This window comes from Zootoca vivipara, chromosome 10 (genome assembly GCF_965207765.1).
Source record: "Zootoca vivipara chromosome 10, rZooViv2.hap1.1, whole genome shotgun sequence".
NCBI classification, from domain to species: Eukaryota; Metazoa; Chordata; class Lepidosauria; order Squamata; family Lacertidae; genus Zootoca; species Zootoca vivipara.
Window position 1 is genome coordinate 18,566,420 of NC_142593.1, and position 72,089 is coordinate 18,638,508.

The window sequence follows — 72,089 nt, forward strand, 5'->3', positions numbered from 1 at the left end:
TTACACTGAAGGAATGCTTGACAGCATGTTATTGACCATAGTTTCCTTTCAATGTAGTTCTAAAACACATCCAAAGTGCCATGTTTTTGTTTTGCATCTTTTTTAAAATAACCACTCATTACTTCTACTTTCCAAGTAACAATTCACAGAAAATGGTGTCATAGAGCTAGACGTTACCAACAGACCTAACCCAAGGCAGAATTAGTCACCCCACAACATCTCTTTCCAACCAACGATGCTTATGGGACAAATACCTTGAGATTACGGTATTAGTGCAAATGGATCAAACTTCAGAGGAAGGCAACAGCCCTACCATGACAATCTGCCTGAGTGAGACTTCCACCCTGACCACAAATGTGAGCAAAACACATCCACCAAGGCAAGGATGTGGGAACGGCTGTTGCCCTCCAGATATCGGACTGCAGCTTCCATCAATCCCAGCAAGCAGGGCCAGTGGTCAGGGATGATGGGAATTGGAGTAGAGCAATGTCTAGAGCAGGGGTAGGCAACCTAAGGCCCGTGGGCCGGATGCAGCCCAATTGCCTTCTCAATCCGGCCCATGGACAGCGTGTTTTTACATGAGCAGAATGTGTGGTTTTATTTAAAATGCATCTCTGGGTTATTTGTGGGGCATAGGAATTTGTTCATCCCCCCCCCCAAAAAAATATAGTCTGGCCCACCATATGGTCTGAGGGATGGTGGACCGGCCCATGACTGAAAAAGGTTGCTGATCCCTGGTCTAGAGGGTCACAGGTTATTCATTCCAGCATTTAAGGACCACTTCAGATGTGATGCCAACAATATGGCTGCCACCCAAAGCAGCCCCCAGGTGTGAAGGTTTCACATTTGGTCTTGGGATTTGTAAGCAGTTCGATATGGAGAAATTCACTATCATGTGGAAACTTTCCATGTGTCACAGGCTGTTTTGGGAGCTGATGGCACCACCATGCAATTGGAGCTGTCCAACAGGCATTCTCAATTGTTACTACTACAAATCTTGCTGGAGCCTACACCACATCTGACCAAAATTATTGGGAGGGGGTGCTACTATTATTTAATTGCTGTCACAAACCACTTTCTTCTTTCTCTATGCTTTTGATAATTTCCTTAGAATTCTATTTTTTAAAAAAAAATCAATGGGACAAGTTAATTGCAACGAACCTGAGTTACATTGATTTCAATAGGATTAAACCAGGACTAACTTAAACTTGACCCAACCCATGTATTGGTAATTGTTTTGGAAGATTGTGCAGGGCAGGGAGTATATCAGTACACCGTAACTATTGATCAGGAATGATAGCTTACGCAAGTGATAGATTTCCCTACTTTCTTAAGTCTGTATATTTTTTAATTTCTACCGGATAACATCCACTTACTCTTCCACCATCACCAGCCCACAATCAATTAACTACTAATAAAAATACAGCACTAAACTGGTATCTTGAAATCTGTTCCTTTCAGTGGATGCCTGCAAACACCAGGCATATCTTAAGTGAAAATCAGCCGACTATTGCTCTAATTGCCACAGCTGAATATAACCCTAATTTGAAAACTAATCTCAAACTTATCAAGAGTACAAGCACAGAGCTTCTTTGTGCCGTATTGAGTTAGGCAATCATATGATGTATTGTAAACAGGTTTTAATGAGGAGCAGCCCACATATGCCAGTTGCACTGACTCCTAAAAACTATGCAGCAGCTAAAGCAAATAAATAAAAGCCTCTTTAGCCACTGTGGAATCCTACGCTAAGACTTTAATCCTAAACACACGTACTAGGTAAACCCCACTGAACACGGAGGGGTTTACTTCCAAGTGAATATGCATAGGATTGCACCAGAACAGATTTATAAAGGAATTTAAAATGTAAAATGTAACTATTCTGCTATGAGAAACTAATGCAAAAGGGTAGAAAACACAGAGACACAAATCTCTGAGCTTTGGTCCTAGTGATTTCCACTAAAATAAGGGCGTTTCATTTCAATGTATCTGAAGAAGTGTGCATGCACACGAAAGCTCACACTAAGAACAAACTTAGTTGGTCTCTAAGGTGCTACATATATATATATATATATATATATATATATATATATATATATATATATCAACAATAATCATATTTTTTATTTTAAAAAATTCCCAATGTTATTCATATTGTTCCATAGCAGCAGGGCAGCCACTACAGTCAGCTGGCTTGGGGTGTCGTGATATGCACCCCAACAGTATTTTTACGTGCACCCCAATCTCTGAGCAAACTGCTAGTATTTTTACTTGCACCCCAGCCTCTGAACGACGAGGCTCCAAGTTCAGTTTCCTTGGAATGTATTTCACTGGAGACTGCAGCAGCAATGACTTTGTAGTGATGTAGAAAAATAGCTGAAGAAGCCGAAAACCAAGACCAAATAAACCCAATGAAGATGACCTAAGAGATTTACTGTATGAACCTTTTTCTTAATTTTGCCTTTTAGTCTGCTCTCCCTTTAAATAATTTCTCTCATTATTCCCCTCCTTCTTTCCTCTTCTTTCCTTTCTGTCAAATAAAGCATTTTTCTTTCTTCCCTGAACTTCTTATTACCCTATTTCCTGAATTTAACCTATTTTTATAATTGTATCCAAGTATTTTCTTGTAATTGTATCCAGGTATTTTAAAATTGTATCTAGGTATTTGTTGTAATTGTGTATTTACTACTTGTAAATGTGTATCCCTAAGGTGGCCCTTATGCAATTGTTACATTTGGCGTCTTTGCAAAGGAATCGACCCCTTTGTATCCTTGTGCCTTATCAGTGTTTGTTCAACTTCTCAATAATTGCAAAGGAAAACAAGATTTGGAAACCATGTATTCAAATGCATCACTTTTTTGTAACCATGAAAGTATAAATTTTATTTTTAGCCTCAACCAACTTCCACTCTGCTCCCCTTCCTTCTTCCGTAAAGTGCCAGACGACCATTTCCTTTGACCCTGTAGGGAGAGGAATTCGGCTGTTAAATAAAAACTCTCATCCCTATTGTTATTCTAGAAAACCGGATTACCATATCATTTGCCATTTCCCCCCAGATTTCTAGGTATTACCTTACTTATATAAAGATAGGGTTTGAACTCCACCTTGTATCTTGCACCCAAACCTCCCTTTTGTACCCTGCACCCATGTACCTCCCTGTTAACATGTAAGTTGACAAACCTGTGATGAATAAGACCACCCACAATTGTGACTGTATAAATTTCTGGATTTAACTTTGGGCAGGGTTCCTCATATATTTTGCCACCTTTGAACCCAGTTGCTACCAAATAAAGGATCTTTGCTTTTTTTAAAAAAAAGCCACTTGCGTCTTTCTCTTTGGATGGACATCACCCGTCTTCTCCGACCGTAGCAGACCCTTTGGGGGCCCCAACCCAAATTATCTCTGTTTTACATCAGTGGTATACCGTATGATTTATTTATTTTATTTTTTGGCAATGCTGAACAAAGATGAAGGGGCTCCAACAGATCTTACTCCGCTGTTAGGTTTCTAGGTAAAGGTAAAGTGACCCCTGACAATTAAGTCCGGTCGTTTATATTAAACCTTTCTCCATCCTAAAATGCTTCTTTTTGGGAGGTTCAAAAGTCTAGCATGAATAGGGTTGTCATATTTTTAAAAGTTGTCCAGCTTTTTTTTATATAGAAAACCTCCCAAATTGTTGAGCACTTTTTTTTTACCACAAACAAAATGTGATTTGTCAATTGTTTGACTAAGATCTAGGACAAAGCCCCGCCTTCCAGAAATTCCCCCCATACATTAAAATCCTTCTTTAAAATCCCGATAATGTCCGGGAAACTGCAGGCGTATGGCAGCCCTAAGCATGAAGCACCATCAAAAGCATGTCTACATGGTCACACTTGTGAAGGCACAATGAAAAAGTACATTATGAGTCTGCTACACTTTTAAAGTGAACTCGAGGTGACATTGCAACTGTTCGGCAAGACATATTGTTTTTATCTGTGCTATTGTGGGCTCTTAAGTTATAAACTGGTAATGTCTCCATGTTGGGATTTACTGGTTACATGACAGATTTATAGCTAGAAGCAGATGTTCTTCCTCCATAATAGCTATGCAAGAGTTATGGTTACCGTAGCACTGCGAAATTATCTCGCAGAGTGGAAATAGGATACCTTATTATTAGAAATAGACACAAACCAAGTTATCCGCTTTGTTTTGTTTCACAAAGCATGTGCTGATGAAAGTCACTTTCAATTTTGGAAACTTTTGCTTGAAATAGAACATCACTTTGGCAAGGCAATCGCTCAAGTTTTTCCTCCTCAACTTGTCCATCCCACCCTCCATTTTTACGAGCTCGTCTTTTAACAACCATCCACAGACAAGAAATAATTTAAGCCCCAGAACTGGAGTTATTTCACTCCCCGATCCATTGTGAAAATGCAGCGGCAGGTAAAATGATGGAACTCTCATTTTATTTTGCCAGGGGGAACCATGCTCCATGTGATAAAACTATTTCACCAAGTTGACAGAAAGGAGAGTATTTGTTTTGCGGACTCGGGCAGAATTCTGAAACACTGACCTATTGCATTAGTAAAAAGATGATGGTGGTCATGATAAAATGGGCATTAGATTTTGGGCATAATATTGAGTTTGATTCATGGATAATTTTGTGGAATGAAAATTTGATGTAATGTAATGAAGATGATGCATAGATTGTATTTGACACCAGTAAAGTTAGCTAAAATGTATAGAACGAGAGATAAAACATGCTGGAAATGTAAAGAATCAGACGGTGACTTTTACCATATGTGGTGGACCTGTGATGAAGTAAAAAACATTGTGGGAATTGATCCGCCAAAAACCGGAAGCATTTTTGCTAGGTTTGATGGGAAGGGAAATTGTGAAGATAGATCAAAGATTGTTTATGTACCTCACAGTTGCAGCGAGAACTTTATTGGCCCAAAAGTGGAAGTTACAAGAAATACCTAACATTGCAGAGTGGCAGACGAAGATGATGGACTTCGCGGAATTGGCCAGACTGACTTGCAGGATTCGAGACCAGGATGATCAGAAATTCCAAAGGGACTGGACTAAATTTATTGTATATTTGAATGATAATTGCAAAAATTTGAAGACACTAGCAGGGTTGAAATAAATCCTACAATGTGGACAATAGGTTGAAGATTTAAATTGTGCGATTGGATTTGAAATGGAATACCTGCTGGAGGGAAGGAGGGAAGTTATATGCTCGGCAGAGCAGAGAGTTTTACTGTTTGGTATTGTAATGTTGAAATGTTGTTTAAGGGGGGAAATAATAAACATTTATTTAAAAAAGAAGAAGTAAAAAGATGGTGATGATAATCAACATGATCAGCATAATCAGATTGATTACCTACCATCTCAGGGTAGAGAGAGGCCCACCTCTATAGAATCTGATGTACAGTGGTACCTCTGGTTACGAACTTAATTCATTCCAGAGGTCCGTTCTTAACCTGAAACCATTATTAATTTGAGGTACAGTGGTACCTTGGTTTAAGTACACAATTGGTTCCAGAGGTCTGTACTTAACCTGAAGCGTACTTAACCTGAAGCAAACTTTCCCATTGAAAGTAATGGAAAGTGGATCAATCCGTTCCAGACGGGTCCGCGGAATACTCAACCTGAAGCGTACTTAACCCGAAATATGAGTGTAATTGGTCCTGGAAGTCCGTACTTAACCTGAAGCGTACTTAACCTGAAGCGAACTTTCCCATTGAAAGTAATGGAAAGTGGATTAATCCATTCCAGATGAGTCCGCGGAGTACTTAAACTGAAAATACTCAAACCGAAGTGTACTTAAACCGAGGTATGACTGTACTACTTTAGCTAATGGGGCCTCCCACCTCCAGCGCGCGATTTCTGTTCTCATCCTGCGGTAAAGTTCTTAACCCGAGGTACTACTTCTAGGTTAGCGGAGTCTGTAACCCGAAGCGTTTGTAACCCGAGGTACCACTCTACTTGGACATTGCAGACAACCTGATCACATTAATTGGCTTGATCTTGGACTCCTAGTCTAGATGACCTAAGGTTCCAAAACTTACAAATTTCCATAGAGGCTAAAAAAAGTAAAGAGCTCACAGTTTCTACTTTATAAAATGCACAGCAATTAATGAATTGATACTATAAAGCGCATCTCAATTTATGGAGGCTAAAAATTACACATTTCATGGGAGCATGATCAAAACATCACCTCTTCATCAACCCTTGATGGGAGCCACCCTTCTGTAAATAACAGATAGTTTCATTTTTTCCTTCACTGTGGCCTCCTACCCCAGTTTCACATTAAAGCCATCAGATAACCTAACCCCCCCCCCAAAAAAACCTTGCAACAATATTCAATATGCCACAAATCCATGAGATACCAGCACACCACAGAACAAGGGATTAGATTAAAATGGGCTATGTGTTGTGCTACACACAAACACAAATACTGTTCATGTGTTAACCAACAACTGACAACAAATAAGAGGGAGTTAACAATATTTCTAAATGACCAATCATTCAAAAATGAACAAGGGCAGGTTGAGTAGGTCTTCCTCAATCTTAAGGACACACAACTATTTCCTCATTTTTTTAAAAAAATCACGTCACAGTACTATTTATTTATTTATTTATTTATTTATTTGCTATTCCATCAATTAATTAATTAATTAATTAATTAATTTTTTAATATGATAGAAGCCGCACCGAGTGGCTGGAACAACCCAGTCAGATGGGGGCGGTTATAAGTAATAAAATTATTATTATTATTATTATTATTATTATTATTATTATTATTATGGAATAGGACATCCCTATTTTCATTGGAGAAGTGTTAAAAGGTATGTTTGTAGGTCTTTTAAACATCTGTTGACATCCTGAGATTGGTAGGCAGTGAAATGAGATGGTAAAACTGATTCTTTCCAACTACATATTGAGGATTTCATTTATGAAGGCTTTAATCAGAATACAAAACATCCTGCAGTAATGATAATAATAATAATAATAATAATAATAATAATAATAATAATAATAATAATAATAATAATTTATACCCCGCCCATCTGGCCGGGTCCCCCCAGCCACTTTGGGCGGCTTCCAACAAAATATTAAAATACAAAAATTCATCAAACATTAAAAGCTTCCCTAAACAGGGCTGCCTTGAGATGCCTTCTAAAGGTCCGGTAATTGTTGTTCTCTTTGATCTCTGGTGGGAGGGCATTCCACAGGGTGGGTGCCACTACCGAGAAGGCCCTCTTCCTGGTTCCCTGTAACTTGGCTTCTCGTAGCGAGGGAACCGCCAGAAGGCCCTCAGTGGCAGAACGATGGGGGTGGAGACGCTCCTTCAGGTATACTGGGCCGAGGCCGTTTAGGGCTTTAAAGGTCAACACCAACACTTTGAATTGTGCTCGGAAACGTACTAAGTAGTAGATAGTGGAAGAATGGCTCCTGCTCAGCTTCTATTGAGGTCCTTCCAAGAAATTTACAAAGGAGAAAATTCAAAAAATGATACCTGAAGATGCAGAGTCCATTCTGCTAACTTAACACTCTGGTATTTCCATTCATCCTACCCAATTTCCCAAAGCTGTCCAGTGTAAAACCAGTTCTGTGGGCTTATTCCATGATGCACCATGACATAGCAGAGGCAATAAAACAAAGCAAAGCACAACACTCTGGACTCAGCGACATTAATAAAAAAATGACGTTTTGAATTTGTTATAAACATGCAGCACCAGATGGCGCTAAGGAGCAAAAAAAAAGTTCTAAGCGATTTTTACATAGCATTCCCCCCCCTTTTGTTATAACAATTCGATTTCTGACTTATTTATAGCATTTTTTCCCCCTGTGTGTAGATCCACACTCCATTGCTCCTTTCTTGGTACAGCTTCCTGGCCCTGAACAGAGATTATGTAGCAAGGTCCAACACAGACATGCTCCTAAGTTTTTAAGCATGGTTCCTTTGAAATGAATGGGATAGACTGGAAAAGCAAACTGGTGTTCACAATTTCTGTAAATAACATGAATTAAAGCTCAAATGATTAATTAGCAAGTCCAAATACTATCAAATCATTATCCTTAGGACAGGGCGGGAATATAAAAAATACTCTGAAGAGCATTTTTGACAGCACAAAGTCTAGCACAGAAATGTATTTAGACTAGCAGGCCATGAATAATATATTGATGAATAGCATCCTTGAGGATACATGGATAAACAATGCAAAAACAGTCATAAGGCACCTACTTAACTTGCCAATTCAGGAGGAATGTGTTGTCCGTATGCAGTTTAATGAAGGAATGCTCTATAAATGATACATGAGAAAGGGGATCTGACAAAGAGCAAGAAAAAGGGGTCCTTTTGAAATTGCTGAACTGCCATTTACATAACTGGAGGGCAGAATGCCTGTGTGGGTGGGGGAGGGCATTTTGACTGCCAATAGCCCATTCCAGAAATACTCAGTCCAGGACACAATTTGAACAATTCCTACACGACACAAATAGCTGCCTGTTTGTCAATCTGATAGGCAAATGGCTTTGCTGTTTTAGGTCTAAGAAAACCACCCCGGAGAAGTACAACTTGACTCCGCTTCCTTTGCTGCTAAAAGTTAGGTGAACATACCCTCCTCATTTCTCCGATGAAAATAGGGATTCTTTATTCAACAACACCCCTTCATGGATCACTGCCTTGTCGTGGCGAAGGGGCTTGAATAACTCCAAGAAGCTATGAGCTATGCTGTACAGGGCCACCCAAGATGGAGAGGTCATAGCCGAGAGTTTAGACTAAATGTGATCCACCTGGAGAAGGAACTGGCAAACCACTCCAGTATTTTGCCAAGAAAACTCCACGGACATAAAAAAGGAGAAGCTTTGAGACGGAAGTGAGAGTTTCCAAGGCATGCTCTGGTTCATGGGGTCACGGAGAGTCAAACACAACTAAGACGACTAAACAACAGAACAACAATTTAACAACAGCAACAACATTTTTTTATTTATACCCCGCCCATCTGACTGGCTTGCCCCAGCCACTCTGGGAAGCTTCCAACATGTATAAAAACAAAATAATGCATTGAACATTTTAAAACTTCCCTTCAGATGTCTTCTAAAGGTTGTATAGTCACTTATCTCCATATCCTCACATAACTTCATATCCTCCAACATTTTTCTGATGAAAATAGGGACGGCCTAAGGAAAAAACAGGACATTCCAGGATCAAATCAGAAACCAGGACAGTGTGTGTAAATCCAGGACTGTCCCTGGAAAATATAGGGGCATTTGGAGGGTCTTCACAAAGGTATGTCCCATAGCTAACACATCACAACAAGAGGAGCAAGGCTACCCAAGTTGGTTCTAATAAAACCTGGGTTAATAAAAAAAAATGACCACAGATAAAAACAGAAACAAGGGGACTGGAAAGCAAACCACACCGTTTAGAAGCAGCATATGTCTTCTACATTTGATTAATTTAGCAACATCTGTCCATTGAAAAGCAGGTGAAGTACAGCTACCATTTTTATGCAAGTGAATTAAAAAATATATATGAGTCAGCTGTCCCATGTCAATCAGGAGCAAGCTTTTATCAGGGAAAGCAATGGTTTTGCCATTAGCTTTCAACTCTTCACCACAATCTGATACTGATATACACCCTCTCAACTATTAAAATTGTCTATAAGCTTCATCGAATTTAGCTGCAAGGCCCCTAATGTTACCTCGCTGGCTAACTCCCCAGCTGTCCGTGCCATCTGTCTGAAATTCAACCCAATGGAAGAAGAAGATTGCGAAAAGAGGCATCCACTTTTTGTATTTTAAGTTGTTTGTCGTATTATTAGCTAACAGGTCCATAAACGGAATACCAAGAGGGCCTGAGCAACAGAAAACGACAGTGCTTGGAAAGCAGCTAGAGGGAGGCTGCAGTAAATTCCTGAGGTGCCTAGATATCTGTTTTAAAAATGTGATCTGACCATTTCAAATTTAAAAAAGCTATTGGGTTTGCTCTTCAGAGACTTACAGGGCTAACATTTGTGCTTAGCAATACTCCAAGTGATATTTTGTATGTCTGTATTGCAGCCATATTCAGGCAACTGCTAAAGACTTTCATATTTGGACCCTGAGGTAAATATTTTGGGGGTGAAATCCTACAGATTAATACTTTTTCCTGCCCAGGTGCTTAATATCCTGTGGAGGAGGGGGGTTAAATTTTCTCAAACTGAGTTTCATCTACAGGTTTATATTTCCCATCTTTATAGCATTGCATGGCTGGGTTTTTCCTGTTTATTTGTCTGGTATTGCTCAGCCTCCTTATGACCAGATCTTTGGAAGATGCTGTGACAGTCACAACTTAAATCACTTCATCTGTAGCCGCTTAACTAAATCATTGGCAAAAATAGCGGTTTGAGCTTTATGCACACTTTTTCCAATCCATTGCTATCTGCCTACAGCCAGAGGAGAATACGATTTGTGGGCTTGAAATTATTGATTATGTATATTGTGACAGGAAATAATTTTTAAAAAATATTAGAAAATTCTGTAAGTTTTGCAAGTTTAGCAGTAATAAATATACCTTCAGAAAGTCATACCCCAATGTGATTCCTTATTTATTATTCCCTTGTTAGAAAAATTTATCCTCCAGTCAAGGAGGAGAGGAAAACATTATGTGGCTTAGGTGACCAAGCGCTCATCATAAATAGCAAATGCAATGGGAAGAATTTGCAAACATCTTGTAATGTGAAAATTATTCACCTCAAATTCTGAAGAATAACTCAAAAAAGAAAAAAATGCACAGAAGACCTACTCAGTATACATTTCCTAAGCAAAATGAGAACATAAATATATCTAGCAGTTTGCTCATTTTCCCACTGAATAGTTTTTCTTTCAGAAGCAAATCATGTAAAATATAACCATCGCTTTCCTCTCCAGACTACATTTCTACCACCTGTTAAAAAAATGTGAGTGAAAATACAAAAGTGTACATGAAAGAATAAGTTGTGTTTCTAAAACTTTACACATTAGGGTGCAATGTGAACTACATTTCAGAACAGTTTCAGAAACTACACCATTTCCAGCCAATGAGTGATGCTTACTATAGCTTTTCATGTTTTGACCTTTCAATCTTAGCATCCAACATTTTTTATTTTTACTTTTTAGAATTGCATATTTAGGATTTACAAAAATGAATTCCAAATATCTTTAAATTTGTCCACGGCAAGTCTACATTTGTACACAACTTGATCATGTGTACCGAGTTTGCACATATCTTCAAGCCAATCCTTTAAAGGAGATGCATTTTTTTATTTTTCCAGTTCATCAGTATCAGTCTTTTTGCCATAGGAAGGGCACGGAAGGTCCATTCATATTGTCCCTTTCTTAGATTCCATGTTTTGGGTATACAGTTCAAAATTATGTTTTCCTCCGCAAATTTAAAATTGTTCCAAATTGTTTCTGCCAGAAATTTTTCAGTGTAGGACATTGTATGGACATAATGTTTTAGGGAAGCATTATTCATGTCACATCTCCAGCAGCTAGATGTCTTAGATAGCCCTTTCATAAACAAGCGTACTGGAGTCCAGTATGTTCTAAATATTATTTTTTGATGTACTGTATGATTCTTAATTTGAGATCCAGAGACACTCTTATCTTAGCAACCAACATGTTTATCCTGAGCACTAACATATTACACCGATATTACTGCTCCTATGGTCAAAACGTAAGGCTTTTAAGCAGAGATTGGATGGCCATCTGTCATGGATGCTTTCGTTGAGAGTCCTGCATTGTAGACTAGATGACCCTTCCAACTCTATGGTTGTCTTCTTCTTTAGTGATCACTCATAGCCGAGTAAGATTGTCTTCCATAACAAGACTGTATTCTGCTCTGGTCAGACCTCACCTGGAGTACTGTGTCCAGTTCTAGGCACCACAGTTCAAGAAGGATACTGACAAGCTGGAACGTGTCCAGAAGAGGGCAACCAAAATGGTCAAAGGCCTGGAAACGATGCCTTATGAGGAACAGCGTAGGGAGCTGGGTATGTTTAGCCTGGAGAAGAGAAGGTTAAGGGGTGATATGATAGCCATGTTCAAATATATAAAAGGATGTCATATAGAGGAGGGAGAAAGGTTGTTTTCTGCTGCTCCAGAGAAGCGGACACGGAGCAATGGATTCAAACTACAAGAAAGAAGATTCCACCTAAACATTAGGAAGAACTTCCTGACAGTAAGAGCTGTTCGGCAGTGGAATTTGCTACCAAGGAGTGTGGTGGAGTCTCCTTCTTTGGAGGTCTTTAAGCAGAGGCTTGACAGGCATGTGTCAAGAATGCTTTGATGGTGTTTCCTGGTTGGCAGGGGGTTGGACTGGATGGCCCTTGTGGTCTCTTCCAACTCTATGATTCTATGATTCTATTATTAGATTATTGCTCCCATCAAACCTGACCATCAGCCATGTTGACTGGAGGCTGATGGGAGCCGGACTCTAGCACCATACAGAGGGCCACATATTTCCCATCAGTGTGTGTGTGTGTGTGTGTGTGTGTGTGTGTGTGTGTGTAACAGAATAAGCAGGAATAACCAGTGATATAAGTAGGGTTCCTTCTCCCCTTCACTCTGCTCACATGACATCCCCATCATATTTTCAAAAGCAGAAGCCACCCCATACTTTTCATAATGCAGAGTTTACCCCAAGCTGCAGAAGGAGAGATAAATCAATAGCTGAATAACTACATAGTTACAAATAAATCTCAAAGCCCAGCCTACACAGTTAAATAATTTTATACTAGTTTGACAAGAATGACCTTTCACTGTGACACTTTCTCAACAAGCAGGCATTTGGAATTAGGCTCGTCGCCTTGGGTGTGAATGAAATCAATGTGCTCATTTTGATGAATGTCTTATTGATTTTGGTTGTTAAATAGGTACATTTCCCTCCACTTTCATTAAGTAAGATGATCACATTTGGAGTTAGATGAGATTGTGGATAATGCTTTCAGGGCCCATCAGCCCCAGTGGCAGGTGCATCGGAGGGAGGCAATGACAAAAGACACAACGAAAAGGGTAAGAAAGAGAGAGCGCTGGGAGGGAAGAAAAAAAAGGTGAATCATAGTCTCATCAAAGGCACCACAAAGGTCATCGAGCCCAACTTCCAGTCAAGTCAGGAAATCCACTGCATTCCTGATAGGTGACCACCGGGCCTCTGGATTAAAGTGATTGAAAGGCTACTTCCCTTCTAGGGTTCCTTAAACTAGGAATTCCTTTGCAGGGTTTGGTTGCACCAGAAAAGAACTGTTTTCTCACAATTGCCAAACATACTTGGAAAGTAGCCATACTGTTTCACCTCTCTGTTCATGAAGGATGAATTATTATTTTTTTCAGTCTGAGGGTTTCATTCCCTCATGGACAACCTTGCAGGAAGCACATGCTAGAAATGGGCAGAGCCAGAGGAAAAAGTGAGTCTTCTGTAAGTAAATAATAATCATTTATTTATTTATGCCCCGCCCATCTGGCTGGGTTTCCACAGCCACTCTGGGCGGTTTCCAACAGGATATTAAAACACAACAAAACATTAAAAGTCAGATAGTTGTTCATTTCCTTGACATCTGATGGGAGGGAGGGCATTCCACAGGGCGGGTGCCACCACCAAGAAGGCCCTCTGCCTGGTTCCCTGTAACCTCACTTCTTGCAGTGAGGGAACTGCCAGAAGTCCCTCAGAGCTGGACCTCAGTGTCTGGGCTGAACGATGGGGGTGATACGGTCCTTCAGGTATGCAGCTCAAAGCACTCACGAAGGGTATGGAGCAGCACTAGGAAGTGGACAGGGAGAGAGAGAGAGAGAGAGAGAGAGAGAGAGAGAGAGAGAGAGAGAGAGAGAGAGAGAGAGAGAGAGACTTGGATTCAACCCCTGGGCACATGGTTCCCCAGCCCTGCTTTACAAAGTTTCATTTAAATAAAAGAATGGTCTAATTGAACTGAGTTTATTTAAGCTGCTTGTTGCAACTAGGCAAGATTCCAATGCCAAAATAACTCCTGGTATTTCTTCCACCAGTGATTTCGTATCTCAGGCATGTCAACCTCCCCCCCCCCCATGTTTCACCATCTCATAGCTACGATAGCTGCTTAGCAATGGAGGAGCGTGGAGTGACTGCCTTTTCTCTAGAATTGCCACTTAAAGGGACCCCTGACCATTTGGTCCAGTCGTGACCGACTCTGGGGTTGCGCGCTCATCTCGCATTATTGGCCGAGGGAGCCGGCTTATAGCTTCCAGGTCATGTGGCCAGCATGACAAAGCCGCTTCTGGCAAACCAGAGCAGCACATGGAAATGCCGTTTACCTTCCCGCTGTAGCGGTTCCTATTTATCTACTTGCACTTTGATGTGCTTTCGAACTTTGAGTGCACACATTTTTTTTATTTTGCATGGTAACTTAGGAGTGAGGAAAAGGCAATTGGCGCAATTTATGAAAATCAAAAAGCTAATTTGTTAATAAATGGGAAATTTACAGATAATATAAACATTACAAGAGGCACCAGGCAGGGGTGCCCTCTTTCGCCACTGCTTTTCATAATTACATTGGAATCGCTATTGAAAACAATAAGGGAAGATGAAAAAATAAAAGGCATAATAATTGGCAATAGAAATTATAAAGTCAGGGCTTTCGCTGATGATTTAGTGATAACAACAGAAGACCCCCCAGGTAGCGTCCCCCAAGCGCTATTAAGAATTACAGAATATGGCAAATTAGCAGGATTAAAACTAAACTACGATAAAACGAATATGTTAACGAGAAATTTGGAAAATGATGAAAAAGGCAACTTGCAGGAAATAACTGGATTAAAAATAAATAAAAAAATGAAATACTTAGGAATAAGGATGACCAATAAAAATATTGATTTAATACAGGAGAATTATATAGCCACATGGAAGGAAATAAAAAAGAAAATGGAAGCCTGGGAAAAATTAAAGATATCTTTTATGGGCAGAATATCTTTAATCAAGATGTGTGTCATCCCAAAAATGAATTATCTATTCCAGAATTTGCCGATTCTAGGCAAAGAAAAACACTTTAAGGATTGGAGAAAGGATATATCAAATTTCATCTGGAATGGGAGAAAACCAAGAATAAGGTATAAAATCATGATAGATCATAGGAAGAGAGGGGGGGTCGGATTACCAGATATTGAGCTATACCATGACGCGGCAGCCCTGACCTGGCTTAAAGATTGGATGGATCTAGAAAACAATGATTTGTTGGACTTGGAAGGAGAAGGAATACGCTCCGGGTGGCATTGGTACCTTTTGAGAGACAATGTAAGTAAAAAAAACATCTTTATGTTCAATATCATAAGAAAATCTCTATACAAAGTGTGGCAAAAATACAGAAGACACTTCGAACCCAGAACTCCCTGGTGGGTATCCCCACTAGAAATCGTGGCTGTTAAAAGACGCAACACGGAAGGTAGGTGGCCAACCTATAGAACCCTCCTAGAGGAAAAAGGAGGAGTATTAAAATTAAAGGAATATGCAGAAGTCAAAAGTTATTTTAGCAGTTGGTTACAATATTTTCAAGTAAATCAAAGGTTTCAACAAGATAAAAAAATTGGATTCGAGAAAGAAAAATCAAAATTGGAGGAAATATTATTGGGGTCGAAAGAGAATCATATAAAAAATCTATACCAAATTTTATTGACATGGGAAACGGAAGAAGAATTGACAAAAAATTCAATGATTAGATGGGGCCAAGATTTGGGGAAGACAATAATGATGAACAAATGGGAAAACTTATGGGACAGAGACTCTAAATTTACCCCCAACTATGATATAAAAGAAAATTTGCTAAAAATGCAGAATAGATGGCACCTAACGCCGGAGAAGCTGGCAAAGATGTATCCGGACGTTAGCAACCAATGCTGGAGATGCCAAAATGAGATAGGCACCTATATCCATATGTGGTGGGGATGTAAACACATCAGGGTGTTCTGGGAGGAAGTGTACAGGGAACTGAAAAAAATGGTGAAATATTCATTTAAGAAAAAACCAGAGATCTTCCTACTAGGAATGTTAGGGGAAGATATAAAGCCACAGGACAGATGTCTGATAAGCTACGCCACAGCAGCAGCAAGATTACTGATCGCAAAAGAATGGAAGTCCCAAAAGGTACCAACTAAGGAGGAATGGCAAATTAAGGTGTTGAACTATTGCAATCTGGCTAAGAAATATGAGGAAGTAAAGGGAATAAAGAAAGAGGATAGTGTGAAAAATTGGAAATTATTTATGGATTATATTAAGTGCCAAGCGGAAAAACCAAACCTATTACAGGATATTTAAACGCTCAAATGGAAACATAGTAAGAGAAAGAGGAAAAAGAGAAGTGTAAGAAACAGGATACAAAAGGAAAAGAAATAGGAAAACAGGAAAGAAAAAACGTATAAGAAATTGTTAAAAGCACAATAAAATAAATGGTATATTGTTAGAAAAGGTGCAGTCGTAGCTAAGAAGAAAAATTGACAAGACAGTTTAGTGAAGGTTGAGAAGAGGGGAAACGGGTTGGGGGGAGGGGGGGAGAGCAAATCGATGTATGTATATTTGTTTGTTTGTTTGTTTGTTTGTTTGTTCGTCTTTCTTTTGTTTTGTGTTTTCTCCGTTTTTAGATCTGTGTGATGAATTGTAAATAACCAATAAAGAATTTTTATATATATAAAAAAAAAAGGAGTGAGGAATTAGATCCTGCCATTTGGCCAGATCCTTATTTCCCGCCCACCCCGTAGGGCCAAGTGTCACAAGTGAGATGGGTCGCCCACCTGTCTATCACCTGATGTTACAAGAAACCACTTTTGCCCATGTACCTTGAAATCAAACTGCAGGACAGGCAGAAGCACAAGCTCCAAGGAATAAATGATAATTAGGGCTTCAGCTGATCATTGCACTTCCGAAAAAAACAACAACCTTGTACTGTGCTTTACAAGTCACACCTTTGCCTGCGCCACAGCTGACATCGTGTATGGCAACAGCTGTATGGGTGTGTCTTCCTTGGTTCAGAATATAAGGAAAGGGCTCTACTCTAAGTGCAACTTTACTTTCTCATTTCTCTATAGCAAAATCAACCCATTTGCCAAGAAAATGGACGCAAATGCATTTCAACATCTATCTAGAGAAACAAATCATGGAAAGGCAAGCAATGGTGTCCATAAGAGCGAGAATGACCATTTGGATTAACAAGGATCACAATAATAGCAATAAAACTAAAAATGTCAGAGCTTGAACACTGACTTGTCATGTAACAACATTAAACTTTACCACAGTACATCCGTTTGTTACGTAATCTTGCAGAAATGCCATTCCAGTGTCACATTTTGACACAATGCATTGTACATCTGCTCTAAGCAGTCATGTAGTAATCTGCAATTTGATAGGTTAGCTATTAGTGAGCTATCCATTCTGTAATTTTGTAAGCTTGATTTTTTGGGGGGAGGGGGACCTGTATTACATCGCGACCTATTTGCAGTAATGAGACTGACCGGTTTGTATTGATGGTTAAGTATAAATAGTCAGAAGGGGTTAAATGGTCTCTCTCTCTCTCTCTGTCTCTCTCACACACACACTCTCTCTCTCTGTGTGTGTGTGTGTGTGTGTGTGTGTGTGTTGCATTTGCAAATCAACCTGCTATATTAATGAACTCTTCAGCTTATTAATATAGCATTAGTTAAGTCAAATGTAGATATCTGCACCCACATCTTTCCATATCTATATGTTAATGCAGGCTCACTATCACTAAAAATAGCCTAATCTGAAATGCAATGCAATTTGCTTCCAGCCGAAAATTAGTTGGAAGACATGGATGAGGAGCCTGATTTATCTCTGCTGAAATGCTATTGATGCATCCAATAGATTTTTTTTTTGGCTGTACCTTAGTTCTATCCATTCTGGAGTTATTCCAAAAATTACTAACATTTCTTGAAATTAAAATTTCTTTTAAAGCTAGGAACTTTGCCATATATAATCACTTTACTTTTTTGTTGTTTCAACATTTAGTATGTACTCTATTAATGGAATGCCAGTCTGGCTCTTTTCATACATTTTATCATTTGGCAGGCAACGTTCCCGTAAAAAGGATAAGCAGTTCATTTTATCCATCCTGAATTTGGAAGAGAAAGCTCAGAACCCCGTCCACAAAAAGAGTTAAGCAAGCACTATGAACTATATTAAACCATAGCACTATTCATGAGACAATATTGCACATATGGAACACTCTTCTAGCTGAGATGTAGACCACGTACTTGTCGTGCAAAAAAATCCCAGGTTCAATCCGTGACTTCCCAAGGGAAGGGCTGGGCTGGGTAAGACCCCACCTGAAACTCTGAAAAGTATATAGACACTAATGAGCAAGACACACCAAAGCTCTGACATTGAACTAAAGCAGTTTTTATGTAAGCCCTATCCACTGACGTACATGTTTTCCCTAGTTCAGGACTGGGGGACCTGTTGCCTTCCAGATTTTGTTGAACTACAAATCCCATCAGCAGTGGCGGAGGAAGGAGGTGGGGGTGGGGCAGTTCGCCTTGGGTGCCATCTCTGAGAGGGGGGAGAAAAAGGCACCCCCATGGGGGGCTCGCCATGCCGCCCCTGGGCACAGTGGCGAAAGCCGCCCCATTTGTGCCGCCGCAGCTGTGTGCAGAGGATTCTGCCGCCATCCGTATGGTGCCCGAGCAGCGCCATCGGCAAACCGCCCGGTGGCGCATGCGTGGCACTGCTACGTACAGCACATGCACGTGCGTCGTACATAGCGGCGCTGCACATGTGCCGCTGGGTGCTTTACCCCAGTGTTTCTCAACCTTTTTTGGGCCACGGCACACTTGTTCCGTGAAAAAAATCACGAGGCACACCACCATTAAAAAAGTTTAAAAAATTAACTCTGTGCCGCCCTATATTATAATTATGACTGTAAGAAACACTTGCCAAATATTGCTTTCCGGTGGGTCAGCGCTGCCGAGTTCTTAAAAGATCCGGGTTTCTGATCCACCCCACCCGACCCCGCCGTCCCGTATCTTACCCTGTGCGTGTTCTCGGACTTGTGAGAGGACGATTCGGTCTTCATGCCTCCGTGAATTAGCAACAAACTACCTTTTGAATGATGGAGATTGAATATTTTAAAAGTAGCTACTTGAAGTCCGCTCGATTTTCCAAAAAAGAGACACACGTGTGGCACTATTAGCTGCTGGGGGCTGCTATCTTGGCTAAAGGATTCTGGGACGATCCTGTCACGTGAGGCATGGGGAAAATGGAAATAATGAAAGCTGATTGGTCTGTGGAAACTAGAAGGGGCGAAGAAATAGGACGCCCAGGGAGGTGGAGTTTGCAGCTGCAAAATCGCCCTTCTCGTCACCGCATGTCGCGGCACACCAGCCAGCGTCTCGCGGCACACTAGTGTGCCGCGGAACAGCGGTTGAGAAACGCTGCTTTACCCCACCCCTCAGCACCCCACACCAGGTGCCAGTTAGTCTTCCTTCGCCCCTGCCCATTACCGTGTTTCTCCGAAAATAAGACACAGTATTATATTTATTTTTCCTGAAAAAAAACACACTATGGCTTGTATTTTCAGGGGATGTCTTATTTTTTTCCCCTCCTGCTGCTGCAGCAGGCATTGCTGCTGCGCCTATCACTATGTCTTATTTTCAGGGTATGGCTTATATTCCTTGAATGCTTAGAAATCCTGCTACGGCATATTTCATGGCTACGTCTTATTTTTGGAGAAGCAGGGTAGGCCCAGTCTGCATGGCCAGGAATGTTTCTGCCTCCTGCACATGTGTATGTTTAACATGGCATGGATAACTGCAAAATTGATGCATGCCAGAGACTATGTCTTTTCTTCCGCACCACTTCAATTATGAAACTACCTCCATCTTTGTACTTTTAAGGGCCCTTTGGAAATTTGGGGGACAGCAATCTGATTCTTCTAGAGCAGGCATCCCTAACCTTCAGCCCTCCAGATGTTTTGGACTACAATTCCCATCATCCCTGACCACTGGTCCTGTTTGCTAGGGATCATGGGAGTTGTAGGCCAAAACATCTGGAGGGCTGCAGGTTGGGGATGCCTGTTCTAGAGCATCCTCAAACACTTCAACAGGACTACTCTGGTGCATAGCTGTCAATTTCTCCCTTTTTTAAAGGGAGAAATTCCCTTATGCTGAATAGGCTTCCTCGCGAGAAAAGGGAAAACGTGACAGCTATGCTCTGGTGTTGTGTCACCTCTGTAATTTCTCACCCCCGTACTAAGAATGCTGAAATGAACAATTAGTCTTCTTTCTATGCATTGTCAAGGTTCTGAAGCCTATTCAAGGTCCTGCCAATTCAAGATCATAGTACTAATGCTCAAATTAAACAAACAAGGTAATTGACAGTGTAACCAAGGTCAAATGAAATTTCAAAAAAGTGGAGAACTGCAGCGTTAATTGTGTGCTCAATATTTCCACCCTTGTACATCAAGCTTCCAATTAGAAATGATGTAATGTTTTTTTTTCTTCCAGTCAGGAACCAGCAGTATTGCTGTCTGAAACAAGGTTTTAAAACTAGAGGATTTGATCATTGTCCCCACTTGCAAATGCCCCTGGAAATGCTATTTTCAAGTCTACTGGGAAGATTTGAAGCTAATAAGGATTGTTTGCTTACAATATGTATAATCAAAATATAATAGGAGCTGTGCATTTTTGTAGTGTGATGAGACTCCATGAGAAAACGGTCTCTGCACGAAGGACACTAACTAAACACCATCGGTTACCACCAAAGAAAATGACACCAGGATATGAGATTAATAAATTGTCGGATACATTATGGGGGAATAGAGAAACACGGGAGAGAGAACTCAACAAAGGATTGCCATTTTGGGCAGTCATTCTGTGTGTTTATTTAGGGTAGTTCTGCCCTTGATCATAAATGGGGTTCTTTCTAATTATCGCTTTTTCTTGCAAATTAGAATATCAGAATATTCACACGGGAATTGAAGCGGGACATTCATAGAATAGAAGCTATGAAATAACTGTGTGCCACCCAATATGATAGGTGATGAGACAGACACAGAAGAACCACTGACAAAGTAAATAATAATCATAAATACTGTAATAATCAGCTAGATGGTCTGATACGGTATAAGTCAGCTTTCTTTGAAAGCATAATGCAGAAATAAAACATTTTTGTATTTCTGCATTATGTTTTATTCAGGGCCGGCACTAGCTATAGTCCCAGTGGTGCAGGGTGCCAGGGCGCTGCGTGGCAAAGCCACGCGGAAGCCATGCTGCAAGGGCGGGGCCGCCGGAGAGATCTCCGTGCCTCAGCACCAGGGCGGCCGACCTGCTTGAGACTGCCCTGGTTTTATTTCTGCATTATGTTTTGGGGACCAGAATGTACTGTGCTTTAGACTCTCTTCTGGCACTCAAAGGAAGCAATGAGACTGTTTAAATGTAGCATTATCCACTACATTCCAGGCTGCATTGCATCTTAATCTACGCTGCTGGTGCATACATTGTCTTCTGCATGAACCCTTTGGTTTTTCTCCATTTCCTTGCATTCCTCACAATAATACCATCACAAATTGCCTTCTATATGGCTTTGTTGTCTTTAGTCATGTGGCACTAGGATATATTCTATAGTTATGATGCTTACCGCCATGAGAGATGCCCATGAGTTGTACCAGTATGTAGTTTTCTGCACACCGTGCATAATTTTCTATACTTCTGTCACTAAAAAATCTTAAATGCTACAGCCTTTCTTTATAAGGGCGTTGCTCTATCCCTTTGATCATTTGAGTTGCCCTTTTCTGACCCATTCGTGGAAGACTCTGCTGGAACAAAAAGCCTTCTAAGAATGAACAGACCCAACTGGCTACAATCTCTACACACCACTTCATGTCTAACAGTTCAGGACCAATCTTGGCATTTTATCAGTAATCATACACACTCATTTCGTTAAAGTATTTTTAAAAGTGGAGAAGAAAGCCGGCTCTGAAGTTTCATGGAGGTACTTCCAACAAGGCCCTGACACACACTTTTCTTGTGTGATGTCTGAATGCCATCAAGTAATTTATTGGATGAATACATTTCACAATATCCATTCAGTTACAAAACTAACTGAGCTATGTCAACTGAAAATTTAATATTCATTAAATATATTTTCCAGAGAATGACTTATCCACTCTCTGCTCAGCACTTTGAAAGTATATAAATAACATACAGTGATAAACTCAAGGACAAAAATGTGAGTTTATAGGAATTGTGCAAGTCATTTTATATAAAATATTAGCATTAAAGTGTATATTTTACATGTACCCTAAGTTTAGAATTTTCTGAACTATTATTGTTGTTTATAAAAGCAAATTTACTGTCATATGAAAGTAATAACAGAATAAGCTCCATAAAAATAGACACAAAAGTAATTCAAAATTCCTCATTTACGTTTCTATAAACTTGTCAGCAAACTCCACTAAAGGGGCAATCCGCTTCAAAGTTTGCAGTTCTGACTTCCTTCAAATATTCTCCAACCTGTTTATGTGCCAAAGCCAACTGACAAGATTAAAAAACCAATTAAGACAAGAGTAATACAACATGCAAAAAAAAAAGACAACCAACTAAGCACATCAACTAATAAACCAGGAAGATGAAAATTAGTAGCTTAGCAACTCCAGTTTCCTGTGAAAGCTCTCTTCCTGAGTAGAAGCCTCTGAGTGCCAGTAGTAGTATATATAACACTTCACTTCCAGGATTGCATCCTATAAAGAGCCATTTACAGACATTCAAGGGATGCAAAGGGGGACTGATTTAGATGAGACTGCTCCATTCATCATTGAATATTGTTTTGAATATCAGTCATGTCCCTGGCAGATGTCTTCCCTTCTAAGGATAACCTGGAGCCTCTATAAACTCGGGAGCATCCCAGAGCAACAGCCAAGGAGCAGCCAGGAACCCCAGGGAAGAATAGCTATATGAGGAGGTTCAGACACACACTCTCCATGCATTGAAAAAATGGATGAAAAGTTCAAAGCTCCTCGGTGGGAAGAAGGTCCCTATACAAATGGCAGGGACGTGGCCATTGCATACACTGGTGTGTAGGGGAATAAGGATAGCCTGAAGGCCCCCTTTATGCACCACGAAAAGCTCCATAGCTAGACCTCTCCACTCCCACGTGCACCGTAAACTTATCTAGTCCACGTATAAAGCCATCTATGCATTTTTTGGCATTTTGTGTTGATATTGCCACTGTAATTAAGCTGTCTAGGGTGTGGCCTTCATATCCAGATTCACTGCTGCAGAGAAACTGAAGGAAGGAAACTTGTAGAAGGAGGACATTCAGCAATCAGGTCCTAAAATTAGTCTATGGCCCCAAAATTACACATGCAGACAAGGTAGCAAGTATCATTTGTTCCAGTCAATTACAGAGGAAGAGACAGCTTGATTTCCATATGGGTAGAGATGACCCCAGCTTCAGATTTCAATGTCCAATTCTTTTGATATCATTACATGGATAACTGATCAGATGACGACACAGTCCGTGCACTGAATGCACCTCAAATTAATGATAAAATCATGATATTATAATTTATCTTATTTCACTCATACCTCCTGTTTGACATAGTGCTATTGAATACATCAGCCTGTTTTCCAGACTTCCTATGCATGCAAAACAAAAAGCTTTCTATTGATGTATTGGAAAAATAATATTACATTGTTATAGGATAGAGCCATACCATATTCAAGTATATTTCTGATAGCAGTCTGGAGTCTTCATTTTGTCTTCGAATTACTAAGGGTTTCTTTAACAGCTATGCCTTCATGCTAGAACTTAATGTTTCAAACAAGTTTCAAAATGCCTAGTTTCAACCCAATCCCAAATTCCCACCACTCCTTGACAACCACCATAGATGTTTTGTTTTGTAGGATATTTTAACCACACTACTGCCTGAAAGATAATAACAGCCAAAAGCAGAAGGCAATCCTATTTATTCAAAAGAGTGGACCTTTTAGTCTGATCCATCAGGATTCTACTTCTGTTACCTAAAATATCTAAATAAACTCTTTTTTCCCTTTGATGTCCTCTGTTCTGGGTCTTTATTTAGGTTCAGGGGTTGTATTTTCTTCTTCTTCGTCTTCTTCTTCTTCTTCTTCTTCTTCTTCTTCTTCTTCTTCTTCTTCTTCTTCTTCGGTGATCACTCATAGTTGAGTAAGATAATCTTCCAAAACAGGGTTTTAGCAGTGAGTCCAAAAGTGACTGTGGAGGCCAATTTTGGATCCACACATCCTTCCACAGTGGGGACAAAGGTTTCCAGGTGGGAGTTGATCATGGTGAGGGTTTGCCAAGCGTGCCATCCTCTTAGCACGTTTCTCCCTTTTGTCCTGAGTTTGAGCGTCTTCCAAACCCATGACACCTTTGGTAAAGGCTGTTCTCCATTTGGAGCACTCGCAGGCCACACCCTAGGCCAGTGTTTCCCAGTTGTCAGTGTTTATACTACATTTTTAAAGATTTGCCTTGAGATTTGCCCCTTTTGTTGACCAGCAACATTACGCTTTCCATTTTTAAGTTCGCAATACAGTAGTTCCTTTGGAAGACGATAATCAGGCATCCGCACAACATGACCAGTTCAACGAAGTTGATGTTGAAGAATCATTGCTTCAACACTGGTGATCTTTGCTTCTTCCAGTACACTGGCATTAGTTCACCTGTCTTCCCAAGTGATGTGTAAAAAATTTCGGAGACACCGTTGATGGAATATTTCGAGGATTTGGTGATGGTGTTCATAATTGGTCCATGTTTCACAAGCATACAGTAAGGTATTATGATTATTTATTTATTTATTTATACAACCCCGCCTATCTGGCTGGGTTTCCCCAGCCACTCTGGATGGCTCCTAATAGAATATTAAAAATACAATAAAACATCAGACATTAAAAACTTCCCTAAACAGGGCTGCCTTCAGATGTCTTCTAAAAGTTCGATGGTTGTTAATTTCCTTGACACCTGATGGGAGAGCGTTCCACAGGGCGGGCGCCACTACCAAGAACGCCCTCTGCCTGGTTCCCTGTAACCTCACTTCTCACAGTGAGGGAACCGTCAGAAGGCCCTCGGCACTAGACCTCAGTGTCCAGGCTGAATGATGGGGTGGAGATGCTCCTTCAGGTATACTGGACCGAGGTTGTTTAGGGCTTTAAAGGTCAGCTCCAGCACTCTGAATTGTGCTTGGAAACATACTGGGAGCCAATGTAGGTCTTTAAGGACCTACAATAGCTTTGTAAACAAGCATTTTGGTTTCCCTGCGAACGTCCCGGTTCTCAAACACTCAGCACTTCAATCGGGGGAAAGCTGCACATTCATGTGGTGGTAGATGGTTGATCGTGGATCCTGGGTGTGGTGCGGAGAAATGTTGGTCGCCAAGGTGAGAGGTTGGGAGGTGAAAGAAAAGGTCCCAGGTGAGAGCTGGGAGGGGCTACTACCTTCTGTGGGTTGTAAGGGTCAAGAACTGCCTTTAAAAGAGGACTCTATATTCTACTTATTTTACTTGTATTTTTGTAGATGTTTTTGTTTTTATTTAGCTTAGTCTTCTATATTTTATTACATTATGGAAAAACTGCAATAAAAATCTTATATCCGTAAAATACCCGAATAAAGCAGACATTCCAATGGGTAGAATTATATATAAAAGTCTATGTGGTCCCAGTATCTTCGCAGGGTTTCAGTGTCCCACAGATATCTGTATCCGTGTGGGCTGATGTGTCCTCTTTTTAAAAGCATATTGGCCAATTTCAAGTCCTATTTTGTTTTCGAGATCTTCTTTAAAAACATATTATCGTGGATCTTTTTAATACCAGCATTGGGTCATGTAAAGTACAAAGCTTTTCTTAAAAGAAAAGGAAAAGGGAAATAAGAACATTGTTGCAGAAACGATATCCAATTTAAATTTCAAATGTATGGGTCATATAAACATTTAGAGTGCTGAACAGATGTTCATATCAGCTTTGCTTAGTTGTTGTGAGGACATGATAAAAGCCTGTATGAGAGGCATGTTAAAATTGAAAACTACCGAAGAAGAGCAGAGGGATTTGATCAATATCTCAATGTATGACCCCAATGCAAATGTGTTATTTGACTTCCACCATCTCACACTATATCCCCTTTCTTGCCCCGTTCCCTTTCAACATACAGTTTTGAATGTAGAAGCAGTGATGAAGATGCCCTTTTCTAAAGTAATTTACAATAGATATATAAAGCAGGAATATGTATAATACTGCACAGACATGATGCGGGAATCCTTTGTGGAATGCATGTAATGTTGTCCTTCAGACATTGTCCTCCCTTCAGCCATGCTAAAATATGACACATCAATATTCTATTCAACCCAGTGCATACCTGTTTATGCTGGTCAATGAGAGTTTATGTAAGAACAGGAGATGTTTTTATTCCCCAACATTAAATAGAAGATTTGTATTTGATGTTGCTAGAAAGAGGGATGAGACATTCTAAGCACATGATTCACAAGCCGCTGATAGCAAGAGGACATCTGCACTGACTTACAGAGAAATCTTAGACCTGGAAGAATTCACATTGATTTTCATCAGGATTTTCCCATTCAATGACTATTTGCTGAAGCAAGCCCTAAATCCTCTCCCGAGTACTAATCCCTCTTATACTAAAAATGTCTTTATTACTATTAAGGTCATGGGATTTCATGATAAATTTATTTAATGTTCATGCTTCATTTACTTTCCAAGGAAAGCCCAACAAATAAAAACTGCTATAGTTGATAAACTATATTTATAACAGTCAAGAAAATAAGCAGGCTTCACCCGGATGCTCGGGCAAGACATTTGCCATAGAAAACACAGCCATAGGATTGTATAAAACAAGTGCCACCACACCACCGCTGTGTGTGAAAATGGATGGCGAATTGTCCTCAGAAGAATCCATGAAATCATCTCCAGACATTTTGTTCTGGTACTGAAAGTCAAAATGGCACTGCTTTTATGAAGGTTCATCTCCAGCCCTATTCAGGCACTATTTCCTGGAACCTTCTAGGAAAGAAGATGGCTGCCCATGCTAGTTCCACCCTCAGCATCACCTTGCATGCTGGATTCACCCCCAGGCTTTCTACTCTGAGCAGGAAGATCTGAAGGCAGATTTGGGCAAAAATGCACGAAAAGGGTCAAATCAGCCTCACCCAATGCTTGAAGTGGAAATCAAAGGCCATTGCACAGCCCAGGAAACCCTAGAGCAAGGGGTTCCAAACTAAGGCCCGGGGGCCGGATGCGGCCCAATCGCCTTCTAAATCTGGCCCGCGGATGGCCCGGGAATCAGCATGTTTTTACATGAGTAGAATGTGTTCTTTTATTTAAAATGCATCTCTGGGTTATTTGTGGGGCATAAGAATGCGTTCATATTTTTTTCCAAAATATAGTCCGGCCCCCCACAAGGTCCTGAGGGGCAGTGGACCGGCCCCCTGCTGGAAAAGTTTGCTGGCCCCTGCCCTAGAGGGAAGCCCCCACCATTTCTTCCCTAGGGGTGGAAGGAGGCCAGCAGTGACTCCTACTTGCCAAAGAGGCCGCCGTAGAGGCGGCACGTTGGGTGTTGCTGAGGAGACACCATATCCAGCCTCAAGGATCATGCTGCAGCCATCCCTGTTATTGTAGTAGCGGCAGCAGCAGCAGCATTCTTTGGAGGCTGAATCTATTGCCTCTGTGGATCCTGTCACCCGTGTTGGTCGCCTCTCCTTGCCTCATGGGTGGGCCAGGCCTGATTGCACTGGCTATCAATTAGTTTCCAGGCTCAATTCAAAGTACTAGAAGCCTTATGTGGCTCAGGTCCCAAAACCTCAATCATAGCCCACCGCCCTAACCAAAGAGTGTGATGCTTTTACATATCCTCCAACATTTCTCCAATGAAAATAGGGACATCCCATTCCATAATGATGATTTTACTATTTATACCCCACACATCTTACTGGGTTGCCCCAGCCACTCTGGGTATCTTTCAGCATACTGGTACATAAAAACATAATAAAACATCAAACATTTTTTTTAAAAAAACTGGCCTATACAGGATTGCCTTCAGACGACTCGGGGTTGGATAACTCTATACCTTCCAATATTTCTCCAATGAAAATAGGGACACCTTACCATACCCTCCAACATTTATCTGATGAAAATAGGGACATCTTAAGCAGGGCCGTCTTAAGCATATCTGGCGCCCTGGCGCCGTGGTGCGAAAATCCCTCCGCCCCCCCCCCGCCCCGTTTCCCAGCACGGCTGTCTGGCGGGCGCAGCAGCGCAGCGGCACCCTGCCGCCTTGCGCCACCCAGCCTTGCCTTAGAGCTGGCCCGGAGCTTAAGGAAAGGTGGAATATTCCAGGATCAAGTCAGAAACCAGGATGGCTTCTCTAAATCAGGGACATCCCTGGAAAATAGGGACACTTGGAGGGTCTGCTTTTGTATGACTCTGATTGTTTTTATTTTGTATTTCAAATATTGGATCATTCTTCAGGGCTCCACTGATTACATCCTGTTATCTAGCCTGAAAAGTATGTATTTTTGTGCATTAACAACTGGGTTATTTATTTTGCCCTGTGTTGGCAGTCTTAACAGCTTCTCTTGACATCCTTTTTCATATGACAGCCGTGACAGTAAAATACAATTCCATGGGACATATTAGGCTGCCCTTTATAAAATGCAGTCATCACAATGCCTTCATAAGATGCCAATTACTTCAACCAAAGTTCACTCTAATTAATTCCATATATATGTTATGATAACAAAGAATCATTTAGAATTAGAGTTGCAGAGCCAGACTGATACCCAGAGAGAACTTGCTGCAAGACAGACCCAAAAAACAAAATAACAGAACACCACTAGTAATCACATACAGCTCCCAAGTTAAAACAGTTCAACGCATCATCAGAGCTCTACAACCTCTCCTAGACAATGACAGTTCTCTTTCTCAAGCTCTGGGAGGAAGACCTTTCATTGCCTACAGACAGCCACCCAATCTTAAACAACTCCTCACCCACAATAATACAGCCACCAGACTTAACATGGACACTGGTACCAGAGCCTGCAATAAACCCAGATGCCAACTTTGCTGCCGGACAACACCATTACTGGCCCCAACAACATCAAACATACTACGGTATCTCAGGACTATTAATTGTGTATGCCATCAAATGCCAAGTGCCCTTCAGCTCTCTATATTGGACAAACAGGCCAAACCCTACGATAAATGGACATAAATCTGACACCAGGAATCACAAGACAGAGAAACCAGTAGGAGAACACTTCAATCTCCCAGGAGATATACAAGATCTCAAAGTAGCTGTCTTATTACAAAAGAATTCAGAAATAGACTGGAAAGAGAAGTTGCTGAATTGCAACTTATTACCAAACTTAATGGTTGGACAGTGTTCTCGAAGCTACGAACATGAGTTTGACCAAACTACGGGAGGCAGTGCAAGACAGGAGTGCCTGGCGTGCTATGGTCCATGGGGTCACGAATAGTCGGACACGACTAAACGACTAAACAACAACAACAACAACCAAACTTAAAACCATGGAGAGACCTGGTCTGAATACAGACATTGGATTCTTATCTCATTATACATGATAAAGCTATTTTAAGCCATCTCACCCCTTGCTTTTTCCTGTAAGACCAGGGCAGGTGCTGGGGTTTTTTGCGCCCTAGGCGAGATCACCTTCTGGTGCCCCCCCCCGGCCTAGATGGCGGTTTTGCGAGAGGTGGGTGGCGGGGGGACCTTTCTCGCACTCGTCCCTCTCCCACCACCTCTGCAGCTGACAGCAAATACAGGACCCGGGGTTTGGAGAGGAGCAGCGCAGCGCTTCTCCGAACCCTGGGTGACAAGCAGCAGGCTGTGGAGCTGGAGGCGTGCAGCTGAGCCTGTCGCATCCACCACAGAGCCCCCCGCGCTGCACCTCTGCCCGGCCGCCTCGTGCACCCTTGCAGGGCTTTCTCTGGCAAGAGGGCGAGGCTGCTCTCGGAGGACCCCCGGCCCGTCATCGCCACCTTGGTGACTGGGGAGGGAGGGTCCACCGCCCCCCCTCGTCTTGCCTCCTCTCGGCGTAAGCCTCAGAGCCCGGGAGCATTGTGCCGTGTGCGGGGTTCACCCCATTGGGGAGCGGGCTCATGGCATTCGGGCGGGCGGCGCCATCACTGCTGCGCTGGGCGCGCGCGCTCAAGTTTCCTCACCTGCTCCGTCATACGGCGCGGCCCTGCGGCCCCTGCAGGGCATTGCAGGGAAGCTGCTCTGCAGCAAGCAGCAGCAGGGAAAGCGGCGAGCAGAGGGCAAGCGGAGGACGGTGGGCGGGGGCAGGCTGGCAGCGCCCCCCCCATGACGGCACTCTAGGTAGCTGCCTAGCTCGCCTCTATGGATGCTCCGGCCCTGTGTAAGAGCAATTGCAGTCATTAACAGTCATCCACAGGTTTACCACACCTATCAGTCAATCACCCATTCCCACCACCCTTCTAATTCATTCTGATTAATACGATCTGAAGAGAAACCAGAGTATTAGAACTCAATTCATTCTGGAGGTCCGTTCTTAACCTGAAACTGTTTTAACCTGAGGTACCACTTTAGCTAATGGGGCCTCCTGCCACTGCACTGCCGCCACCGTGTGATTTCTGTTCTCATCCTGAAGCAAAGTTCTTAACCTGAAGTACTATTTCTGGGTTAGTGGAGTCTGTAACCTGAAGCGTCTGTAACTCGAGGTACCACTGTATGGAAACCTGGGTATGGAAAATTGTCTATATATAAACTGTATAGTCTGGTTCCCTTATTAAGGATTGCAAATATTTAAAAGTATACATATGGCAATTAACACAGTGCAAATAAACATAAAATGTATTTAAAAACCTATTCACTCCTGAAAAAATCAATAGTGGCCCTTTGTGGGGCAGTTATATTGACTGTTTAAACTAGAAAATGAAACACGTAATTTTCTCCCATACACTTTGATGAAATATATCTATATAAATTTTAATTTTGAATTGATGAATGGTTTCTCGTAATTTTTTTTTGGCAAAATCTTTTAAGGATCAAAGAACCAGTTCTTCCTCTTCCAGTTCATGGAAGTTGTCTTACTATTTTTAGCCCACCCTGTGGAACGCCCTCCCATCAGAAGTCAGACAGATAAACAATGATTTGTCTTTTAGACAGATAAACAATGATTTGTCATTTAGGGAAGTTTTTTTAATGATTGACGTTCTATTGTGCTTTTAATATTGGGAGCCACCCAGAGTGGCAGGGGCAACCCAGTCAGATGGATGGCATATACAGTGGCGTAGTAATAGGGGCGGGGGGGGGCGTGCTGCCCCGGGCAGCAGGCTGGATGGGGCTGACCACCTCTGACGGCCGCTGCTGCTGCTGCCACGCGACGCAGCCGCCGCCATGGAGGAGAAGCCCTGATTCAACTGAGACTGCCTCACCCTGCGGCTTGCTCGCTGGGTTTGCTGCGGTACCACGCCACATGCCTCCTGTGCACGCATGGGCCACATGCCGCGATGCATGTGTCGTGCGTCGTGACGCGTGCGTCGTGATGCATGTGTCATGCGTCGTGCATCGTGACACATGCATTGTGATGCACGATGCATGCACGCGATGGACACCCCGCCCCCCGGCAGGGTGCCTTCGGGTTTGCTGCCCCGGGCAGCCAGGCGGCTAGCTACGCCGCTGGGCATATAAATATCATCATCGTCATAGCTCGGTCAGCTTGAAGCAAACAGCTTAATATTTGGCTAACAAAGCAGCATGGTTCACCAGGCTTCCTCAAACTTGGCCCTCCAGATGTTGTTGGCCTACAACTCCCATGGTCCCTAGCTAGCAGGACCGGTGGTCAGGGATGATGGAAATTGTAGTCTCAAAACATCTGGAGGGCCGAGGTTGAGGAAGCCTGGCTCAGACCTTTAAGATAAATTATCAGAACTCATGAAAGTACATTTACCATCCTAGCATGCATTTCAATTATCAGGTTTTTCAATCCTCTTGCAATGATATTTGTATGGAGAAGAGCAATTTACACCCCATCTTTGAGTTTCGGACAAAGAGTTGCATGGAGTATTTCTCTTAAAGAGAGACAGCCTTGTGCAGAATTGATCTGAACAGAAGCCTAATACTGTGCCATCTTTCTGGGCTTTGTTTCATCCACCATCTATGCTGATCCTAGAGAAACTATGCTCACGCCACACTTCCCAATAGCCCTTTATCTCCGTTTGTTTCTTAGCTTGCGATAGAGCTCCTCGCTATGGGATTTCCCCCCTTTAGATAAATCATCATATAAGCTCAATCACTGCAGACAACCTTATCCTACTTGATCACAAGCCAACACAAACCCGGACTTCCGACTCTTGTGATGCAGATGCAAACATTTCAATCTGAAAGGGAACCCACTTATCTTGACAGTAGTAATTGCTGAAGTGCAAAAAGGAGACTCAGTCATGGGCAATCAACAAATCATCAGTGTGATTTCATGGCAATTTATGAAGCCTGTGTAACCAAAGCAGGCTAATTCATTAGCATGTCAAGCCGCTGCTCAGAAAAGGATGTGAAGTGAAAGGAAATAGAAATCACATGTCGGGGAGAAAAGAGATAGGCCAAAGAGTCAACACACCCCCAAGAGGCAACTAAAGGGTTAAGGCCCAATATATAGCCAAAGATTCTAGAATTGGATTCTACTGCCAACCAAACAATGAAAAGGTCCTTTGAAGTATTCACACTTTAAATATGGTGTCCTCTCAATCCAGCAGCCCAAATAATCACCCCGTTAATAAAATGTCTCAAGCCAGGAAATTAATTGAGTTGAGAGAGTATGCAGAGCAATCAAAGGCAGGACATTGTATGCATCCTTTGTACAGGGACAGGACAGACCAAGAGACCAGAGGACATAGAATGAACCCAGACCTCCAAGTGTCCCTATTTTCCAGGGACAGTCCCAGATTTACAGAAGCCGTCCCAGTTTCTGATTTGATTGCAGAATGTCCGTCTTTTCCTTAGGACGCCCCGATTTTCATCGGAGGAATGTTGGAGGATATGTGGAAACCCATCCCCTCCCATTCACTGCTTCTTTTTCTCATGCTCTCTCACAGCTGCCCATGGAGGCGCAGGTCAATTCTGTGTCCAGGGCTGCTGTCTGCCAGCTCCATCTGGTACGCAGGCTGAGACCCTACCTGCCCGCAGACTGTTTCACTAGAGTGGTACATGCTCTGGTTACCTACCAGGCAGAGGGCCTTCTCGGTAGTGGCGCCCTCCTTGTGGAACGCCTTCCCACCAGATGTCAAGGAAATAAACAACTACCTGACTTTCAGAAAACTTCTGAAGGCAGCCCTGTTTAGGGAAGTTTTTAATATTTGACGTTTTATCGTGTTTTTAATAGTCTGCTGGGAGCCGGCCAGAGTGGCTGGGGTAACCCAGCCAGATGGGCGGGGTATAAATAATAAATTATTATTATTACTACAAGCAAAAAGACAGGGCCTGACTGGCAGATTTATTGGCTGGTTCCTAGTAACTCCCTCTGACCATCAGCATCTATTTTCTTCAGCTGGGATGGGGAATGCATCCCTCTAGGTCTCTCTGTTCAAGCCTTAGGGCTCTGCACTGACCTTGAGTCCTTTTGCCAGGATGGATTTTGTCTCCGAGTTGTCCCAATGCTTCTTGGTGGCCTGGATATGTAAGTGTGGAAATCTCTGAGTTTTGCACAGCTGGGACGTAGCAACCCAGGCCTACTTTTTTGCAGAAGAGCAATTATTTTGCCGTCTATATTTCAAGGCAGCAGCTTGATTTTTTATTTTGATGGGAAATTGAATTGATTGCACCCGTATGGAGGAACCAATGCCTGCTCAGCAAGTGCCCCCCATATAGTCCAGTCATTATAGTGCAACTTAGCGTTAATCTGTATTGGTATTAACTCAGCGAGGGGACATAAGCAAAGGACTCCCTGCTGGCGAGACTCTGCTCTTTAGAGATAATAACAGGGACTTGAGTGTCTCTCTGAAAGCCACTGCAAACCTGAAGATCATTTTAATATTGCACTTCAGGGATTAATCAAATCTTTGGAATTATTTTTAGCTGAGCTTCAAGGAAGAAGCAAAAATGTTCTGGTCTCACTAATGCTAATATATGTCATTATTTGTACTTTTCCAAGGCATTAGCAATTCAGAAGGGAGTTTGTCCAGGAAACAATTGTTTCACGGATTTTACATTGAATCTGGAAAAGTTTTACACCCACCCCTTTCTACATTAGAGGCTCCAACCATATTAGGCACTTCCATACGCTCCAACAGTTCTCCGATGAAAATAGGGATGTTCTATACCATGATGATGATGATGATGATGATTAAAATGCCCCACCCATCTGATTGGGTTGCCCCAGCCACTCAGGACAGTTTCCAACATGTATAAAAACATAACAAAACACTTAAGATTAAGAAGCTTCCCTATACACTGCTGCTTTCAGATGTCTTCTAACAGTTGTATAGTTACTTATCTCCTTGGCTCATGGGTCTCCATACCCTCCAACATTTCTCTGATGAAAATAGGGAAGTCCCAAGAAGAAGCAGGGCATTCTGGGACCCAATCAGAAACTGGAACAGCTTCTGTAAATCTGGGACTGTTCCTGGAAAATAGGAACACTTGGAGGGTTTGTACTTACCAAGGAGTAAATTCCATTGACCCCACTAGGATTTATTTCTGAGTAGACCTCCATATGATTGTGCTGCATATTTGTCTTATGGCAGCTTATGTACCCCCCAAAACCATGATGTACAGAGTGCTTAAACCAAAGCATCCCAGTTTGGACATCATGGGGAAACCATGGTTTAACAAACTAGAAGACCTCCCCTAAACTTAGTTTAGTCTCTAAAACTTAGTTGGTCTCTAAGGTGCTACTGGAAGGAATTTTTTTTTTTTTATTTTCCCCTAAACCAGGCATATAAGAAAAGGAGAGGGGAGTGGACAAGAGTGTGTGTGTGCTGCATACTCCTGTTCCTACAAACCATCGTTTGTTGGACTAGGAACATCTAGGTCAAATCAGGGGAGGTGGTTTTTTTTTTTTTTTGCAGTGTTCAAATGGCTGAAGAATTCAACTTCTGCATTAATCTGTATAACTCATGGGAATTCTTCCTTTAAGCAGAACTACTTACCAAAATGTTGTTGTTGTTGTTGTTGTTGTTGTTGTTGTTTTAATGTACTGGTCAGAGAACAACAACTATGCTGAAACATCAGTCATTCTGTTTTCAAGGGACAATATGCAGATGAGTCAATAGCTCCAAAGAGGGCTGTTTAACATCTCAAGGCAAATTTGAAATCTCTGTGTACCAGTAATAAAGCTGTAAATTTAATTCATTAGTTAAAACTGCAGCATTCCTAAACTAATGATACAACTGGGGGACCGTCACCTTGCAGAAGGAACAAAAATATAACACGATTTGTGCTTCCACACAATGTTTTGATAGCCTGGAATTAGCAGAATTAAGTATGGTAATAATCTACTAATTAACAGCAATTTCTTTTATAGCTACAGAAATGGCACAACACAAACTGCACTGACCTATAATTTACGTTGCGCAAGTCCCGCATCTGTTAGCTCTGTACTTGTCATCACCCCTGCGCTCACCAAAATATTGCTTATCAGTATACTCATGCAATGGGAAGGTGGGGAGGGTGCCAAACGTTTATAGGATGATCAATTCTTTTTCTTATTCCGCTGAATTAAAGGTCAGCTCTGCGGAAAAAGGCTAACTCAAAGTGGCAAGTGCATTGAAACAGCAATTAGTTCTATCGTCTCCCCTTTGATAAGCATTGGGTAATAGAAATATATGTAAATGAAAATAATTAAAAGCATTAAAGCTAATTTTGCCCTTGTGCTTTCATTCTTTCGCAGTATAATTAAATAGCAGAAGAGGGAAAATGTTGAACAACGTAAACAGCCTCTCATCTTCTCCCCTAAATGTGCAACAAGTTCCATTAGCGTTAGCAGAATTATGCATAAACTTCAATATAGATCATTGATAATATCATTTGCAATCTTAAAGGATTCGCCGCATGCTTCTGTCCTTAAGTTATGCCTGCTGGGCAGGATGAGATTGCTCCTGAATCTCTTGCAGGGGCAGACCAAAATGATTTGCCCATGAAATCAGTCTATAATTGTAGCAATAATGTTTCACCAGCAGCCAGCTACTGCAAGTCAATCATTTGCTGTCAGGGAGAAAAACTGGGCAAGAAGAGGAAAAAATCAGGCAAACAAGTGGGAAGTCTGCGGCTGACAAATTTGGTGAAAAGGAAGACGGCACGCAAAATAGCACTTCACACAAATGGCGAACAGTGATTGCTAAGAACAAATAAAGGAAAGGCAGATGAATACTTATGTTCCCAGAATCATACAAGTACTAGGCTACCAGATTCCAGGCGCAAATACCCAGCATAAATCTCTGGTTCTACAACTTGTGGGGGCTACAAGTAAGGTTGCCAGATCTCCAGATTTGACCTCAATTCTCCAGGTTTTCCTGACTCTCTCCAGGTAGCAGATAAAAGGTAAAGGTAAAGGTTAGGATCTCCTACTCATGAGTAGGACCCTGGCAGAGACACATGCCCGACTGGCATGTTCCGTCCCTCCTGGTTGATCATTCGGGAGCTTCAAAAGCTTTATTCAGCCCGAACATCACAGCGACTGATGCCAAGAAACATCAGCACACTTACGGACCCGCAGAGTTTGCGCAGTTGCGTACAGAACTCAGCAACTCAGCATTTTGGCTAATCTACTTTTATTTACATATAAACACACACGGAACACTGCAACATGGCTCCCTCTCTCTCTAGCATCAGCAGCAAAGAGAAAGAACAAAGGACAATAGTCCCACTTCATGGAACAGAGTAACACAAAAATCCTGTCTTCGTCACTTCCCACTCTGTGGAATGAAAACATACACAGTCATGTGACAACAATCCCATGACAGCAGACAGAGGGAATGAATCTTCAACAAAGGGACGCCTGACTGTTAAGTCCAGTCGCGGATGACTCTGGGGTTGCAGCGCTCATCTCACTTTACTGGCCAAGGGAACCGGCGTTTGTCCACAGACAGCTTCCAGGTCATGTGGCCAGTATGACTAAGCCACTTCTGCCAAATCAGAGCAGCACACGGAAACGCCATTTATCTTCCCACCGGAGTGGTACCTATTTATCTACTTGCACTTTGATGTGCTTTCGAACTGCTAGGTTGGCAGGAGCTGGGACCAAGCAACTGGAGCTCACCCCATCGCGGGGATTCGAACCGCCGACCTTCTGATTGGCAAGTCCTAGGCTCAGTGGTTTAACCCACAGCGCCACCTGCATCCCACTGCTGGGTGAGAGTACCTTTAATTACAGTAATACTAAAAAAATAGAATAATAGAGCTGCTGAGTTGAAAGGCACCATGAGGAACATCTAGTGCTGCAACCCCCTGCAGTGCAGGAATGCATGTTGTGCAGCTACAGAAATGACTACCAACTAAATACAAGTCTGCTTACCCCCTTTTAGGGGCACAGAGGCTTTGTGGGACGGCCAACGGTGTAGGGCTGCGGGTCGGGGACTGATCCTTGCTGGATTGTGAGCTCCTGGCTTGAAATCCTCCACTGGACCAAACACCATTTCAGGCAACTTTTCTTCTTCTCTCCTTGCCCATTGATTCGGAGAGCCACCAGCCTCGATTTCAATTCCGAAGATGACTACATCAGAACAGCCAGTTCGATGCTGCCTACAAAAGCATCTGTCACAAGCATTGATGGAAAGCAGTCTGTATCATTAAATCATGTGTGGATTCGATAGCATATATTTTGTATATGCCAGCTTCCAGGGGGGAATATTTTAGGTTGATCTATATCACATTAAATGCAGTTATACATGGACTGTTTTACATCGGCTTTCACCACAGCTGCCAGCCAACTCTCCACAGGCCACAACCAATTACCACTGCGTGGAAATTAGAAAGCAAGCACCAAATATACCAAGTCAAATACAAGCCAGCTGCAGATCAGTGATCACCCCTATTTACTGTGACAGCCTGCATTTCTGATGCTTTGATCAATATTTGGGGGTAGGAACTCTGTAATGCTACAAAGCAGGAATCCAAGATTTGACACCACAAATTTGGCTAGAATCAGATCACATCAGTCTCTACACAGCATGATACAGACATTTTCAAAAAGTGATAACTTAGGATCAAGGTATCCTGGTAATTAAGTGCCATTAAGAGTTAAAGCAATATTATATCATTATTTACAATTGCACCAGGGTAGCCAATGTGTTGCTGGACTATGGCTGCAATCAGATGTGGGATTTATTGCATTAGTTTGCTGGTTATAATGTTAGCACTTCAGTCCCAAATTTCTAACATTATTTTTACACAGCAGTACCTGTTGAGTTATGGAGCTAGGTTTTGTTTTCTTTTATCTATATACCTCCAAGTTGTACTAAATTGTGGGAAATAACAGCATGCTAGGATACCACCCCAAATTTCATCCTGATCATGGCTTGATCATGAGAACCATGGGGGAATTAGAACACAAAGCTTCCACTATTTTCCAAATTAATGGGTTTTTTTTCCTTTCTGGAAGAAATTAACAAAGAAATGAGCAAAGTGTTGGTGCTGACCTTTAAAGCCCTAAATGGCCTCGGCCCAGTATACCTGAAGGAGCATCCCCACCCCATCATTCAGCCCTCACACTGAGGTCCACTTCCGAGGGACTTCTAGTGGTTCCCTCACTACGAGAAGTGAGGTTACAGGGAACCAGGCAGAGGGCCTTCTCGGTAGTGGCGCCCACCCTGTGGAACATCCTCCCATCAGATGTCAAGGAAATAAACAACTATGTGACTTTTAGATGACATCTGAAGGCAGCCCTGTTTAGGGAAGTTTTTAATGTTTGATGATTTATTGTGTTTTTAATATTCTGTTGAGAACTGGCCAGAGTGGCTGGGGAAACCCAGCCAGATGGGCGGGGTATAAATAATAAGTTGTTGTTGTTGTTTGTTGTTATATTTAAACTTCTGCTAAATTCCACTAGGTTTCCAGAAGTTGCTTTTACTTCATGTGAAAGATCACATTCTGAAGACTAAGACTCCTTAAGGATAAAGATAAAGAACTCTTAAAAGGCAGGACAGGAGTCTTAAAGGTGCTCATCAACAGTTAGACTCTGAGTAGATGACCTGCGTGCCAGTTTTCTAACTATGGTGAAATGTATTCCATTCCTATTCAAATTACAGTATGTAGTTCCAAATTTGCATCTATACATATCAATCAGTGTGTGCAAATTTTATGCAGATTTGTGTTAGGGAAGGAATACATTTCCACTTTCCGATGTTTATTTATTGATTTGGTAATCTTTTCATCCTTCATCAGAATATACAATTATTGAACAAATAAAACATCTAAACACAAGCGAATCCTGCCCACAGAGCCTTCAAATAAAAATGCTACTGGAACACAACTGCAAACTAGCTTGTCATTACATTACCACCACCACAATCCAACTTTGTTGCTTCTATTTATTTAAAAGTATATCTATACTTCTCTTTATATCAAAAGATACCCAAAGCAAGTTACAACAATGAAACATAATAAAACAATAAGAAGTATAAAACTCTTAATACAACAATTTTTTTTAAAAACCCCTTCAAATTAGAAATACTGTACTGTACATCAAAATCCTAATACAGTCAAACCTCGGATCCCGAACGCCTCTGTTTTGAAACGTTTTGGCTCCCGTACGTCGAAAACCGGGAAGTGCTCTGGTTTTTAAACGTTTTTCGGAAGCCAAACATCCAATGCATATTCCTCTGAGTGCACGAAGCTCCTGTAATCAACCAGAAGCCGAAATTCGGTTGTCAAACATTTCAGGCTTCCGGAATGGATTACGTTCGACAACCGAGTTTTGACTAAATGGTTAATGCTTGTTTAGCTTCTAGGAGGAAGTTGTTCCATAGGACTGGTGCCATTACCATTAAGACCATCTTCCTGGTGGCCACGAGGTGGATCTCCAAGACCTTTGGCTTCTGCTGCTCACTGCAGTGAACAGGAAATCTATATGGGGGTAATCCATCATCTTCTCAGGTAAATTTTTGACAGCTAAAGAGGTAAGTAGGTGAAACATACCCACTCATGGTATCTATATACCAGAGAAACTTCCTCCTGCTTAAGTTAGCTTGTCAGGAGAAAAGTTGGCAAACCTATTCATTTTATACCACCAGTCGTTCTGATGACCAGTAGCGTTGACCCTATGGGATGACCATATGGGTTTCCAGTTGTGTGGTTTGTTGTTGTTTAGTCGTTTGGTCGTGTCCGACTCTTCGTGACCCCATGGACCAGAGCTCGCCAGGCACTCCTGTCTTCCACTGCCTCCCGCAGTTTGGTCAGACTCACGTTGGTAGCTTCGAGAACACTGTCCAACCATCTCGTCCTCTGTCGTCCCCTTCTCCTTGTGCCCTCCATCTTTCCCAACATCAGGGTCTTTTCCAGAGAGTCTTCTCTTCTCATGAGGTGGCCAAAGTATTGGAGCCTCAGCTTCAAGATCTGTCCTGCTAATGAGCACTCAGGGCTGATTTCCTTCAGAATGGATAAGTTTGATCTTCTTGCAGTCCATGGGACTCTCAAGAGTCTCCTCCAGCACCATAATTCAAAAGCATCAATTCTTCGGCGATCAGCCTTCTTCACGGTCCAGCTCTCACTTCCATACATCACTAGCTTTAACTATGGTTTAGGCTGATTAAACCCAGTAACTGAGACTGAGCCCTGTTGAGCTCATTGGGATTTACTTCTGAGAAAGCAGGTATAAGATTGCACTGTTAAATTTCTTCCTTTTAATAATCCTGTATCCGAAAGGAAACGAGCAACAATCATTCCTGGGGTTTACGTTTGCCACTTCATCCTACTAGCAACCAGTGTGAACCAGAATGTTTTTTCCCTCATTTCTGCCAAAGAACAACTTGATGCTTTGAAGAGCTGCAAAGTGAAAACCTATCTGGACCTCCTTCCCCTCCTGAGCCGATACTTGAATTCTGTTGTTCAGACAGAATGGGCTACACTGGGCAAAATTCATTCTCATTTACATAGGGAATAGCTCTGAGGAAGCCAATAGAATTACAGCGCAGAGAGAAAGAGTTGGACTTGGGGCTAATTGCAGCTCCAGCTGACCCATTTTATGCAGATAAGTGGCATGAGCGAGCCTGAAGATAATTCTTTGATTTCCTTTTCCCCCTTCTACACAAGATCTATAATAATAAGCAGAATAGGCACCAATCTCACAAAAGATCTGCATTGCCTCCTGGTACAAGGAACCATAATTTGGCGAGCCAACCCCTCCACCCCCGGTGAATCATGCTTAAACATTTTGTTGTTTAGTCACACCGATAATGAGGGGACATAAGAATCACTCGGAAAGGAGATAAACACACATCTGCGGGCTAAGAATGGCTCTCTCTCACACACACACACAGCTTACCTCAGCTTTTCTCTCTACATATCCTCCCAAGTACCTCTGCTTTTTTTAAAAAAAGTTAGGTTACTGCAGCTTTTAAGAAATAAATAAATTGCAGAAATGGGAAATATGGACAGCCCCTGCTAGTTGGAAAGTGTGGTTTTTTATTTTAAAAAATATCCTTTTTTTAAAAGGATATTTTTATCCTATTTTTTATTTAAAAAATTATCCTACTGATTCTGGAGATAACACCTTTTTAATACCCTGTTGGAGGTCAGCACATAACAGGTCCATGGTTTCCGTAACTGTCTGATAATTGGCAATTATATTGTATTTGCTTTTCTGGAAGGAACGCCACTTGGATGACGCCATTTTCTGCAGCTGTTATCGCTGCATAATTGATTGCAGGTTTAGTCTAGAGAACCATGCAAAACCCTGGGCGCTAATAAAGCCAGCCTTGCTGCAGCATGCAGAAGAAGACAGAGAGCTCCTCCATGTGTGATGCTCATGGCACTGGAAATAGCAGGTGCAGTAGACCAGTTGTCAGGGATTGGCTGGATGAGGAAGAGTGGTGGGAGCTGCCCGCCCAAGAGCCCCTCAGGGAGGGCACAGAAGATGACGACTTAGATCCCGGATCCTGGTGGTGGGATACTGGCCACACCTCAGAGAAGGGGAGAAACTGGGAGGTACTAGAAGCAGAAAGCTTGAGGCATCATGGACAAGCAGAAGCAGGCAGGTGGCCCACCACAAGGAAGGGTAATGGTGTTTCTAGTTTGGATGCTGGCTCCCACAGAAACGACAGAAAGGAGCCAGACCCTGCAGCTCTCCCACAGCACCAAGAGGACAGCCCCTCTGCTGAAGGTTCTCCAGCCCCACTGACTCCCAGAACACGAAGGATTGGAATGATTCTAGATCTAAGCCATATTTCAGGGATGATTCCATATTTGTTGATAAGAGTAAATAGTCATAACTGCCAAATCTCCCGTATACCCCGGGAAACCCCCGTTTTTCCAGCTGTTCACAGCTGAAAAAATTGGGTTTTTTTTGCTTTTTCCAGGTTTATTCTGGCACGGCGGCCATTTTGGAACTGGGCAGAGCATGCTCAGAAGCGACTTTTGATGCAGCTCTGCCCAGTTCCAAAATGGCTGCAGTGCAACTTCTGGCCCGGCGGCCATTTTGGAACTGGGCAAAGCAGCATCAAAAGTCGCTTCTGAGCATGCTCCGCCCAGTTCCAAAATGGTGACAGCGCTACTTCCGGTCTGCTACTTCCGGTCTGATCCCTTATTTCTCTGACAGGAACTTGGCAGAAATAGTTGAGCTAAGAAGTTCTGCACACCAGTCTATGAATGTCTTAAATAATTCTGTTGGTAAACCATGAAGGATATTACGTGTTGCTGAGCAATGAACCAGACAGGCAGAGAGAGAGGGGTGCCTTCTGCTCACCGTAGCAGAAGATTCCAGGAGAGGAGCCCTGACTCAGAAGGCAAGAGAGCGACGGAGGGACTGCACACCAGTCTGAGTAACTTCTTCATGGGGTGCGGGTTGCCTTTATGACCTTCCTTGTATTTTTTCCCTTCCCTTAATAAAGAAACTAGCTGCATGCTAGTTTCAGGAAGTGCAAATGAGGCAAGCTCACCTTTAAATGAGAACTGATTCAAATTTCTCCTCCATCCCTCACTGCAGGGCTCACTTGGATGAATGTTTGAAAACACTAATGTTCTGGTTGTTTACTTCCCCATGTGGTGTCCTTTATGTCAGCCTTATCTGGACGAAAGATGAGGGAGTCAGCAGTAAATTAGTGGGGAGACTCCTCTTGCTCTAAACAGTACTTAAGCCAGGCTGCTGAGGCTCCTTGGAGTGCAGTTAAGGCCAGCAGCTGGAACTTTATTGCCTGTTAACTTTCTTTTTTCTCCGTGCTTATGCATTTAAGTCTAGATTGTTTCTTTTTAAAAAAAATACCGGATTTATGGCTGCCTTGTTGAGTTGTGCCCTATTTGATATGTCAATATGCCTTGTGAACTGGTTCTTCTTGCATCCCCACCCCACCATTTTGTATTTTGAGAATGGGTGGATAATGGCTTTGGACACAAATCATTGCAGATAAATAACCCCAGCCAACCAGCCAAGGGTGGATCTACACACAAGGGGGGGAACCCACTATAAATAAGCCAGAAATTAAATTGTTATAACAAAATAATTAAAAAACGCTATGTAAAAGCACATCGAAAAGTTTTGTGCTCTACATCGCCATCTGGTGTTGCATGTTTATAATGCATCCCAAGTCCTGGTTTATTTTTACTAATGTAACTGAGCCCAAGTTACAGTAGTTGGGGGTGGGAGCCACTTTTATGTGGCTTCAAGCTACTGTAATGTTAAAAGACTCAGCAATCCAAAACAGGCTCATTCAAGTGAGGCCATCATTTAGGCCCCATGCACACTAGTGCTGAGAGTTACCTGGTTTTCAACATTATCACCAGCTAAGCATTGTGATGCCTGTTGTCTTTGTCCATGGAGTTTTCTTGGATACTGGAGTGGCTTGCCAGTTCCTGCTCCAGGTGGATCACGTTTAGTCAAAACTCTCCACTATGACCTGTCCATCTTGGGTGGCCCTGCACAGTGGCCCTGCACGGCATAGCTCATAGCTTCTCTGAGTTATTCAAGCCCCTTCACCATGACAAGGCAGTGATCAATGAAAGACACTGATGTTGGGAAAGATTGAGGGCACAAGGAGAAGGGGACGACAGAGGACGAGATGGTTGGACAGGAGTGCCTGGCGTGCTCTGGTCCATGGGATCACGGAGAGTTGGACATGACTAAACAACCAAACAACAACAAGCATTGTGATATACTGATATATGTAGAGACATTGACTGGCTTCAAACATCTCTCCACACACACACACACACACACACACACACACACACACACACACACACCATAATTCGTGATATATTGCCAGGTCAAAAATTATGGAACCGATATCATGGTTGCCACATCTGCTTCTAGAGAAGCTGCCAACAGACAAAAATCAGAAGGCAGAGCCCAGTGTCCTCCTCTGGTTCTGCTTGTGTCAAGAAAAAGATGACAAGCTTTGCTTTAGGGAAAATTTACCAGTAACTAATGGGCTATGTCAGTGCCTGTGATACTGAACTTTACAATCCCTGCAGAGAAGAACGGATCAAAAATAGAATGGTGATAAAGTGTAAAAAAGAAAAGAAAAGAACAAACTGAGGAAATCTTGAAGAAGAATTAAATGAGTTATTCAGTTGGAGAATAATGCAAAAGAATAAGATCCTCGGTTAGTGAAAGTCAGGGATGAAAATCCCCGGTCCTCTAAATGCTCTTGGATTCCAACTCCCATCAGCCCCAGCACTGATAATGATGGTGGTTAATGTTGTGGTTCAACATTGGGGAAAGGGGCATATTACCTATCTCTGGTGTAAGTCACTAGAATTACACACACACACACACACACACACACACACACACACACTTCACCTGGGGCCACATCAGGGCCGGCTCTAGGTAGAGTCCTGGTGGCGCGGGGCGCCAGGGCACCGGGCCAGTAGGCGGGGTGCCGCGCAGCAAAGCCGCGTGGAAGCCATGCTGCGCCCTGCGAGGGCGGGGGCGCCGGAGCGATCTCCGACCCTCAGCGCCAGGGCGCCCGACCTGCTCGAGACTGCCCTGGGCCACATCTTTTTGAAATCATTCCTATGCCCTTGTCTGGTACCTTGGCACACAGGCCTAATGGTGGGAAGCAGGAATAAGAAACCATGCTATTCAGAAAAAGAAGCAACCGAGTATAGCGTTGCTCAAACCACCACTGCACCTTCTTCCAGTGTATGGTGTAGGGCCCAAGTAATGTCTTGAGGAACATAGAAAGCTGCTTTATACTGGGTCCATCTAGCTCAGTGTTGTAGACTTTTCACTAACTGGGAGTAGGTCACCAGGCTTTCAGATGTGGCTCTCCCCATCCTACTTGGAGATGTGGGAGATTGAACCAGGACCTTCTGGATGCAAAGCAGATGCTCTCCAACTGAGCTATGGTCCTTCCCCCAAGGAAGTCCTACAGCCAGATTCCATTTTGTTTGCAAGGAATCAGGACAGCAGGCAAGACTTAGGTATATAATTTGTATAGCCATAGCTTTTTGTGAGGTTATGAATGACAGTGGTTGAAAGCTTGTATGGCTTGCCCAAAAAGGTCTGGGATGAAGGTCCACCACAAACCACAAACTCTCCTACTTAGTGCTTCCTTTGAAGGTTGCTGCCATTGTCACAGATCTGAATGCTGCATGTGCTGTGTTTGTTTGTTGTTGTTCATTCTGCATGTGCTGTGTTTGTTTGTTTGTTGTTGTTGTTTAGTCATTTAGTTGTTTCCGACTCTTCGTGACCCCATGGACCAGAGCACACCAGGCACTCCTGTCTTGCACTGCCTCCCGCAGTTTGGTCAGACTCACGTTGGTAGCTTCGAGAACACTGTCCAACCATCTCATCCTCTGTTGTCCCCTTCTCCTTGTGCCATCAGTCTTTCCCAACATCAGGGTCTTTTCCAGGGAGTCTTCTCTTCTCATGAGGTGGCCAAAGTATTGGAGCCTCAGCTTCAGGATCGGTCCTTCCAGTGAGCACTCAGGGCTGATTTCCTTCAGAATGGATAGGTTTGATCTTCTTGCAGTCCATGGGACTCTCAAGAGTCTCCTCCATGTAACATTGCAACTATCATTGAAAGTCCCTTGTGTTTTGAGGTGGAACAGATCGGTGTTCAATGGTCAAAATAGTGAACATGTATAACTTTTTAACTACAGTACTATTGCCCAATTCACCACCAACAGAGAGCTATGAGAGTTTGTGTGTATGCACGCACAGATCATCTTGTCCATAAGATCTGCATTTTTAAAAAATTTCCACTATACAATCAGGAAAAAACCTGAGTCAATAATGTTATTGCTATAATATCAAACTGTCAATATCAGCGTCTGTGCTAGGAAAAGAAAAATGTTGCCTTCACTCTGCCATTTTGTTCCTTAGCCTTTCCTTAGACTGTTTGTGGCAGCCAATAATAATGTGAGATAGTATTGTGAGCCTACCCCCATTGGAAAAGGGGGCAGGACAGCTATAGGGGAAGGGAAATAACTCAGTAGTAGAGCATCTGCTTTGCAAACACAATGTTCCAGCTTCAGTTGCTGGCATCTCTAGGTAGGGCTGAGAAAGACTCTTCTATTAAACCCTGAGAGTCGCTGCTGGGCAGTGTAGACAATAATAAACTATATAGATTAATGGTCTGGTTCAGCATAAGGCAGCACCCCATTTTCCTATGTACTATTTCATAATATCTGGAATGGGACACAGGTGACGCTGTGGGTTAAACCACAGAGCCTAGGGCTTGCCGATCAGAATGTCGGCGGTTCAAATCCCCGCAACGGGGTGAGCTCCTGTTGCTCAGTCCCAGCTCCTGCCAACCTAGCAGTTCGAAAGCACGTCAAAGTGAAAGTAGATAAATAGGTACCACTACAGCGGGAAGGTAAACGCCATTTCTGTGTGCTGCTCTGGTTTGCCAGAAGCAGCTTACTCATGCTGGCCACATGACCTGGAAGCTGTACGCCAGTTCCCTCGGCCAGAAAAGCGAGATGAGCGCCTCAACCCCAGAGTGGTTCGTGACTGGACTTAACTGTCAGGGGTCCTTTACCTTTTATTTCATAGTGTCTGGAATCCACTGCTGTGTACTGTGGCTCAACAAGTGGATGCATGTAATAAAAGAATGAGCAATGGACTGCTATGTCTGAAGAAACCTGAAAAGCAGGGGAGTTTAAGTCAGGTGCTAACTACCCACTTCCCTTCATTGTTTACTGCAAACGAAAGTCAAGCGGGATGGACCAGAATGTCAGACTAATGGTTTTACTCAGTACAATGCAGCTTCCTAGGTTCCCATGATGCAGCTGGAGATCAACAAGCATCTCCTCTCATTGGACAAGGCTTTGGGCGTGAATATTTTGCCTAGCTTTTTTTTTTTACTCAGCACCCAGACCAAAGCGAAACGGTGATTGAAATTTTTAAGGCCTCCAAGGCTGAGTCATAATAAGGTAATAAATAAAAGACAGCTTCAATAGGTAGAGAGACAAGTCTGATTCTTCATTCTCCTGAAAATGAAAGGTTCATAATTTCTAGTTTGTTAGCATGCATTCACTAAGAAGATTCTAGATGCACAGACTCTAGTGCAGAATTATTCATATCATGTCCAGAAACCTGATAGATTCACAGTTCTGATTGGGTGTCTTGTAATTCTAAGTATGCACCGGCAGCCTACTATAATTTTCTGTTGTATTTCAAATACTTCTAAGGCATGTTTTACATTTTCTCCCCTATACATTTGACTTTGAAATTGGGGAAGGGAAACGATGCTAAAATGTGGTGTTTTCTTCACTTTCTGTTGGGTTGATGCACGTTATTCATGAAGCTTAATTTTGATGAATGACTTAAATACACTTTGGAAATTACCATTGCTTTCGCCTTGCCTAGCTAAGAGCTTGCTTGACTCTAAAGCATTTCTCAAAACATTTGCAAAACTGTGATTCTAGCTGTCTCGAGAACTTGAATAAATGATCCAAACGACTTATGAATAGTCAGTGCAAACATCCAAATATGCCATTTTGCTCTGCTCATTTGCTGTTCTCTCTTGTGTCTTGGCATATCTGGCAGCCTGCTTCTCTGCTGCAAATGCTTCAGACGAAATGCTTCCAGCGCTTAGTGCCAGTTCTTCTTAATGGTTGCAGTATCTTTACAATACAGGGACGCACATCATAGGCGTGTGTTCTATTTTTAAGCCCTGCAGATTTCAGCCACGCTGCAAATAGCACAATGGATTAAAAAAAATGCCGCCATTGATACAGTTAATTATATGAGCTATTCTAAAACAGAATCTACGACTCGTATAAAATATTCGTGGGCCTGTGTCTCATTTTCATCATACTCTTTATCGGCTCACTGCTGCCTCACTGCTGTTGACTGCTTCCACAGGTCGGTGTCCCAGAATCTCTACTGATTGGGAGGGAACCTGGAGCTAATCCAAAAAGGAACCGTTTTGCTAATTGATCCTTATCTTGCCAAGCCTTGCAGATCCCCCAAAATGCCAGAAGTACATAACACAGTGGTCCTGGTCCAGAACCGTGCAGCACTTGGGAACTGATCTCTGCCAAGTCATTTTGAGGGGAGAAGGAGTGGGATGGATAAACTTTGTTTAGAGCACTTCTCCCTCTTCAGCATCACAAAGTGATCAGCTCCCAGGGTTGACTGTGCATTCAGAAGTTACTCCTTGGGTGGAAGAAATATGTATTCTCCCGCCATGGTAGCATCTTTTTTGTACTGACAGCATGACATTGCTTGCTGTAGATGGGAGTGTCTTCCCTGTGCCTAGGATTGATTGATTGATTTTTAATGACGTCATTACCTATTACACCATGAATATAACTTGTAGCCAATGTGGAATATTTTCCCCAAGACCTACAAGACCTTCTCTGGGTAAACAGGTTTCCTGCACCATCTCCCTATGGAAAAGTATTATATGCTTGATAGTAAAACGATTTTAATCAGTTAAAAAGCAAGTTGGTTAATTGCCTACATTAATTCTCCACCCTAAACCAAACACATGCTCATGGGGAAAATAAAGATTCAGCAAGAAGCATCATCATAACTTTCATAAATTTCATGAACAAGCAATTGCTCATGTTTCTTCATTCTAGATCCAAGACAAATTCTCACAAATTCTTTGCTAATGAATAATAATAATAATAATAATAATAATAATAATAATAATAATAATAATTTATTATTTATACCCCGCCCGTCTGGCTGGGTTTCCCCAGCCACTCTGGGCGGCTTCCAACAGAAAAATAAAATAAAATAACCAATTAAACATTAAAAGCCTCCCTAAACAGGGCGGCCTTCAGATGCCTTCTAAAAATCTGGTAGCTGTTTTTCTCTTTGACATCTGATGGGAGGGCGTTCCACAGGGCGGGCGCCACCACCGAGAAGGCCCTCAGCCTGGTTCCCTGCAACTTGGCTTCTCACAACGAGGGAACCACCAGAAGGCCCTCGGTACTGGACCTCCGTGTCCAGGCAGAACAATGGGGGTGGAGACGCTCCTTCAGCTAACTCCACTACTGGGCAATTGTGTCCCTTGTTTGTGATTATGACTGTGTTTCAGGACAGCATTTTCTTGTATCTGAGGGCAGAGCTAGAGTTCACTGGCAGAGCACATGTAGAAGGTCATAAATTCAATCCTAGGCACATCTAGATAGGGCTGAGAAACTCTGAAATTCTTGAGACCTTCATCCAGTCATTGTAGACCAAGGTTCCCACACTGTGGTCCATTGTCAACCAGTGGTCCACAAGCTTCATTTGGGTGATTTGTAGCATTTCTCTAAAAATACAGAAAATTTGTAAAGCATAGTGAATTACGAATGCTACAACTGGCAGAAAAATCATGAAGTGGTCCACCAAGACCCTCAGCAACTTTTCAAGTGGTCCATGGGAAGTTTGGGAGCCACTGGTGTAAACAATACTGAAGGAGGTCTGGTGAGTGACACAACCATGGCACACTGTACACTGTGTGACACACCAAGTACAGTGGTCCCTCGGTTTACAAACACAATTGGTTCCGGAAGTCTGTACTTAACCTGAAGCGTACTCAACCTGAAGCGTACTTAACCCGAGGTATGAGTGTAATTGGTTCCGGAAGTCCCTACTTAACCTGAAGCGTACTTAAGCCGAAGCGAACTTTCCCATTGAAAGTAATGGAAAGTGGATTAATCTGTTCCAGACGGGTTCGTGGAGTACTTAAACTGAAAATACTCAAACCGAGGCGTACTTAAACCGAGGTATGACTATACTTGCTTGATCGACTTTCTAATTTTTGCATCATTAGTAGGATTAAATGGTAGGGAGCACTCTCCTAAACTCAGTTCCTTCCCCCATGTTCTAAGTTTAATACACTGAGGAGATTTCTTCATGAAAATTTTAATAATAATAGCATTGTGGGCTTTTCACAATATACCTCCATCTTGAGATGGCCACATAATTCATCTTTAAAATAAGTCAATTGGTGAAGGCTGAAGGAGTTTCTCATAGCCCCCACAGCCTTGCCCCCCCCCAAGGAGCTCTGTTGATCCTTTCTGTACCAGAATCAGCTGACAGCCAGAGCATAATAAGCTGACTTCAGTCTCTGACTTTGCCGCACAGTATGGTAAAGCTTGAAATCTCATTATCATCTCACTCATTTACCAGAGAAAGAAGAGCTGTCAATTAGCCTGTGTCATCGCTCATGCTCTGGGGGTTGGGAAGCCCCCACTGTGCTCGCCTGCATTTCCCCTCCACTAAAACACTAGAAGTAGGGTTGTCTCCTGATTAAATGGACAGCCCTACTTTTCTGATGTCATCTGACTGAAAAATTCTTGGATTAATTAGATGGGTTGGAATTGGTTGATGGATTAACCAAAGCTTGCATATATAGCACAGGAGGGGGAAATCATTATAAATCTTGAAATAGGTATACTTTTAGTAGAAGCATTCTTCCTTCTCTCAGATGTAGAGAGAATGTTTCTTGTGTTTGACATCAGGAATTTTTATAAGTATGTGTATTTTAATATGTTGCTGCCTGATACATCAGGGACATGTTTTGAGTTGATCACAGTGTTCCCATCCATTTATAAAGCATTAATCAACTAAACATTACAGACCTCATTAAAAGGGATCAAGGCTATGTTATTTGTAAAAATCACATATTTTGATCCAGCATATCTAGTCCTTGAGAAACATCACAGAGTTGATCCAATACAGGGCTAGCCAGTGTAAAGTCCTTGAAGTTCACAGATTCCATCATTCCTGGTCATTGGCTGGCTGGGGAAGCTGGGAGCTGGCATCTACCACATCCACATTGACTACATTTGTGTGTGTGTGTGTGTGTGTGTGTGTGTGCGCGCGCGCGTGTGTGCATTTGTGTGTGTGTGTGTGTGTGTGTGTGTGTGTGTGTGTGTGTATACACTGATGATTCCTCAGTACATTGCTGAGTAAATAATAACTTCTGCAGAAGCTACATGAATCCTTGTCAGCTGAGAAAACAATTTCATAATTTCTACCCTGATTTCTGGATATAAAAAATTGCATGACATCACCCTGAATATCAAGTCCTGTGTTTCTCAATTCATTTGCTCTTGGGAGGGATGTACTAATGCAAGATGACAGTTTGCCAATAAGATTGAATACTGCAGCTGTGTATAGTCTAGGGACAAAAAAAGAAGCATTTTTCTAACACCCATTTTGAAATCCCAATTTTGTTGTAGGCTGTGTGCTTTTTCTCACTCATTGACACTATTCAGCACCCTCCAGCACCGTTGTGATGTAAATCACATCATTTACAGGCAGAAGGATACCACTACAAATCCACTGTGAGTAAATGAATTCAGATTGTGGGTTTAGAGCAGAGGTTTCATTCTGGTCAGGTTCTCATCATTCTTCGGATGGTGCTGAGCTGCTTCTACCCTTTGGAAAGGGAAGAGAGCCATATGCCTCAGCACCCCCTAACTGTTGGCTGTTGTTTCCGCTACCGAAACCTAAATGACTACCTGAAAGAAAAAGCATCCAAAGGTTTCAAAGATGTCCCTAGGCACTTTCCTGCAAGAAATTAATTCCTAGTTTTAATGAAAATAAACTGTAATGTTCTAATGGGAGGTTTTAATTAGAAAACATGCACATTCTTTCACTTTATTCCCCAAGAACCATGTGTGGCTGAAAAAGAAGAGTGCAGAATGAGAGCAATCACTTATGAATACATTCTTCTTCTTCTTCTTCTTCTTCTTCTTCTTCTTCTTCTTCTTCTTCGATCAGTTGTAGCCAAGTAAGATTGTCTTGCATAAACAATGAGTCCGTAAGTGACTGTGGAGGCCAATTCTGGATCCACACGTCCTTCCACAGTGGGGACATTGGCTTCCGGGTGAGAGTTGATCACGGTGTGGATTCGCCAAGCGTGCCTTCCTCTTAGCACGTTTCTCCCTTGCGTCCTGAGTTTGAGTGTCTTCAAAGCCCATGACACCTTTGGTAAAGGCTGTTCTCCAACTGGAGCGCTCACAGGCCAGTGTTTCCCAGTTGTCAGTGTTTATGCTACATTTTTAAAGATTTGCCTTGATACAGTCTTTAAAGCTCTTTTGTTGACCACCAGCATTACACTTTCCATTTTTAAGTTTGGAATAGAGTAGTTGCTTTGGGAGACAGTCTTCAGGCATCCGCACAACATGACCAGTCCAACAAAGTTGATGTTGAAGAATCATTGCTTCAACACTGGTGATCTTTGCTTCTTCCAGTACACTGGTATTAGTTCGCCTGTCTTCCCAAGTGATGTGTAAAATTTTTCGGAGACACTGTTGATGGACTTGACTTATGAATGACTTACGAATACAAAGGAAGGCAAGAATCCAGACCAAATGATTACACAGCCTTACAATATATTGATGTTGATGTGGGTTTCATGTGTAGCAAGGACCCTGTCTCTAATGTTGCTACTCAAGACACATGAAATCTATGTTGACCTCAGTGTATTATAAATGGATAGTCAAAGTTTATGCCAGTATGAATTAAGGTTGATACACATAGAAGTATTTGCATTTGAGAAGAGAAGATAAAGGAGATTGTAGTCAATATTGACATGACCAGGGCCGGCGTGTCCATTTAGGCGAACTAGGCCATCGCCTAGGGCGCCAAAATGGAGGGGGCGCTGGCCAGCCTGTCCCCCAACCCCCCCCCCCCGAGCCACCGACCGCCACCTCCGCCCTCGCCTGTGGCTTCCTTTCTTATTTTTTTCTTCTCCTGACGTTGCCGGGCAAGGGGCAGGCTAGTGAGGCGCCACACTAGTGGCTGACTGGCGTGACACTCCTCCTCGCTGGCCCGCCCCTCGCCCGGCAACGTCGGGAGAAGAAGAAGTTAAAAAGGAAGCTGCCAGCTGAGTGAGGCTGCTGGCTGCAGCTTCCTTTCTTATTTTTTCTTCTCCCGATGTTGCCGGACGAGGGGCGGGCTAGCGAGCAGCCAATCAGAAGCTGCGGGCACCTCTGGGCTGAGCGGGAGGAAGCGGCCAGAAGCGGCCGAGAGCAGGAAGGAAGCGGCGCCAGAAGCGGCACGGAGACAGCGTCCGCTGCCCAGGCCAGCAACATGGGCTCTGTGCCCCTTTTCATCCCTCCTGCCATTCACACTGGGGGGGGGCAGAAGGTGACCTCGCCTAGGGCGCCAAAAACCCTAGCACCGGCCCTGGACACGACAATGCTTCTCTTTGGTATTTGGTGTTTGTAACGGGGCAAGGCTTTTAAAATCCCATAGGGACACTAAATGGATTTTGAAGATTGGCATCAAAGAAGATGAAACTTACTCCTATAGTTGCAAACAGCAGTTAATGAGGAAGCAACTATCACACCATAGGTACTTCACAACCTGGGCACTGACTTTGCCTGCATCCTCTTGCCACAGGTGGGCAATAACACTCCACCAGATTCAGGGAGGTGGGGAAGAATTCATAAGATGCTGAGTAAGGAGCAGGTGCTGGTGGTCGTAGCAGCTTCCCATTTCTGAGCTATGATACGCAACAACAATACTGGTTCACCGGCAGGAGTTGTATAAGCCACTGAACTGAAGCTCTTGGAATGAGGAATACTTTCTCTAGGATTTGCTTGCATTTCAGCTCCAGAATGTTGATTTTAGACGTGTGGTGGCACTTGGACATATGAAAATATGTGTAGAGTGTGTAGAAACCTCAGGGATCGCTGAGACATTGATAAAACAAATAAGCAAGTCGGCAATGTGCGCTGCCAGACTGGTGCTCTTTTGCCTGTGTTCAATTTCATACTGGCAAATTCAGGCTGCACAATCAGAGAGCCGATTCACACCATAGGTTTAAAGCAGATCCAACGCACATCTAAAGCGCATGACTTCCCTCAAGGAACAGTGGGAGTTGCAATTTCCCTTCCACAGACCTATCATTCCCAGCACCCTTAACAAACTAGAGTTCTCTGGATTCTTTGAGAGAAGTCATTCACACTGGATGTGCTTTAAATGTATGGCATGGATCTGCCCAAAGTTGATTTGAAAGTCTTGTTCAACAATTCTTCTTTCCTACAGAATTGGACTTTCTGCAGTAAGGAAAGGGATGGAGAAATGCACCAGAAAAGTGTGAAAAAACCTTTCCTTGATGCAACATCGTCTAGCTTCCCTGCAAACAAATCAGAATGAATGCTCGGTAAATAGCCAACATTACCTAACTTCCCTTCAATTTTTGTACAAAGACATCCAGATGAATGCTCAATAAACTGGTTGTCTGGAAATGATTTATGTATGTGTAGACAAAGAGAGACATTTAAAAGGCACTGCTTCCCCCAAGGAATTTTGGGAACTGTAGTTTATCCCTCATAGAGCCACAATTCTCGGCATACTTAAACCACAATTCCCAAGAATCTCTGGGGCAAAGCAATGTTCTTTAAACTGTATTGTGTGGATGTGACTGCAAGTCACTGCTCAGTGTAGATGTCTGCATATAATGAGAAACCAGTTAGTTTATGATACTTGAAACACACTGAGGGAAGGGATCTCAATCTCTGTAATGTAGGTCTCTAAGCTAGATGTCTCCAAAGATTTAGCCCCCACATCAGCCATCAGCATGACACTAAATAATTCTTTGCTAGATATGGAGTTGTCTTAGCCTCCTCTGTCTTGCTTCACCATTCTGATTACTTCCAGAGCAAACAATGCCATATGGAGCTGAAAAGATAAAAACCATGAACCCCTCTTTCATTTTTCATCCTCTTTTTTCAGGATCTGCTATGCTGGGGTTGCAACAAAACTAATCAGCTCATGTTAAGTGGTCTACAACATACTGCTTCTTGTAAAAAGCAAAACAAAACCCCAGGCAGCCCTTGAAAACAGAAGTTTGGATTGGAGTGGGTTATTGTTATTCAGAACATAACCCTCTCCACACACACACACACACACACACACACACACACAGTATAAACTTTCTGTAAAGTACATACTGAAGAGCACTCTCTAAACTTCCAAAGCTTACAGTCTCACTGGTGGGTTTCTTCCCCTCCTCCCCATCTGGATAAAATGAGAATTTTTGTTCGCATAAGATAAATAGAAATGGAGCATGATTAATGTTGCTGACCACACCAGGAATAGTGTGCAGATTTGTTAAGAGTAAGAGTAAAATGCATGCGGTCAGTCTAAAGAGATAGAGAAACTGTTCCCGGAGCCCAGCATGTTAAAAATCCATTTGATTTAGGATTTGAGGGTTGGGGGGGGGGGGAGTCATGAGATTACTTTGAATCAATAGTCCCATTCTTTTGCTCCACACATAGGCTGGATAAGTGGAGGAGGGAATGGGGCCCTACTTCTTTGCCCTGTCCTCCAATGGGGCTCCAATGTATTTCTGGCTGTGATGCACACAGGCTCTTCCATCCAAACAGGAACCTGTGTGATCAGGGCTTTCAGCTGCATACAAACACACATGCATAGAATCCCCATCCAGACTTTCCACTGAATGTATGAAGGGTTGGCAGATGAAGCCAATGGACATGCAATGATCGGGGGCATGATCAGACCACTGAAGGAACATCTACAAAGGGCTCTAAATTATAAAACCCTCAACAACTTGGAGCCTGTTTACCTTTCCCACATGTGCACACTAAACCACTTTGATTAGCAGAATTGGAATAATAATAATAATATTAATAATAGGAGAGTGCAAAATATGGTCTGAAACTCAACATCAAAAAAACTAAGATCATGGCCACTGGTCCCATCACCTCCTGGCAAATAGAAGGGGAAGAAATGGAGGCAGTGAGAGATTTTACTTTTTTGGGTTCCATGATCACTGCAGATGGTGACAGCAGTCACGAAATCAAAAGACTCCTGCTTCTTGGGAGAAAAGCAATGACAAACCTAGACAGCATCTTAAAAAGCAGAGGCATCACCTTGCCTACAAAGGTCTGTATAGTTAAAGCTATGGTTTTCCCAGTAGTGATGTATGGAAGTGAGAGCTGGACCATAAAGAAGGCTGATCGCCAAAGAATTGATGCTTTTGAATTATGGTGCTGGAGGAAATTCTTGAGAGTCCCATGGACTGTAAAAAGATCAAACCTATGCATCCTGAAGGAAATCAGCCCTGAGTGCTCACTGGAAGGACAGATCGTGAAGCTGAGGCTCCAATACTTTGGCCACCTCATGAGAAGAGAAGACTCCCTGGAAAAGACCCTGATGTTGGGAAAGATGGAGGGCACAAGGAGAAGGAGACGACAGAAGACAAGATGGTTGGACAGTGTTCTCAAAGCTACCAACATGAGTTTGACCAAACTGCGGGAGGCAGTGGAAGACAGGAGTGCCTGGTGTGCTCTGGTCCATGGGTTCATGAAGAGTCGGACATGACTAAACAACAACAACAACAACAACAACCCTGCCCATCTGGCTGGATTTCCCCAGTCACTCTGGATGGCTCCCAACAGAATATTAAAAAAAACAATAAAACACCAAACATTAAAAATTGAATAGCCAATGTGACCGGCTGCCCTGTACTGCATGAATTTATTTAATCCCTTTTTAAAATGGCCCCAACTGACGGCTGGTGCTATTTATTCCATTATTTAATGTGCTTCTTTCATTCATTACTAGAATAGAACAGATCTGCTTTGAATGCAGAAGGTCTCAGGTTCAGTTCCCAACATCTCCCAGTAGGTCAAGGGAAAAACTTGGAAACCCACTGTAAGTCAGTGCACACAGTGCTGAGCTAGATGAACCATTGGTCTGATCCAATGCAAAGCAGCATCCCATCTTCATAAGCACTATTACATAATATCTGGCATTTCTGCTCCACCTTAAGGCTCATCAAGTGGATGCACATAATATAATAAAAAAGCAACTGACTGCTATGCCTGAAGAAACCTATCTCCTCCTTACCACCCAGAGAAGAGGGGATAAGGCCCTCAATGCCCTTCAATTTTCTGTGCAAAAGAAAGTTTTGTCAGTAATGGAATTAAGGTGTAGCTCTACTCCTGGCTGTTTCCTAAGGAATCATCTGGGATGAATCCAAGTACCATTTTCCCACCAAGATAGGCGAGATACCAACAAGGTGAGGGTTGCCCTTGAACCTAAAAGTCAATCACTGCTGCAACAGTACTGCCTCCTCACCCAGCCATTTTCCTTCTCTGCATACAGCCACTTGTGTCTCTAGGTCTAGGTCTTTTGTGCTGACACCTGAGCAGTTAGAATGTTCGTGATAATTCCAAAGCAGCTCAGCCAATGATTAAAGGAGGGCATGGACTAATGTCAACAGAGTGAAGTTCTGGGAACTCTGACATGTATGCCTCCATGACATCTCAAAAGGTCGGAAAAATGCTGGGGTGAGGTGGTCATTCCACTGCAACCTCCCAGATTTTATCCCTTTTCCCAGCCTCCTTTGATTTTTTTTTTGTTATTCCACTTCAAATCAATGTGTTCTTTGTTTTAATATGGCACCTCATTTGTATCTCTAAGCCCACTCTAATAGCTCATTAATGATTTCAACACTATGCTCGGTTTATACACTTTCCCCCTCTTCTTTTCACAGCTTAAGGTCTTGATGTTCCTCCTTGTCCTGCAGTTCCGAAATCTCTGTGTCTCACTGGGTCACCTCATCTACACCACCAACTCAATTTCCCCATTTAATGACCCTTGGGCACTCTCCCATCTGCAAGCCTGGGATTGGTGTTTCTCAAGAGCACATCCACATGCTTTCACAACGCTCACAAGACAATCTGGCGCTTCATTGTATTAAAGTGCTTCTCCATCTGTCTGTGTCAAAGAGCCATAGCACTGAAATAAATAATTCCTCAAAAAGGTTCCATTACAAAATGAGACTCATTTTGCGATCCCTACCTTTTGAACATGCTTGAAATGAAATTTGTGTGATTGGTTTACGGTCTCATTCAATGATCTGTGACCCGCTTTGAATTAAGAAACTCAACTTCTGGCTTTAGCCAGGATGAGTCAGATGATTGAAGCCACCCACTTGTCAGGTACAATATGTTCATATGTCATATAATCTAACACTGACGTTTGATTAAATTGAATTTGAGTTCTGTGTTTTTGAACAATAGCTAGAAGAATAAACATCATTATGTTGGCAATTTCTTCCTATGTAGCTGTACAAACATGAATTAGATTCAGATGATACCTGACAAGTAAATATCTTAAACAAAGTTTTCCAGATGATCCACACAGATCTCTTTCCTGAGCAAGAAACCAAAACATTATCTTTGAAGTCAAAGTGTCAGGCAAACAGGAGGTATACATTATAGACTAACTTTTCCAACATAGTTTCTCTTCCATCCTCGGATGGTTCAACTTGGGAGGTAAATAATTACGAGGAATCAAAGAAAAACCAAGATGAAACTTGGGTGGGGAATAGTCTTGTGCGAATTCTTTCTAGGTTTGGAAAGTTATTATGTTATTAACTTCGTAAAATATAGAAAATCAACACTTACCTTACAACATGAGATGTTCTTTCCTTGCAGCTATTTGACTGATTTGAAATAATTGACCTTCTCAATTTCAAGGGTCTTTATACTTTAAACGTCCTAATTAACTTCCTAGTATCTATGGCAATTGGCAGCATTTCCCCTCATTTTTTTCTCCATATTCCTTCCTATACAAATATAAACACTAATAGTGAGAGTAAGCTTTGCTCTTCATCTGTCACACATATGGTAATCATCTGTGGATTTATAAACATTAAGTTTTGGGGGCAAGTAGGACAGACACAATGCTGGACCGAATCTCCCCCCCCCCCACTGCTTTCATTGAACCATTAATCACCCAATAAATTGTATATGTGTGTGTGGAGATATTGGACATCCTCACCAGTGAGCAAATTCTAAGAACTTTGCTTGGGGTGGGTGCACTTTTAAATGATGAGATTCCAGGGGACTTAAAAAAAACCATGAAGGAAGGAAGGAAGGAAGGAAGGAAGGAAGGAAGGAAGGAAGGAAGGAAGGAAGGAAGGAAGGAAGGAAGCTTCAGTACCACTTCAAGCAGTGGCTCAGACGTTCTTGCCAGCTCTACAAAAACCCCATTGTAAATTTTGGTCAGACTTTTCCAGAGTGGCATTCCCAGGGGCATTCTTGGGGCAAAAGAAACATATCCCTATTGACACATTTCAGAGCATTTAGAGCAGAACTTCAAAGCATTTTATAGAAGGCACATATTCTCTTAAAGCAATAGCTACTACACAACCCCTCCTTCTGAATACATACCTTTTGACATAAGTTCTCTGTGCTTTTTGTTCGTCTTGTTTCAGCTGATCCACACTCTTGTCCCTCATTGAGAAGCATATGGTGTAGTCATTATAGCACAGATGTTGGTCACCTGGAAGAGGCTGAATGTTGGCATCGATGGCAAATTCAAATGCACAAAGGTAGATATGGTATGGTTCCCCCACAAAATTTGGAAGAGTAGCTCTAAGAACAGCCTCCCAGGTCAAGATTACCGTACATATCCAAGAGATGTCTAGGACTTTTGCATCTCTCCGATGTTCCTTCACTGTTTGAGGAACAGCAGGCAAAATGTGTCTAATCCTTAGCACTATGCCATTGCTATGTGTTGTCAAAATCTTGTGCTGTAATAAAACGAAGTCCTAAAAATGGTAAAGTAAACTTTTATGTTTTAGTTGATCAAAGCACAATGGCCATTCTTATGTCAGTACATCAAATGTCTTCATTGTGATTTGCCCTATGGAAATTTAGAAATGATGCACAAATCCAGACTAAAGAGACCTATGTTCATACATTGACAGTTTTATGTGTTTTAAACAAAGTATTTCTTTATTCACAAGTTATCCCCAAAGCACGGTCATCTCTGTGCTTCCTGCTGTGGCTTGTTTGACAAATGTCAATAGATCTGCCTTTCAAGCTGTAGTCCTGTCAACATACTCAACAAGCCATTGGAATACATGAGAGATTACCAAATCTGGAACACATATCACATTCCACAATAGTTTTATTTTTTTTAAATACAGAAAATAGTTTTTAGATGTCTGTTGCCCACTGTGCAGAGATAGGTCAACATGTGGTTGTCGTGGGACATGCTGAAAACATGCACTTTTGGAGGGTGGGGAAGCTGAGGTGCAAGCAATCTGTGTTCATAAAGTGAGCTTTCAAATCAAGTGACTATTTACTCTGTAATTTACTGTCATTTGGACCCAACCTTTCTCCTTGCCAATAACAGTTGTCATCATTGGACCCCACCACTCACCTAATCTCTGGTTGTACACATCTCCAATGCTTACCAAGAGGGGAGAGGCAAGGTGGTGGTGAGGTTGGCACAGTGCAAACACACCAGCAGAAGTGCTGGATTGTATCTGTCGGCGTTTTTGCACCATACTAATCTTGTTACCATCTTGCCCCTGCACCTGTATCTCCCAGTAAGCAGCAGCAACACAACCAACTAGAGTTCAGGTGAGCAGCAGCAGCCCACCACACTGTCCATGTCTGCTCTTTTCCTCTGCCCAACCTTGTATAATGGCCAAAAGTCTCTGTGGAAGTTTGTCCCCAGAAATAATGCGAGTTGTGTGGTAGGAGGCTATTGCATGAAGGGGAAATCACCCCAAATCAGGCACAGAGACCTTGGAAGCATGCAATCTCTGTTGATTGGGTATGACTGATTGTACCAAATATTCCTGTCTTCTGAAAGGAGTATCCCTTCTGTCCAAGGACATTCTTTCTCTCCATGAATCAACAACCTTTGAACCCAACCCGATATGTGTATATCCTGTGGTCTGTCTGCACATAAAGAAGAACCTTAAGCAGTTGAATTTCTGGTCAAACAAAGTTATATGGTTTGGCTCTTTTCCCAACTGTTGATTGTGTAGCTATTTCATGAATCAACAGTGTTTTGGTTTTTTAAATTGAAGAGAACCAAGGGGGAAGGGAATGTTGTTGAACTCTAAGCTGTTCATTTCTTCCCCTTCAACTCTTGTGAATAGTCTCAGTGTTATCTCAGCTGTTCCTTCTTTGTCTAACATCTACTGTCAGTCCTTAGACATTTCACCACAGCTGACTGGACAGAAGTGAGAAGCAGGATCTTCAGCAGCTGGGGCAACAAGGCCACCTGCTTCTCCCATGGCTGCTTTCCATTGCCTATGAAACACTAAGGAGACTGTATCACAGATATCAGGACAGCCAAGCAGCCAATCTCATAGAGTGAGACACAGTACTGGGACTCTGATGAACAACTGTCATACAAAGTGTGAATCCCAACTTTTGTTGTGTTCCTCCAGAAAGTTTCATCTTACATGGCCTGGAATAGACACTTCATAGCAAAACGATTTGATAAATGGAGGATTGTAGCTAAATGAGGCTGTGCACAGAATACAAGCTTAAAAGGCAGCCAGGGAATCCCCCCCCCCCAATTTGGATTGGATGCGGAGTAAATGGAAGTGTGTACAAATGGAAGTGAGAACTGGATTTGTGATCAGAAATTCTAGCTCAATATCTAACAAACTACTATACATAAGACAAAATGCTCCCCATTTTAACAAAAGATAAAGCAATACTTCACACAGCTGCAATTTCTAAGCAGGAATTTTAAAATAATCATGATTTTCACCTTTACCCAACACTCACTGAAGTCAGGGACACTTTCTCTATGGAAATGAGTGAAGGTATTAATAATTACGAATAACAGTACTTCCACTGCATCCATGGGATGAAACTATGAGAACAAGAGGTAGAGATGTGTCTCATTGGTGACATCTCAAGCCACCAAACTCTGACTGACCTCACTGAGTCATTTTACGTCAATATTTAAAAACATGAGAGAAATTTGACAATTACACCATCCCTAGTTTCAGACATCTTTAGTTTCAACGTTTTAGCTTGTGTGAGGTCAAAGCAGACATTTGCAGATGGCAAAAAATGCATCATTGCAAAAACTGCATAGTTGCTTTTTTTCAAAATATGCCCCCAAAAGTCCACCAGCAAAACGATAAATATAATGGTTCTCTGTGACAAGTCCAGCTGATGGATATATCTTTATATATATCTTCATTGACTAGCCTTGCCCAAAAAATTCCCTATGAACTGGAGTTACAGGAAGATCAAAGTTGTGCCTTATGAAATTATGTATCTCAAAAAATATGGCAAACAGATGATGTGTCATATACTATGGTGTGTTTTTAAATCAAGAAAGCCATTTAGCATGTTACCTTGACTATCAAACAAAATATGGAATTTTATTTCCATTTCTTTTGGCTTGCAGATCTAGATACATAATACCATTCCCATCTCTCTGAAGAGAGCAAATTTGCCCCAAGTGGAGAGGGGAATGCATGTGGCCAGTTGAACCAATCAAGTGAGTCTTCCTTTGGGGCTTCCTTCCAATGGCATCACTTATATAGCAGTAGTTGTGCAAACCAACATTAGAAGGCAGTAAATCAGTTGGCAACACTGGGCATGCATACAGTGGGCGGTAGATGGTCTCTACACCAGGCACCCCCAAACTGCGGCCCTCCAGATGTTTTGGCCTACAACTCCCATGATCCCTAGCTAACAGGACCAGTGGTCGGGGAAGATGGGAATTGTCGTCCAAAACATCTGGAGGGCTGAAGTTTGGGGGTGCCTGCTCTACACATAAGGAAGCAAAGAAGTGGACATTCGAAGTCTTTGCTTGTGTGAGGTCATGGCAGGTTTAGTTTCAACAAAAACAGCCTTACAAAAAGAGCCTTGTCTTAGTAGCTGCCATACAGCTGCTGGAGGCAGGAGATATCCAACACTAGTTCTTTTCGTGTGTTATGTATCAATTAAGTGATGCCGAGTTTCAAGCATTACGAAAACGGTTCCTTGAGCTCTTTTGTTGTCATGCAAGTGGACAATTGGTGTACTACAAATGCCTAATTAACAAATAAATTAAACGAGAGAATATTTTTCTAACTTCCTGGCAAACTCACAAATCAAGCCTTGGATGCTGATAATTGTATGATTTCCCCCACAAATATTGGCTGACTATATTGACAGAGTAGCGAGGGCTTTGGCTTTTGGGATGCGATGAAGAATTTGTGGGTCAAAACTCACTTTCCTACTTTAAAGTACTGCCTATCCGTATTTTTTTATATACAGAGATTTCAGCGGCTTTCAGTGTGATAAATAAGCAAAGTATGAATGCCACCAAGTAAGTCGCACTAACCTTGAGTTTCCTAATGGGATTTTTAATAAGTGTCCCTTATGCGGCCCTTTTCTATTTCATTTCTGTTATACATTCTTACATAAAGGGCAAGGCGAGATTTTCATAAGAACAGAAGAAATTGCACAACCAACTCCTCCTGCCATTCCAATATAATTGAGTCTCCAAAGCCTTCCCTTCTTTGACAGTTTCACCTCTTAAAAGAAACTGAGCAGCTGGCTGTTACAAAAGATGAAACTAAAAATAAAAAGATGGTGGGGGGAACCCACAAACACATTAATAGTGGAGATGATACTAATGTGATTAAACAATATGAGAATTGCCACAAAATTCAGAAGAATCTACCCATGGAGACTGGATGGCTCTTAGATCACTAATGAAAATCTAAAATACAAATAGGTGCATAAGGGAGGGGCGGAGGGTAGGGAATTGCATATTAAAAGGTGAAGTGGAATCTATCGGCCATATACCTCTGTGATGCTGCTTCTACGAGGAGGTGCGAGGCAAGCTTATCCACACTATACTGGCAGAGCTACCTGGACGCTCGGATAATTTCTATATAGAGTGGCTTCTTTCCGACGCTATCCCTAATGTGTCAGCGAAGGTTGCCAAATTCTGTGCTAGAGCCATTAAAATTCGGTCCAATCTAATTAGCAGTGTCCAAATATTCTCAGAACATCTTCAGGACTAGCTAAAGAGGATCCAGTGATATTAACTGCTGTAGTCTACCCCCCTAAGTAGTAATACTCCTTTTAATTAGTTTTCTTTTAACCAGTTGTTAAAACTTATACTTATTGTCTACTTTTAGATACTCTTGTTTTCTTTTATTGTTTTTATGTATTGCATATTTATGTGTGCTGGTCAAGAACCGTAACAATAAATCAAATCAAAAGGTGAAGACATGTTTTAAGTCCAATGATTATAGTTCAGTTAGTTTATCTGCTGCTTTTCCATACTGGATAGTGCCCAAATCAGATGACGGCAAGGACAATGATAATGAGGATAAATAACAACTTATCAAAATGCAATGACACATCTGAAAAAAGACACATGGTTGCAGAATAGATCAATAAATTCAAATAAGACAAAAATGACAATTCAGTAAATATCACATATATTGGATATTAGAATGGTTGCAGGTAGAATGGATATTAGAATGTGTGGGACAGAAGTTGTTTGTTCATATCTATCCTGACCAGTAATAATCAGCCCAAATGACTGAACTACAGCTGGTTACGGGTGGTGCTGATAAAAATATAAGGCCAATGGCTGTTCTAGTCTAGCATCCTCTTCTCACAGTGGCCAGTCAGATGCCTATAGATAACCTGGTAGCAGAATCTGAGCACTCTCCCAGCAACTGGTATTCAGAGACCTAATGCCCCTCCAACAGTGAAGGTAGAACCTAGCCATCATGGCTAATATCAATTAATAGCCTTCTTCTCCATGAATTTGCCTAGTCGGCTTTTAAGAAGCTGGAAACTTGCAGACTCATGCTCCCAATGGCTTGTAAAAGAAGAGAAAGGCAGAGGCTGCTGTCAAAGGAAATAGGGTAGAATCCAACAAAGCCTTCATGCAGATCTGCTTTGGAGGGTTAGGAGAATGGGCAAATTAAACTGTTGGCCTCGGTCCAGTATACCTGAAGGAGTGTCTCCACCCCCATCGTTCTGCCCGGACACTGAGGTCCAGTACTGAGGGCCTTCTGGCAGTTCCCTCATTGCGAGAAGCCAAGTTGCAGGGAACCAGGCAGAGGGCCTTCTCGGTGGTGGTGCCCACCCTGTGGAACGCCCTCCCATCAGATGTCAAAGAGAAAAACAGCTACCAGATTTTTAGAAGACATCTGAAGACAGCCCTGTTTAGGGAGACTTTTAATGTTTAATTGATTGTTTTGTTTCATTTTTCTTTTGGAAGCCACCCAGAGTGGCTGGGGAAACCCTGCCAGATGGGCAGGGTATAAATAATAAATTTATTATTGTTATTGTTATTGTTATTAGACTATGGTAGCAAAACTGAGCAGAAAGCTCAGGAACCAAGAAGACCAAAACTTCAATCAGGAATGGGAAAAATTTATAATTGATCTTGGAGACCATTGTAAGCAGATGAAAACATTAGCATGATTGCAATAACACTTGTAATGTAACGATTACTATGGAGATGATGGAGTTATAAAAAGCATGGATTACTGAAAAAGATGCAGTAGAAAAGGTTTAAGAATAGAACTCATGGAGGGGAAGGTGGGAAGTCCACGGATCCAGAGGAATCTTTTAATTGTGGGTGTGGGTTGTGGTATTATTATAATTATATATTTGTATAAAACCATATATATGGATATATAGATATATATATATAGATTATAGAATATATATATATATTCCCAGAGCAGATTTTTGTGGGGAATGCATTGGTGCATGGAGGAAGGGGTATAAGGGAAGGTTCCATTGCACAAGTGCAAGTTGCCCAACAACTTCACTGGAGACAACTCATGGCTTCCCACCCTCCTTGTTGCCATGAAGGGAAAGTGCCAAATGGCCAGCAGAAGACAAATTATTGTAAGGCGGTTGGTTAAGAATGGAGCAGCACTATGGGGAATGAATACAGCAGGTGCAGATGACACATTGTGGATTTCCAAGTGCAGTATGTCTGGTGGTACTCAGTGCACCCTCCCCAGCTGGGATATCACAGCTGGTGTGTGGATGACGATGGGAACGTACAGAGCTCAGACTTTCCCCAGTCACCTCTGTAGCAGTGATGAACTTTGGGCTTTAAAATTAGTGGCACCCTGTGCAATGCCCATATTTTGTGTCTCCCTGCCTCTCACCATCCGTTGTTCATCATTGTTGTGGCACCCCCTGCAGTGCCCTCTCAGCTTGGCACCCAGTGCACAATCAAACCGGCCATGCTCCCCTAGATCCACCTCTGTCTGTAGTGTCAAAGAGGCACACTTGTTGCTGCTGCTACTGCCAACCTTTGCAAGGGCCCAGGATAGGGGCACCTAAATTTTCAAGGCATGACAGAGTGCTCATGTCACTTGTGAGCCGTGCAGCGTGCGTGCAACACGGCAACACATTGCATGGCATGCACAAGCGATGTCAGCATGGCATGCACACATCATGCGGTGCCAGCCCCCTCAATTGTGGGGGAAAGCTGGTGTCCCTGGCCCAGGGCCATGGGGTAGTAACCCATGTCAACTCACAATTTTCTGCCCTGGTCTAAATTATAGCATACTACTACCACATGAAGAGAACAAGGCAGACAATGTTGTAGCACCTCAGAATAGACTGGAAAAGCTGCAAGCCAAAGAGTTCAAGCATGAAAGCCATTGTATATAATATAGAGGCATGCTTAAATCAATCAATCAATCAATAAGGATCAGTCCAGTCTAATGTCTCCTAGTTCTTTAACGTGTGTATAAAAAGCATTCAATTGAATCTAGACTGTTTGAACAAAACTCCCCCGACAAAAGCTCAAGAGAAAGGCTTGTTTGTAATTTGGCCTCAGTCTAGCCTGTCTTCATTTGTCAAAGGAATCTTTGGATCAAGATGTTACTCCCTAAACAGAAGTTCATAGTTTTGCCATTGCACTAAATGCAGAAAACAGATGCTGATAGTTTTGTTCAACAGTGTTAAATTGGGGGAGAGGGGTATATTTCCAGGAGAGGAGGCAATTAAGAGGAGCACAGTGTAATTATTTCTCAAAAGCATGAAAAACTGCCATAATTTCGCACCCTTTCATCATGCTGCAAGCAAAGATCTATCAACATTTCTGAACTTCATGTTTTCACATTTTGCTTGGGGCTCATGCCTGAAATCCAAACGAATGTGTGGGAAAAGGATCTTTTGAGGCACACATGCGATTCCCAGCAGGAACGTGGATGAAGAAATATCGGAAGGTCTCTGGTCCAACACTGTCCACATCCTCACGCAGACTCAGGAAATGGGCTGTGTGGGATTTGCTGACCCAGTATTAGCTCTTAAGGAACATTAAGGCAAACGTGGAAAACTCTCTTCCAACCAACCTCATATTTGACATGTCGTTTAAATCTGTGCATATCAGAGAGAAAGAACTTACATCTGAAAGCATCTCATCATCTTGAAATATCATTTCACGTCAAAGCAAGTCTAGTGGGAGTAGCAAAAATATATCCTTAGGAGAAACTAAAACCCCAAGGTTTTGCTTTCAGGAATGACTTCTTCCTTCTATGCATTTTTATTTAATACAGTTTGACCTACTTGGAAACAGTTTTTTTCCCCTTCCAAAAAGTGATATCCCTAATTAAAGCTAACAGGCTTTGTCACCTTGAAAATCTATTATGATTAATAAAACTATTGAATCTAAGAAACCAGATGTTTTTCCCACTGACTTTTAAAAACATGTAACTGGAAACAGAAATTCAGTGCATGGATATAGGACATGTATAGGGCAACTTAAGAGCCAAAGTGGCATTGAATGAGTTATTGCACTTAACATGGCCTTTTTATGCAAATACCTGCTATAAGGAGCCCAAACAGGATTGGGAATGTAGGGGGGGGTCATCATTTGCTCCCTGCTACAATCCCAACTTTTATATGCCAGTTGTCTTTGTCCATGGAGTTTTCTTGGCAGGGATACTGGAGTGGTTTGCCAGTTCCTTCTCCAAGTGGATCACATTTAGTCTAAACTCTCCACTATGACCTGTCCATCTTGGGTGGCCCTGCACGGTATAGCTCATAGCTTCTCTGAGTTATTCAAGCCCCTTCACCATCACAAGGCAGTGATCCATGAAGGAGGGCACAAGGAGAAGGGGACGACAGAGGACGAGATGGTTGGACAGTGTTCTCGAAGCCACCAACATGAGTCTGGCCAAACTGCGGGAGGCAGTGGAAGACAGGAGTGCCTGGCGTGCGCTGGTCCATGGGGTCATGAAGAGTCAGACACAACTAAACTAACAACTAAACAACAACAACAATCCCAACAAAAGGGGCTAGCCAACTCTGCTTTTGGGAATGGCTGTATGTCAGCACTAGAGCATCTGCTTTGTGTACAAAAGGTCCCAGGTTCCATCTCTGGCATGTCCAGGTAGGTCTGGGTGAGATTCCTGCCTGAAACCTGGAGAGCCACTGTCAATCAATATAGACAGTACTGAGCTAGGTGGACCCAGGGGTCTGACTCGGTGTAAGGTAGCTCCCTATGTTCCTTAGTGATCCTGCCTTAAAGCACTAAAGGCAGCAGCTAATCCTTCCCAAGCCTTCAGGAGAAGGAATGCGGACAGCCTTATGTTCAACCCCCAGTTTCTCCAGTTAGGGTTGGGAGAGAACCTTGTCTGAAGTTCTGGAAAGTCACTGCCAGTCAATATAGCCAATACCAAGATAGATGAACCTTGGGTCTGACTCAATATCAGGCAATGCCCTATATTCCTATTTGTATTAAGACATAAGCTCCCATTAGTGCCAATTGGAGCTTTTCCAGCAAACTTCCATTCGTGTCCATGGGAGCTTTGTTCCCAATGCAATAAACAGATTGATGGAGACTGGTTTTTAACAGCATTTGGCGGTGGGGGGGGGGGGAGGGTTAAAAAATCTTTCCCTCTCGCCATAGTTCTGATCCTACTCAGGGCTTCCTGCAACTGTGCACTCCCATGGTGCTTACGTAAAGTTCACTTACCAGTTTCAAACAGCCCATAGCTTAGCATCATCACACAAACAGTTGATGGTGACTCCTTTTTTTACTGCCTTCCAACTACATGTATACAGTAATTTGGGTTTAAAACGTGGTTAAGCATTATTAAACATGCAGTTGGGAGGGAGAAGAAGGAAACACAGGTTGGATGTCCTTTTGGCATTCCTGGATCACTCCAGGTAAAAGGCAAAGGACCCCTGGACGGTTAAGTCCAGTCAAAGGCGACTATGGAGTTGTGGCGCTCTTCTTGCTTCAGGCCGAGGGAGCCGGCGTTTGTTCACAGGCACCTTTTCCGGGTCATGTGCCCAGCATGACTAAACCGCTTCTGGCGCAATGGAACACCATGACGGAAGCCAGGCCACATGGAAACGCCGTTTAGCTTCCCGCCGCAGTGGTGCCTATTTATCTACTTGCATTGCTGTGCTTTCGGACTGCTAGGTTGGCAGGAGCTGGGACAGAGCAACGGGAGCTCACCCCGCCACGTGGATTTGAACCACTGACCTTCTGATTGGGAAGCCTAAGAGGCTCAGTGGTTTAGACCACAGCGCCACCCGTTCAAGGCAATTCCCAGCTAACTTAAATCCTGGGTCTGTGAACTATGGTTGCACAGCCCTAGTTCAGATCAGTAAGATGCTCAACTTTGGTATAGAAATAGATAAGTTTTCGTGAAAATGCATAATGTGTGATTTTATAGTAAGAAATCTCCTAATAGACATGGAACAAATACAGAATTGGGAGTGAGGGGGAGAGTCTGTAAGTTTGGGAAAGAATGGGTGACATTATCCTTTGTTTTGAAACTATCCAAATAAGGTCAGCCATGAGAATCATCTGGAAAGGTAAAAATAAATGGAAAACTCAATTATTCTTGTAGAACAGAAGGTTTGGTCTTGAAATTTAGAAGAAAAATATGTTACATTCACCTTCATTTCTCACGCTTCATGTGATTTTGTTCTAGAGTTCATTATATACATTATATATATTTGTAAAGAAGAAAGGGAAGATAAAGCTATACATTTGGATATTGTCCTCAGGTGGCCTGCTTGTATTAGCCTCACTTAAATTAACATAGATGAAACAGCTCAAAAGACCAATTGACATTTTGCTAATATATAAAATGATGGGAGGAAATGTGAAGCATTCACCTTTATAAACATATGAGCAAGTCATCTGTCAAAGAGGAGCTGGTGATACAGTTGGCTTGCCATCTGAAGGCAATGAGTTTATTCCAGCGTCATTGATTGAATTGCCGGTTTGGGACTGATTAGCCAGGGCAATACATTTGCAGGCAGAAATGAAATAAGTGATTTGTGACTTAGGCAGAGGGAGGGACATCAATAATGTAATTCCCTGCAGCTAAAGAAAATTAAAGTATAGAGAACTTATTCCAGACATACTCTACAGGCTCATCCAATGAATTGGAACCATGACTAATCTCTCCTACTCTTTGCATTTTGAGACCGGAGAGAGAGAGAGAGAAACACAGGAAAAAGCAAGCCATCAGAGGACTCTAAACAGCATAGTGGTGACATTTAATAAGGATGCCATGGCAGTGACATGAAATGCAATGGAGGTCCCTGCATTAAGCCGTGTGGGCGCACATGCATTTACCAGGCAAGAAATTTGTCAAATTTTTTGAATGTCAGAGAAGCACACTTGGTAAGTTATTAATGAATTAAGTACATCCCTCACAATGGGATGAAAAGGTGAAAGGCAATGATAAGCAAGGCGACATGTTAATTAATGGCACCTCGTCTTTGGGATATATTACTTTTCTGCATCAGCGTCATAAATAATTGAGTACCCTCTTGAGGCAATCATCCAGAGACTGTTTTAAACAACAGCAATTTAAAACAAGAAGAGAGAGGGGGAAATGAGGAAAATAAACTGTCTGAGTAACTGAATTGGGTATGAAACCAATAGGCTTACATGGAGAGACCTTCTCTGCAACTCTAAGAGAGGTGATATAATTATTCTGCTACTTGGAGATGTGGCAAAAGAGATTATTACTTATCTCCCTCTTGCTCCTCCCCATTAATTTAAAGTTTAAATGCCTAATTTCCCCCCTTGTGCTTACAGTGTCTATTTTGCCCAACACCGCACATTTCCTCGACTGAGCAGTTGATTGAATAGTAGGCACTCTTTTACGCAACTTTCTTCACGCTTGCATTTTGTAGTCATGAAAATAAATGTTCTTGGATTGGGACGAGGTGGGCAGAAACTTGACTGACTGACTCTACCTGGAGAGTGTACTATAGAAAAAGAAGTTATGGTATAATAGCCGGTCTTGTTGAAATGCAGAATGGGAGATAAACTCAGTTGGTATAATGATACAGAATATCAAACTGTGTGTCTGTCAGGCCCAGAATACAGACAGTTGGATACTACAAACAGAAAGCTGTTGGGAGGAAGATAATACCAAAGCAGAGACACTGATGGGCAGAAGTTGAGACAGAAGGCGACCTTCTTCTGAGCAGGTCATCTCTGTGTTCCAGTGGAACACAATAGAATGAGCAGCCTCCAAATGCAGTCATAGAAAATCTGGTAATCCTATTGCAGCTAAACCTCTCCTGCTGCTATTGCTATTTCCACTCTCTATTGGACAGCGTCCAGCAAATGACACACACACAGAAGAGCAGATTAGCAGTAGCAGTGGTTAGTTAACAATCTGAAAAACTACAGGAAGTGTGGAATAATAGAAGGGTGATACAGCGAATGAAGCCTTAATGTTCTAGCTCACTTTCTAGGTTTCACATATATGGATAGAG